At 33.7% G+C, this 70900-nt stretch overlaps 7 protein-coding genes and 1 long non-coding RNA gene across 11 annotated transcripts; 5 read left to right on the top strand and 3 right to left on the bottom strand.

The window, feature by feature from the left end:
• The first annotated feature begins 8658 nt into the window (after window positions 1-8658).
• IDD1 (C2H2-like zinc finger protein) lies at window positions 8659-11340 on the top strand. Its single transcript, XM_079025323.1, has 4 exons — window positions 8659-9259; window positions 9507-9903; window positions 9995-10215; window positions 10286-11340. Exons 1-4 carry the CDS (start codon window positions 9118-9120, stop codon window positions 11110-11112), a joined length of 1587 nt encoding a protein of 528 aa, XP_078881449.1. The 5' UTR covers window positions 8659-9117; the 3' UTR covers window positions 11113-11340.
• An 8967-nt stretch (window positions 11341-20307) lies between these two features.
• LOC145087372 (small ribosomal subunit protein mL103 (rPPR7)-like) lies at window positions 20308-22031 on the top strand. The gene is made up of 2 exons (XM_079025322.1): window positions 20308-21748; window positions 21906-22031. Exon 1 carries the CDS (start codon window positions 20385-20387, stop codon window positions 21618-21620), a length of 1236 nt encoding a protein of 411 aa, XP_078881448.1. The 5' UTR covers window positions 20308-20384; the 3' UTR covers window positions 21621-21748; window positions 21906-22031.
• A 3129-nt stretch (window positions 22032-25160) lies between these two features.
• LOC145087370 (putative indole-3-pyruvate monooxygenase YUCCA4) lies at window positions 25161-26758 on the top strand. The gene is made up of 4 exons (XM_079025320.1): window positions 25161-25892; window positions 25980-26228; window positions 26323-26445; window positions 26536-26758. The coding sequence occupies exons 1-4, from the start codon at window positions 25248-25250 to the stop codon at window positions 26746-26748; spliced, it is 1230 nt and encodes a 409-aa protein (XP_078881446.1). The 5' UTR covers window positions 25161-25247; the 3' UTR covers window positions 26749-26758.
• A 22-nt stretch (window positions 26759-26780) lies between these two features.
• LOC145087371 (outer envelope pore protein 24B, chloroplastic-like) lies at window positions 26781-27890 on the bottom strand. Its single transcript, XM_079025321.1, has 3 exons — window positions 27605-27890; window positions 27166-27525; window positions 26781-27017 (listed from the first exon to the last, which is right to left on the bottom strand). Exons 1-3 carry the CDS (start codon window positions 27800-27802, stop codon window positions 26937-26939), a joined length of 639 nt encoding a protein of 212 aa, XP_078881447.1. The 5' UTR covers window positions 27803-27890; the 3' UTR covers window positions 26781-26936.
• Window positions 27891-30674: 2784 nt separating this feature from the next.
• LOC145087369 (uncharacterized) lies at window positions 30675-34059 on the bottom strand. The gene is made up of 3 exons (XM_079025319.1): window positions 33557-34059; window positions 33266-33481; window positions 30675-30930 (listed from the first exon to the last, which is right to left on the bottom strand). Exons 1-3 carry the CDS (start codon window positions 33821-33823, stop codon window positions 30856-30858), a joined length of 558 nt encoding a protein of 185 aa, XP_078881445.1. The 5' UTR covers window positions 33824-34059; the 3' UTR covers window positions 30675-30855.
• A 9680-nt stretch (window positions 34060-43739) lies between these two features.
• Window positions 43740-45948, bottom strand: LOC145087368 (uncharacterized). 3 transcript variants are annotated; one of them, XR_013700779.1, is made up of 3 exons: window positions 45439-45939; window positions 44134-45356; window positions 43740-44034 (listed from the first exon to the last, which is right to left on the bottom strand). It is a non-coding gene; the product is annotated as an uncharacterized LOC145087368 (long non-coding RNA). The 3 variants fall into 3 exon arrangements; XR_013700780.1 differs by having other exon boundaries at window positions 45228-45356; window positions 45439-45925; XR_013700778.1 differs by having other exon boundaries at window positions 43740-45356; window positions 45439-45948.
• Window positions 45949-53299: 7351 nt separating this feature from the next.
• Window positions 53300-55654, top strand: LOC145087367 (putative F-box protein At3g23260). The gene is made up of 4 exons (XM_079025318.1): window positions 53300-53441; window positions 53875-54002; window positions 54071-54280; window positions 54377-55654. Exons 2-4 carry the CDS (start codon window positions 53886-53888, stop codon window positions 55493-55495), a joined length of 1446 nt encoding a protein of 481 aa, XP_078881444.1. The 5' UTR covers window positions 53300-53441; window positions 53875-53885; the 3' UTR covers window positions 55496-55654.
• A 3306-nt stretch (window positions 55655-58960) lies between these two features.
• Window positions 58961-64411, top strand: LOC145087366 (proline-rich receptor-like protein kinase PERK5). Of its 2 annotated transcripts, none has more exons than XM_079025315.1 (8): window positions 58961-60438; window positions 60777-61855; window positions 61987-62073; window positions 62149-62219; window positions 63393-63469; window positions 63566-63713; window positions 63812-63973; window positions 64091-64411. In XM_079025315.1, exons 2-8 carry the CDS (start codon window positions 60940-60942, stop codon window positions 64310-64312), a joined length of 1683 nt encoding a protein of 560 aa, XP_078881441.1. In that variant the 5' UTR covers window positions 58961-60438; window positions 60777-60939; the 3' UTR covers window positions 64313-64411. The 2 variants fall into 2 exon arrangements, with proteins under 2 accessions (XP_078881441.1, XP_078881442.1); XM_079025316.1 differs by lacking the exon at window positions 58961-60438 and adding an exon at window positions 60449-60562.
• The last annotated feature ends 6489 nt before the right edge of the window (window positions 64412-70900 follow it).

Below are 70900 nucleotides of genomic sequence, written 5' to 3'. Positions count from 1 at the left end.
GCCACGTGTCACCATTTCCTTGGGCCACATCCCCTTATCTCGTGAGAGATCCGTCCGACCGACATCACCACGTGTCAGCAGGAGAGTGTCGCATCATCGTGTGCGTTGCGCACTTCACATGCATAATTTTCTAAATTTTCAAAATGGCGTAACTTTTTCATACGAGCTTGTTTTTTTACGTTCTTTATATCCTTGTAAATCTCTTGACGAGATCTACAACTTTCCTTTAGGTTCCAACAACTAATTTGCAACACCCATTCTTGGTATGAATTAATCCATTATACTATTAAGTCTTCATTTTAGGTGGCCACGACATGGCAATGTTTTTAGTGATCACGGAATTTAAAAGACCTGCCACAGTGTGGCCATATGTGTCACGACGTGGCAACTGATTTTAATCAAACCCTAATTTCTACGAGAGATCCGTCCGGCCGACATCACCACGTGTTGGCTGGAGAGTGCCACATCATCGTGTGCGTTGCGCACTTCACACGCATAATTTTCTATATTTTCAAAATGGCGTAACTTTTTCATACGAGCTCCGTTTTTTACGTTCTTTATATCCTTGTAAATCTCTTGACGAGATCTACAAGTTTCCTTTAGGTTCCAACAACTAATTTGCAACACCCATTCTTGGTATGAATTAATCCATTATACTATTAAGTCTTCATTTTAGGTGGCCACGACGTGGCGATGTTTTTAGTGATCACAGAGTTTAAAAGACCCGCCACAGTGTGGCCATATGTGTCACGACGTGGCAACTGATTTTAATCAAACCCTAATTTATGGGCTTTGCACCCTATTTAAAGTAATTAAGAGGCTAGGGTTTATTCATCTTTAGCCTCCATCACTCTCAAACCCTCAAAAACCCTAACCCTTATCTTTTTTGAAGCTTTTGGAGCTCATTTGCTAGCTTTTGGTCATTTTTAGGGAAGTAGAGGAAGATTTGTGCAAGAGACCAGCAAGCAATACTCCCCAACATCTGAAAGCACCTTATTGTACCAATTTCAAGGCTCTTGATCTAGTCTTTTATCTTCACCTTAGATATCGAGAGTTAATTTTCCTAATAAACTCTTTTATTGGATTTTGAGTGGAGCAAAGAGATAAAGTTTGCAACTTTATGACTTTTAGGAGTCCCAAGGACATTATATCTCATAGATGTGAGAAATGGTTATGATTTGGAAATCTTGCTTGAGCTTTAGGTCTCATTTCTTCTTTTGACCTAGATTTGAGGGAGGACATGCATGGGGCATGCATGTCCATAAAGTTTACATTTTTAGTGATCGTTAGGACCCATAGAAGCTTTTTGGAAAGTTTGGGTCTGTGTATTTTGTGATTAAGGACTTAATGGTTGAGTTAAACCTCTTAAATGACCTTTAGAACCTAGGTTTTGAGATATTGTCTTAATATAGTGTCTTAATGGATAAAGTTGGAAACTTTATCCATCAAGATATTGGAAAAAGAGTAGATCTAGGATTTTGAGCCACTGAAAACGATTTAAGGGTAGCTTAACTTGAATAAGCCATTCAGACTGGTCCCCACGGTGTGGCACTAGGTCGCCACGGTGTGGCAACCAGATACCAGTCGACTATTTCGTCGTTTTTTTGCCTACAACGTAAAAGGGTGCTGATGGATTTTTGACTTCCTTACTGTTAACCGTTGACTCTTTAACCTAAGTTAAATTTTAATCAACTATTAGTTTTGGGAAGGTGAACTAAGGGTTTACCTTATATGAATGTCTAGGAGGGGTATAGCACATGTGGTTCGGCAGCGAGAGCAATAGCAGTTGATTATCGTCTGAGAGTTGAGTCTTCTCACAGTACTTACGGGTCAAAGGCACCAATGACGACCCATTGGATTATGTTATAGGATTCTAGTTGTCTCTATGACTCTTTCATGTGTTGGTATGTCTATTGGGTGGGGCCCGATAACTTTCAAGGCCCAATGAATGTGTTTGGCGAGGCCCACCACATGTTATTGACATATTTGTACCAGGCGAGGCCTGATGGATGTTGGGTTAGGCTCATTATATGTATGGTATATGGTATTTTGGGGAACTCACTAAGCTTTGTGCTTATAGTTTATGTTTATGGTTTCAGGTACCTCTGGTTTGAAGGGGAAGAGCATGGTATGATCGCACGACATCCACCAGTGTTCTACATTCTATGATTTTGATTTGTACTCTGATAACGATTTTCTCTATAGTGAATACACATTTTCATAGTACCGTCTTTCTTCTTTATGAAAAATACGGGAGCTCCCTAGGGTGATGAAATAGGTCTTATAAAACCTTTGTCCAATAACTCCTGGAGTTGTGTCATTAACTCCTTCATTTATGTAGGCGTTAAACGATACAATACTTTTGCAATCAGCATCGTACCTAGCAATAATTCGATCCTGATTTCTACCTGTCTCTCTGGTGGTAATCCTGGTAATTCATTTGGTAATACCTCAGGAAAAACTCGCACAACACGTATATTAGTCATTTCCTTCTTCTCTTTCTTCACGTCTATCATGTATGCTAAGAATGTCGTATATCCCCTGACTAGGAATTTTATGGCTTTCATCATCGTAATGATTCCAAATTTTATTCTACTCTTGTCTCCATATACAACAAATGGATTTCTTCCAGGGGGATTAATACGTACCATCTTCCGTCCACATAAAATCTTTGTGAGGTTTTCTCCCAACCAATCCATTCTGAGAAGTACGTTGAACTCACTTAACTTGAAAGGTAAAAGCTCTCGATGAAATTCGTTTCCATTTAAGTCAATAGTTATGGCCTCTAGCTTATTACTACAATATACATTCCTACCACCAACTACTTCTACTAAGATTATGGGTACTTAGCCTTAAGTGGTGATAATCTAAGTTTTCTACCAAATTCATGCGATATAAATGAATGATCTGCTCGAGAATCAAATAATATCTTTACAGGAATTTGATTAAATAAGAATGTACCTGAAGTAATATCAGTCTCTTCCTTTGCTTCATTGAGAGTCATCTGGTAGCTTTGACCCTTAGGCTTTGATGGCAGGATTCTAGAAGTTTGCTTCACAACTTTTTGGCACTCTGCGTTCATGTGCCCTTCCTCTCCACAACTGAAACAAACTTTTCCTTTCACTAGGCAATTTGTAGAAATATTCCTAGGCTTCTTACACTTGAAGCAGACGACACAGTCTTCGAAGTGTTTTGTCTTGCACTGATCGCACCACTTCCCTTCTTGGTTGCTTCCAGGCTTGCTGCTTGACTTCAAAAACATCTTATTATTATTATTATTATTATTATTATTCTTGATTCCTGAGGACCCATCAACTTTCCTCTTCCTATCGACTTCAGCTCTGTTGGTGGTCCTTTTCGTAATCATATTCTCCACAGAATTTGCAACCCAGATAGCCAGCTCAAAAGTCGATGCCTGCTTCACTAGCACATAATACTCCCATGGGAGTCCCTTGGAGTACCTATCAATCTTGGCCAGTTCGTCAGGGACCACTCGCAGTGCAAACTCCAATTTGTCAGTGAAAGCATCGGTGTACTCATCAACTATCATGCTTCCCTTTTTCAACGTTAGGAGTTGATTCTCCAAATCCAACATGTCCTTAGCTGAAGAAAAAGTTCGTTTGAAGTGGGTCAAACACTCTTCCCACCTCAGTTGCAACGTCTTGTTGGGGATTAATGTTTTCCCCAACGTATTCCACCAACGGATCGATGCAACCTTAAATTGCCTCACAGCATAGGCGGTTTGAATCTTGCCAGTGCAACCACATGTGACAAAAGCCATCTCCAGTTTCAAGATCTAGTCCATTACTCCCACCGGATCCTCCTTCCTGTTGAATGACGACGACTTGCAATTCTTGAAGTCCTTATACTTACAATAGCCCCTAGTTTCATCAATCATTTGGACCTTTGGTTGCTTTGGTCCTTGATAACTTTCGTAGTCATCATTATTTCTTTCTTGAACCATTTCCGGATGAGAAGGAATCGGATTGTTGTTGACTTTTCAACAACCACCGATTCATTGATCACTGGCGCTCCTATTAGCTGGTTCCTGAGCCAAGAGCTCCCTAAAATTACGTCTTTGTTGATCGAGCATTTCTCGCATCATTGCTCTAGCTTTTATTCATCGAAATTTGAGTAGCTCCTGCTCCGACGTTTTGAGGTGTTGGAACTCCTTCATTATTGACGACTCTATCGTTCCTCGTGATTGTCATGATGTTTTATAGTCGTATAGGCGAGTAGTTTTAATAAGGTGATATATTACTTACTACATACATATTTAGCACATAATTAGCAGTTAAAGCATTCTTCCTATAATATGCTAGTGTTAAGATCTAAAGCAACTAAGGCATCTACCCTAAATCATTCTATCTCAAAACTCACCGTTCCTACTTAGCTTCTAAGTTTAAGTCTAGAATTTACCTAATTTCCTAGTTCGCTTAAACTAATGTTCTGATACCAAATGTGACATCCTCCAATTTTCATAACCAATTAAAACGTTTTATTTATGCTTTATTTAATCGAGAGACGGAAATTCCTAGTTAATTAAAACATATTGAGATAACAAAATTTATTTCGTTATATTAAATTCCGAGGATGTCATTGTTCAAATTAAAACATACATTACAGCGTAAATATATAAAAGGTCCTGAAATACTATAACAGGCACATCTCTTATTTCACTCAGCAACCTAACTAAGCTTCAACAGCCTTACATCCACTACCTGTGATGCACATAAAATGAGTGGGTCAGGTTTGGGAAACCTGATGAGATGCATAGGGTTTTTAAGCCCATAATAATTTAATGATAATAAATCATAATATCATTCCTGCAAAACAATCATTGACATATAATATAGGTATATAAAATATGACATAAATATCCTTAAAGACATCTACCCAGCCCAACTGATTCTCACGAATCCTAAGTCAACCACTATCTGGAGGAATCACCCTACCTGATAAACCATTTGAGTATCTGGTTGACTACACAGCTAGGGGAGTCCATGGCCAGTGTAAGTCATATAAAGGCAACCAATGTTTAGAGTTATTGATAAATATTTTATCTATGTCTGTAGGTTATAAGTTCACGCTAGTAATGTAATTCACTAGACCGCCTAGAATAGTCAAGTGTTGTCATCTACTCTGGTCAATGAACCAGACATACTTGCTAGTTGTCTGATATGGACCCACCATTTTTAGTCATCTAAGAAAGATGAGGACTACTACACTCCGCTCTGATCTCACACTCCACCCCTGAATGAGACCTAAATAATGTCCAACTTATTGGGAACTAAACACCTTATGCATGTCTTATTATAACTAATCCAAACTTCTACTAAAGGCAAACTGTGTGTAGTACAATTTCTAGTACGCAATACTATTAAAGGTATAAAAGTAGCACATAGTATAAATCAAACATATAACATTTAATATATACTTTTACTAAATTATGTTATTGAAAGTAACCACACACTCACCTGACAAAGTAGGTGACTAGGGGTTAGGGCAACACTTCGCCTTAACACTTCTCAAAGACCTAAATGTATAAAGCACTAAGTCTTAGTCTAGTTTCATAATCCTTGCAACTATTTAATGATAATCTAGATTCCTCAATAATCTCAATGTCTACATCAATATCTATTAAGTAAGGAATAACCATGTAGGATCATATCGGAGGTACCATTTAGTATACATAATATATTGTTTGGAAATCCCACTTTAAACACCTCACTAAATCCAATCTAAACATCACTCCCGTAAGTAGATCAATCAATATAATGACTTGGAATCACTGATAAATCTTAATTATAGGTTCATAATAATGATTATGACTATAATTAAAAGTTACACTTAAAATAAATAAGCAACTTGACTTATAGAGTAATTTAACAAAAACCTAGAATTATGCGGGCATAACTCTGACCTGGGAGCTTCGTCTAGGTAGCTACTATTAGTCGGGTACTTTAGAGAAGGGGGGGTCGCATGGCTTTACCGACTACCAGAAAACTAAGGAAAAATGGGCTATAGGATGGAGAATTGAGAGAGAGAGAGAGAGAGAGAGAGAGAGAGAGGTTGTAGGGGCAAGATATGAGCAGCATATACGAAATGCAGTTATTTATAGGAATTTTTGAAATGGGCACCACAAATATGGTCAGAAGGGGTGACGTGTCACTTTCTTATGATGCCACGTGTCGCGATTTGGGTGGTATGTCAGTGCGCACGGCTGCACGTGAATTTTACTAATTTCTTAAAAAATCCATAACTTGCTTATATGAGCTCCTTTTTCGTCATGTTAATATCCGCGCACAGTTATCAATGAGATCTATAACTTTCATTTAGACTCCATCTGCTAATTTTGATTTTATTTTTAAAGTTATATTTTTACAGGCTTAAATTGTTAAAGTCTGTGTAAAAATCATAACCATCTCATACAATATCCGTTCTCAACTGTCTTTATATCGACAAATAGGTACGGGTGAGATCTTCAACTCTCATTTAGATTGTTTTTCCTAACAATTCACTGTTCTAAAATTTGATATTAGTATTGCACTTTGCTACGCTGAAATTTAGAAAAATCATAACTTTTTTATACGAAGTTAAATTTTGACGTTTTCTATATGCACACTCTCGGTTTAACGACTACTACGACCTTCGTTTAGATCACTTAGGCTAAAATGTAATTTATCAAAAAATTTACTTTTTACGATACACAAAGTCGTACCGGTTTAATCGCGAAACTTCGAAGAAGCATAACTATTTCATAAGAAGTTGGATTTAAACGCTCCTTATATCTTCAAAATCTTTGTTACGTATATTACAACTAGGTTAAGATTATTTGTCCTAAATAACCTTTTATTTTTTACACATATTTTAATCTTATTTATTTCATTATTAAATACTTATAACATATTGCATAACACATAAGCACATAAATATATTAAAGGTCATTTCTTATTCATTCATATAAAGATTACAACAGTTGACCAATGTGTTACAGACTATGACTAATTTAGTAGGAAACACAGGCGTTACATCATAAAAGAAACGACGGTATCACAGGATCTGTGGATTTGACATGCTTTTTTTGGTTCTCCCGGTTCGATTTCGGCATCAACTTTCTTAATCGTTCACATATTTTAATAATTCATATATGATGGATCCACATCAGATTATTCTTTTCAAGTGCATGGAACACCATATAAGTATGATTATTATCATGTTGATGGGATAGTATGTTGTGTTTTTTAAATCATTTTGTGTCAACATGGTTCTACACGGAAAAAAATCAAGAGCGCTCAAGAAAGAGCTAGAAAGGATGGTGAGCAGACTTTTGGAGCTCTTAAGAAACGTTGGTACATATTGAAAAAACCAACATTTTATTTTGGCAAGGAAAAACTTTAGAAATCATGTATACATGTATCATATTGCATAATATGATTATTGAAGACGAATGAAGAGCGATATGTGCTTATGATGAGCAAGAAACCATCCCTGATACACAACCAATAGAAATTGGTGGCGACGAGTACATGGACAAGAGAGCAGAGATATGTTGCACTGAAACATTTCACAATCTTTGTACAGACTTGGTAGAACACATTTACGAGATTCAACATATTAACTTCAATTTGGATCTCCCGGAAGACAAGTTATCGGATGACGACTTCATATATTATGTTTTTTTTCCTTAAGTTATTTTAATCGTTTGATGTGTATTTTTTTTAAGTTTGTAGGTTTAAGTTTTTAGTGTTTTTTTCTAAGTGTTAAGGATTTTTTTCATGGTATGTTTTTTTTTAAGTAATGCAATGTAATGTTTTTTTTATTTATTTTGAAGTAATGAAGTGTTATTTTTTTTATTAAAAATATAATTTTTTTAGAAAAAAAAAACTTAAATTGATAAAAAAAAAAGTGTGACATCACTCTTTATGACAAATAATCCTATTTTTATGGTAAAAAGTGGCATGACGTTTATGGGGCAATAAAGAGACTCTGATTTATGTAACATCATTCCCTCCGCCCTTAGACCGAAGCGTATGGAGAGGAAAAGGGGTGGAATATGTTTTCCCTCACATTGACACACCATACCGCCATTAAGGTTTAGAGGGTATGAGAAAAAGATGAGGGGAGCCTATCTCTCTCTTTCTCTTCTCGTGTATTGATCAACTTTTTTTAATTTTTTTTAATATTTATTAAATTATATATCTACTAAAAAGTTATAAAATATATCAAAATTATGGTTTTTAATTTTCTAAAAAATAAATATTTGCATGAAACATATTTTTTTAAAAAATAATAATAAATATAAATAATAAAAAATAAATGAAAGGAAAGGGAAGAAAAAGATAACATGAGAATAAAAATAAATAAATGAAATATCTTCCATACATACCATGGTATGATCTTAGTAGGGATATGGTGTCTATCCAGGAACACTCAAAAATATTCGGTATAACTCACGTGTTCAAATTTTATTGGTTGAAAACTGAAAAGAGAAAGACCAAAAGTACTTTGACTTTTCGGAACCACAACCCTTATTCTAGTCTAACTATAGTTAAAGAAGGCACGAGTTAGACAGTAACCATGGTTAGACAACCAAATGTTTTGGTTTATCCCCAGTTTGGCCCCTTTGATATTTATATTTTATTGAAAATTCATAAACGAAGACTTTTTGCAACCCCTCGGCCCTCGTTCGCTTTCTCTCTCTGGATTTTCACTTTCTCTTCTAAGATCTTTCTATCACTTTTGTTCTTAGTTTTTGTCGATATTATTAATTTCGGCTTTGAATTCGGATTCTAGTGATCTGTTTGTATCTATCTCTGTGGTTCGATCAATAGTGCTAAAATTTAGGGAAAATGTCTGAAACCCTTGTTTTATACTGTTTGAGACTAAATTCAACTTGAGCTGAGCTGATTTTGTGCTATGGCTTTTGTTGCTTGATTTGCGTTATGGTTTGAAGTAGAAACGATCGATGTTAGATTGATCCATAGATAGTAATACTAAGTTTGATATCTAACCCTAGAAAAGTAAAAGTGCTTCCGATACTTGATTTGGTTGGATAACAGATATCTCCTTTTTCTAAACGGAAGTAGAAGCAAACCCTAGAATAACTAAGTCACCATGACCACCGACTTGGACAACTCGTCGGCGGTGAACGAATCCACGGTATCCGGCGAAGCTAGTATTTCCTCTCCGGGTAATCAGACGGCGGCGCCTCCGGAAAAGCCAGTGAAAAGGAAGCGAAATTTAGCCGGCATGCCAGGTAACATTGGAACTTATCCAAATTTGCTAATAATCTAACTACGATTCCGATGTGTGTTTTCTTAATCTGGAAGATTATTGGGCTGGCTGCCTTTATTCGGAGGTTTTCATTAGATTAATCAACAAATCTCCAGCTGGAATTGATTTCAAGCTGTTTGAGTCAAGCAAAACAGAACTTCTTTTAGCATATACCTATTAGGAAATTAAGTTAATTTCTTTTTTTATGTTTTCAAATATTCAACATATAGATCCAGATGCAGAGGTGATTGCTCTATCTCCCACAACATTAATGGCTACAAACCGATTTGTATGTGAGATTTGCAACAAGGGGTTTCAAAGAGACCAGAATTTGCAACTCCATAGAAGAGGACACAATTTGCCATGGAAGCTTAAACAGAGGACAAGCAAAGAGATTAGGAAAAGAGTCTATGTATGTCCTGAGCCCTCATGTGTTCACCATGATCCTTCACGCGCTTTAGGAGATCTCACAGGGATCAAAAAACACTTCTGTAGGAAACATGGTGAGAAGAAATGGAAATGCGATCAATGCTCAAAAAAATACGCAGTTCAATCCGATTGGAAAGCTCATCTCAAAATATGTGGAACCCGAGAATACAAATGTGATTGTGGGACTCTGTTTTCAAGGTTATATAATATACTTCTTGTATCATATATTTATAAAAATCTTTCATTATTCGCTAAACAAAAGTTGAAGATTTCTTTTATTTATATGAAGGAGAGATAGCTTTATCACCCACAGAGCATTTTGTGATGCATTAGCAGTAGAGACTGCTAAAAGTCAACCTGAAGATGAAGACCCAAAACCTCAATCTGTAGAGTCAACACCACAGTCAACATCCACAGCATCACCACCCACACCACCACCACCTCCTCCACCCACCGCCACCCCAACACCGCCTGTAACATCTTCAGTTTTGTGTATTGCAAAGTCTCCAGGTAAGTACACCATCAATTCTAATAATTAAAAAGCGAAAAGCTTTATATAAAATTACTGATTTGCCCGCAGATTTGCCGGAAATTTCCACCTCCAATCAAGATTCTAGACCCGTTTTGGACAATTCACCACCAATTGTGGTGGCGGCAGTGAGCGGAAGTTGTAGTGGTAGTTGCACATCAACCAATACAGGAAGCACAAACAGCAGTGTATTTGCAAGCTTGTTTGCATCATCAACTGCATCCAAAATTTTACACCCGCAAACACAAACACAACCACAACCACAACCACAACCACAAACAATTGGATTCAAAGATTTGATTCGATCCATGAATCAATCAACAACACAAACACCTGATCTAACCCTACCATCTTCATCTCAAGAACCCATCTCCCTCTGCTTATCCACCAATCAAGGCTCTTCAATTTTCAGAACAGCGGGCCCGGAGCTCCGCCAATACGCCCCGCCACCTCAGCCCACCATGTCAGCAACAGCATTACTTCAAAAAGCTGCTCAGATGGGTGCATCTGCCTCAGGCGCGTCTTTACTTAGAGGATACGGGCTTGATGGTGGGCGGTTAGATGACTCGGATGTCGGTGGCGGCGGCGGCGGTGGTGGTGGTGGTGCAACAATTGGGTTAGGGTTAGGGGTGGGGTATGATGGGCGGTCCGGTTTGGAAGAGCTCATGATGGGGACGCCATCTGTATACGGGCCTAAACATGCGACTCTTGATTTTCTTGGGTTGGGTATGGCGGCTGGTGGTGGAACCACTAATGGTTTATCGGCTTTAATGACATCTATTGGCGGGAGTCTTGATGTTACAAGGGCGGTTTCGTCATTTGGACGTGGCGGTGGTGGTGGTGGTGAGTTCACCGGAAAAGACATGGGGAAGCAGTAGGCGATTGGAAATTTGGTTTAATGGCCACGGTTTGTGAGTAGACCTACATTTTCTCTGTGTCTGCAATTGTAGTGTGGTAAGTGTTGAGTCTTGTTTGTAGTAATTTAGTTTAAATTAGTGATATGGATTTTTACTATTTTGATGTACATTAATATTTTCTTTTTATTTGTATAATTAAATCCAGAAAAGAAAGGAAATTATGGGAATCTGGATTTCCATTTGGTTTTAGGATCTTTGAAGGAGTCCGTCCATTATGCCAAGTTGCTCCTTTTTCTTACTTTTCTTTAATAGCTTCTAAGATTCCGTATGTTGACTTTTTGTAGCTGGAAACATGTATAGTTTAATACTAATTTAAATCATTTCAACTTGCTAATTCAACGTGCCACACTCTCAAAGAGAAAGTGATAGTGATGGTTACTTTTGTGAGAGTTGACTTTTTTAGTACAACTTGAATCGGGCACTTCAATCCGATGGTATCATGAAGTGGACCATGGGTGTGGGTGGTGGTTATGGCGATGGATATGAACGCAATTTGAAACAATAGTTGCGCTTTTGAAAATTACATTTTTCGTAACCTTCATATTTTTTTATTACATTTCCTGGGTTGAGGATACTAGGTTGGGAATTTGCACCCTTAGTGTTTCTTTGAATGTGAAATGTGAAGTAGTTGGATCTAAGGTTTAAGGAAAAGGGAAGTGAGCATAGCTTGTATACGTGGGACCAAGTGGAAATGGGTGAAAGCTAGAGGGTGTAATGTGTGTAACTTCTGTAAGTTGTATTAAAGACTACGGAAGGCAAAAAAATGGAGTGGGTGTCTTGTTGTCTCCATGTCATAGATAAACACAATGTGGTTGAACTTATAAGATGTTGGGATGGGATCACATGGTGGCATGAGGGGGAGGTGTGACCATTGTGTGTGCGTATGCTCCTCGTAGTAACTTAGGTGACGTGGAAAAGAGGAGTTTTTGGTGGACATATAGGAAGTATGCTCCTCGTAGTAACTTAGGTGACTTGGAAAAGAGGAGTTTTTGGTGGACATATAGGAAGATAGATTGACTGGTACCCATGAGTGCATGAAAACTATAGTTTTGACACTAGTAACATGATGGTCACTCACTTTTTGAGTATGCTACAACACATGATATGTTAGTAAGGCTTGAACCTACAATATCACCGTTTTGAGCGATACATTTCAACCAATTAAGTGATCTCATACTTATTTAAAAAGAGGGATGCTCATTAGATTACCTTCTGGAATGGATGACATAACACCCAAATCGACTACCTATTGTTGTGTAGGTGTAACCTTGTAACCTTATGGCATGCTAAGATTGAAGACTATTACTAAGATGCTTGTGTATTGCAACAAAGAATGATAGTGTAGACCTCCTTTTAAGAATGAGCATACATATGAGAACAAGGATCTTATGGAAAAACTTAATATTGTCTACGAACGAAACTTTTAGGGATAAAGCAACCTTAAACATATAAGCTTTTGTTAAGCATGCGGGGGATGTACAACAAGCATGGAATAGTGTGGTCTAGCACATCAAATAGGTAATCAAAGATACCCTTCATTTATCGTTCGAAAGGGTTAAGGATCATAGAGAATCGTGATGGTGGAGCAAGGAGGTCTAAGCTCGAGTGTAGTGAGGATGAGAAAAGTGGTGGAGTGAAAGTAAAATACAAAGAGATCAAATGTAAAATACAAGGAGGTCAAACGTGAGGCAAAGAAAGCGGTGGTTGTGGACTAATTCAGTACATACCAAGAGATGTATAAGAGATTCCAAAAAACAAACAAAAAGGAAATTGGTGTCTACTAGTTAGTAGAAGATAACGAGTCATCTGAAGCTTTAGGTATATTACGACAACAACAGCCGAGTTCTAATGAATGATGATGACATTAAAAGGAAATGTGGTATCTGTTTTCTTTCTTTATTCAACAACGGTTCTATGATTGTAAGGGATAGGAATATAAAAAGTTGTGTTGTGAGTCTGCAAACTTACATGGAGGTTCATACTTTAGGCGAGGAAGTGAAGACAACTTTGGTGGCGATGATGATAAGGAACAAATTCGTAGGCTCATATTGAACTCCTAGTGTATATATGTGTTAGTTGTGTTGTTTTTACCATATCACCCTAATCGTCGATTATTTTTGTAATCTTGAAAGTTCATATTGTTTAATACTTTCTGAAATCTTCAAATATATTCATATTCTCACCACTTCACACTCGATGAGCACATTCTGGATATCTTATGTAGAGTTGTTACAAATCGGGTATAAAGAATAAGGAATGTCAATACCACTTGGAACCTATGCTTCTTATGAACCACCTAACTAAAAGCAATCAAACTATGTCATCAAACATTCTCTATCCTTACTCAGTTTATTTGTATCAAATACATATCTATTTCTGAAATTTCAAACTAATCACCACGTAGTGAGTATGATCACCTCCAAAACTGCTTTGCGAGCCACAAACATATGCAACGAATCCAAAAAGTCAAATCATAGATAAGAATAAGATTAGATAAGTCTATATCACACAAACGACTTATCTTGAAAAGAATTTGGGACACCACTTCACACTCGATGAACATATACCGAATATCTTATGTAGAGTTGTTACAAATTGGGCATAAAGAATAAGGAATGTCAATATCATGGCTAGACAAGTTTGTTTTGGTAGGCAAACTGTAACGCTCGCAATTTCGGGCTAGACGTTTAGAGTATAATAATTATAATTATACATTTTATTGGAAAATTAAAATCACTGATTAGAGTAATTGTTCTTCGTGTGTATTACGAGCTAATAAATATTTATCGTATACACGTTATGTGGATAAATATTAAGATTATATGATATTTGTCGAAAACCTAATATACAATTTATCGTTGAAGCAATAAAATAAAGAATATAAAATAATATATTATTTTGGACAAATGATCTTAATGAAAGTTGTAGTAGTCATGATCACGAACGCGTGAATATAAAGAACGCTTAAATGACTTCGTATAAGAAAATTATGATTTATCTAAGTTTTGCATTCAACCCGATACGTCAACGTATGTCGTAAAATATGAATCGAAGATAGGTTGCTTATTAGCCTAAGTGATCTAAATGAAAGTCGTAGTAATCGTAATTAGGAAGCGTGTATATAAATAACTCATAAATCTAACTTCGTATGAAAAAATTTTAATTTTTTGAAGTTTTGAGTTTGACACAGTACAACAATGTGCGACAAAGAAATCAAAATAAAATTTGGTTGATTAGCAAAACAATCTAAATGAAAGTTGTACTCTTCAATATGAAATCGACAATATAAAGAACGTCGAAAACATAACTCGTATGTATGAGTTTCGTAACATCATTTATAATGTAAGCCCTTTCGAACCGTAAAACGAAAAATAAAGTGAAAATTAGCCGACAAAGTCTAGATGAAAGTTGTAGTATTCGTTGATAGGAACGCATGGATATCAAAACCATCGAAAACAGAGTATGTATGCGAAAGTTATGATTTTTAGAAAAGTATCAAATATGGGTCAATCCTGAGCCGATAGGTGGCCCCACCTAAGGTGGCATGTGTGGAAATCACAAGCCACCCATCCTGCCCACAACAAGCACCTAAATATTGACATGTGGCAGGAGGTGTGCCTCCTTATTGTGCCTATATACTCATTTGTTTTTCTACTCATGTGGTTGCCAATTATTTCCTAATCTCTTCTAAACTCTCCTGTTTTCTCGAGGTCCGATCTTAGGACTTCTTACGTGTTAGTAGCGAAGCTCTGGAACACTAGAAAGCCCGATGAATTAGAGTTTTTGGTTTCGAAGTTCAGCCCGCGCAAAGTCTGGTTTTTTGCTAAACAACCTACAAGTTGAGTTATGCTTACCGTAGTTTATGTATAACTTATATTTTTGTTCGTAAATGTTATTATGAACTTATAAATAAGATTTTTCAATAATACCAGTCCGATCTTAGGACTTCTTACGTGTTAGTAGCGAAGCTCTGGAACACTAGAAAGCCCGATGAATTAGAGTTTTTGGTTTCGAAGTTCAGCCCGCGCAAAGTCTGGTTTTTTGCTAAACAACCTACAAGTTGAGTTATGCTTACCGTAGTTTATGTATAACTTATATTTTTGTTCGTAAATGTTATTATGAACTTATAAATAAGATTTTTCAATAATATCAGTCGTTTTATTGACCGGTCTACTTACAGGAGTGATGTCTAGACTAGATTTATGAGGTGCTTAAAGTGGATTTTCCAAACATTATCATACATACTTATAAAGCTAGTATTTTTTTCTTGAATCTGATGCATTTGAAACCCCCATTCTTTTTTTCCTTTCACCACATTCATTTGAAACTCCCATGACTTTTCAATTTCTTTATAATAATAATTATAATTTGGTAATTAGGTTAAATAAATATCAAATCTAAAGTGTATTCACATATAAACTAAATTTCAATATTAAAATAATATCTTTAATTCTACTTATAAAATTATGTTTTTTAACTTCTAACATATTATACTTAATTTATTAGTTTTAATATATTGTTGGATGTAAACCATTATCATTTTAAAGGTATAATTTTTGAACAATTTGTATAAAATACTTAAATTATTAATTAAAATATAACATTATAGGCTCAACTTAAATACAAATTTTATTTAACTTAAACAACTCAAAGATTAATTTTATAAATAGTTAAAAGTGATAAATTGTAGTGTCTTTCTAATAATGATTGTAAGTTGGTTAATAAGGTAAAATAAATATCAAACCTAAAGTGTAATCATAAATAGACTAAATTTCAATTTTAGAATAATATATTTACTTCTATTTATAAAGTTATGTCTTTAAATTTTAACATATTATACTTGATTTATTAGAATTAAAATGTTGTTGCATGTAAACCATTATCAGTTTAAAGCCACAATTTTTGAACAGTTTGGACAAAATACTTAAATTTTTAATTCAAATATAACATTACAGTGTTAACTTAAATATAAATTTCAGTTCCACTAAAAAAACCAAATAATATTTTGTAAATAGTTAAAAGTGATAAATTATAGTGATAAATACAAAAACTAAATTGTAATATCAGTTTAACTAAAATATTTCCTAAATATAGTTATATAATCGTTAAAAATTTTCAAATAAGTAGCTTAAAATAACTTATAATAACAATAGTTAAAAATAACTCTATATAAATGATTATATTGTTACCTTTAAAATCAAAAAATAATGTTTGATGTTTTAAATAATTATAATGATAGAAATTAAAACATTAACCAAATAAATTTTAAAAAATTAGTTAAAAATAACAACTATAAATAATATTAAACCATATATAATATTTAATTTTATTGATGTGTAACTCGCGAGTAGAAGTCATTCAAAAGATTGAGATTATGACATTATAATAGATTTATATATTATCATATAATTCAAAATAATCAATATTTTATATCAAATTAATATACGGATTATTATATCAAATTTAACAACAACGTTAGTGTTATATTTTAAATATATATTTGTAAAGACTTCAACTATATAGGTGTTTCTGCGCGTTACAATGTCAACTCAAATATAAATTTCAGTTTCATTTAAAAAAACTAAAGAATATTTTGTAAATAATTAAAAGTGATAAATCTCAATTTAACTAATATATTTCTTAAATATATTTTTATAATCGTTAAAAGTTTCCAAATAAGTAGCTTAAAATAACTTACAATAACAATAGTTAAAAACAACTCTATATACATGATTATATTGTTAGCTTTAAAATAAAAAACAATGTTTGATGTTTTAAATAATTATAATGATAGAAATTAAAACATTAAGAAAATAAATTTAAAAAAATTAATTAACAATAAAAATAACTATAAATAACATCAACTCATATATTATATTTAATTTTATTCATGTGTAACTCGCGGGTAGAAGTCATTCAAACGATTGAGATTATGAAGTTATAATAAATATATATATTATCATATAATTCAAAATAAACAATATATTATATCAATTTACTATATACAAATTATTATATCAAATTCAACAACAACGTTATTATTATATTTAAAAAATCATATATTTGTAAAACTTCAACTATATAGGTGTTTCTGCGCAACGCGCGGGCATTCGCCTAGTATCTCTATAAACCAAACGGATCTTACCTCCGATACGATCTTACATGGTTGTTCCTTATCAGCTATATGTCAATGTTCTTTTGGGATTATTTATAAATCTGATAAAAACATTATAACAATTAAACTTTATAAATACAAACAAATACTAAGGCTTAGTAATATTCATGTTTAGGTCGTTTTAAAAGGGAATATGAAGTGTTAGTTAAAGAGTTGACTTTCCCGTAAGTCTTCCACCTATATCATGTAAGTGCATAGTTACTTTCATGAACACGATTTAATACAAGTACTTATTAAAAAAATATTAAATATGTGTTGAAAGTTTATATGTAAGTTAAATGTTTATTATCTGGAATATTTGTTAAATGTATATTTGGTAACATATATTGTGTGAACCGGATATGGTTATTTATGTGTTAAAGTGCTTATATGATATTATTACATGATAATCTTAAAGATAAGTATTATTACTTTAAAGATTACCTTATATTAAAATACATGATACTCAGTGTTAAATATATACACTAAATTACGATAGTGTTCTCTAAACAAAGTTGACATTAAAAGTTGAATTCAGTAATTGTAGTCTTGTCTAAGTTTAAAACTAAAACATATAAAGAACATTTAAATCTTGTTAAGTTGGATAAAAGAATTGTCGCATACTATATTGCGATAGTTTGGTATAAACAAGAAAAATGGTTTTGGAAATCGATTATAAGCCTTATAACCTTATCTAGTAATGAAATACTCCCTCCGTCCCAAATTGATAGTCCACTTTTGACTTTTAAAGTCTTTTTTCTTCAACTTTGACCTTAAATATTTTTATTTGTGTTATATATTACTTGATAAAACTTATTACAATGAAAAAACATTTAAAATACAATTCATTCATATATTTTGCATCAAGTATTATCTATCAAAAACAAAAAAATTTTAAGGTCAAAATTGAAGAAAAAAGACTTCAAAAGTCAAAAGTGGACTATCAATTTGGGACGGAGGTAGTAAGATTTATAAAAGATAATTAGTATGAATTAAATCGAAAGTGTTTAGTTATACCCTATGTTGTAAAAATATTACATAGCCAGTAAATTGTGTTGATTATAAACATCGTAATCTTGTCTAGTTATACACTAGGACTTAAAGGGGATGCTTAGTTCATTACATGAGCGGATTTATAATAGATCCCGGGATACCCCTGAAAAAAATTCGCTAGTGTAAATTTTTTAGAAAAAATTCGTTTTATGTAGTGTATTTTTACATAATATTAATATATTTAGCGTGATAATAACACAAGTTCTACTTGGTTTAGATGGTTAAGGTGTTAGGGAATGCTATTGGAGGTTTCAAGTTCAAATCTTCTTTCAAACATTTTTCTTCATTTATTTCTTAGCTCTTTTTATATAGCATTATACCTATTATATTATGATGTTGTGAAAATTAAACACAAATATTGAGTTGTCTAAGTGGTAAAGTGCTAAACTTTTAAATTCGAGGTTCCAATTTCGAATCTTAGCGCGCTTACATTGGTTTACTTATTTTTGTTTATCATTTTTTCAATTTGTTTTTTAAAATTCTAAAATTTTCCCATATCGGCCATAAATGAAACATAACTCATATACAGTTGTTATATAAGCAACATAAGCTTCTTAATTCTCAACCAATTAAACTTCCGAATGGATTTGGGTTTAAACCGAAACCGAGTTTGAAAAACCGAGAAACTGAACCCATCGGTTTTGGGATACCCCTTTGTTTTGACCCTGGCTCCGCCACTGGTTCATTAAGTTGGATATCGGGTAGCATCATGTTAAGGGTGTGTGTGATAGGAACGGAGAGTAGAACTCTATTCTGTGACACTATCAAGTGTCGATGTACGAATTATGTACCAGAGTACGATATAGTATTTCTTTGGATAACCATATATGGTGGGTCTGATCGGGCAACTGAAATGGTATGTTTGGTCATCTACCAGAGTAAGATGATAACACTTACTTGATCATTTTGGACGGCCTTATGAATTACGTTGCTAGTGTGGACATATAACCCGCAAACATAGATGAAATGGGATACCATATTCATCAAATACTCTGATGGATTAAATTGTCTTTATGACTTACAATGGCTAAGGAAGCCCCTAATTAGTCAAACCATTGCTCTAAAAGATTTATCAGGCGAGTTGATTCTTCTTAATAATCGTGGACTAGGATTTATAAGAATCAATTGGGATGAGTATATATGAGTGTAAGGTTTTATAGATATCTAAGTTATGAGATATATCTATATTGTTTGGCAATAGTTGGTTTTGCAGGTTTGATAATTATAAATTATTGTCATAATAATATTGTGGGATTGAAAACCCTAACCAGGTTTCCCAACCTGGTCCACTCAAATTATATGTATCACAGGTAACATGGCTAAAGACAACCTGCAATAGTGTTCGGCACCATTAAGTCTTTATGATGTAACATTGTTATGTATTGATTATGACATCCTTAGAGTTTTTGTATTTTGAAACATCTTTACTCAAATACTGTATTTTAATAAAACCAGACAGTTTCCACAAACTTTTTTATTGTACTGGGATTTTCCGCAAACAAAGATATTATGATTTTAAAGCGTAAATAAATGTTTTTTTTCTGAAAAATAGGAGATGTCACACAAATAATCAAATGCAGTTCTCTATCGAAATATATTAACCTTACTATAAATGATTTTATTATATTCGGTCTTTATAGAAAGCGATGTCACTCCGCATTCATCAATATGACTTCAAGAATCCTTAGCAACATATTCCAAACCATTATTAAGATTTGTAAATTTAAGGTTTTTTTTTGCAAAATATTTACAAAACTTAATGATTTTTTTGTAAATAATATTTTATGGTAAGGTAAAAACTTGCTATTCCAAATTGGTTTTTGTGTCACAAATACAACCAGAACTTTATACCAAAATCGGTTTAATTCGAATAGCCTAATGAATACTGAGGCGGGTTAACCCAAGGGCCAACATAGGCCCAAACTGTTCATATACAGGTTAGTAACAGGTACACTCGTGAGTCGCGACTCGAACTCGACTGAAGAAGATTCATTCCTTGCTAAACCCAAAACCCTAGACAATAGACATGGCGTCGTCTTCTTCTGCGCTCCTCCGCCGCACCCGTCATCTGTCAACCGCCGTCGCTACTGCCGCCGCCACCGATGTCACAAACTCAGCTTCCATGACCATTTCCAAAGCCAAATCAAAACTCAGAACGGAACACGATACCGACAAAGCTTTAGACATCTACTCTACCGTCAAAGCCAATTACTCCGCATCTTCACCCGGATCCGCACATCATGCTCAACAGATCACAGTCCGCCGCCTTGCAAAATCTCATCGTTTCTCGGAGATAGAAGCCCTTATCGAGTCCCATAAAACCGATCCTCGGATCACCGATGAGCACTTTTTATCTTCCCTCATTAAATCATACGGCATCGCCGGCATGTTTGAGCACGCTCTCAATACATATAATCAGATGGAAGCCCTGAAAACGCCTAGATCAGCTCTATCATTCAACGCCTTACTCACTGCTTGTCTGAACACGAAGAATTTCGATCGTGCGCCACTACTGTTCGACGAAATGCCAGCAAAGTATAGGTTCAGACCAGACGAGTATTCGTATGGTATACTGGTTAAGTCCTTTTGCGATGCCGGTAAGCCTGAACTGGCGATAGATAAACTGAAAGAAATGGACAAGAAAGGTATTCAGATTTCTGGAATCACTTACACATCGATAATTCATTCGTTGTATAAGAAAGGAAACCCCACCGAAGCCGAGGAGATCTGGGATGAGATGGTGAACAGAGGGTGTTTGATAGATGTTGCTGCAAACAACGTAAGGTTAATGAACGCAGTTGATGGTGATCCAGAGAACATCAAGTCAATGATTGAAGAAATGAGCAACGCAGCCCTGAAACCAGACACCATAAGTTACAATTACCTCATGACTTGTTACTGTAAGAAGGGGATGATGAAGGAAGCAAAGGAAGTGTATGAGAAGTTGGAAGAACACTGCTGTCAACCCAATGCTGCTACATTTAGAACACTGTTGTTTTATCTGTGTAAGAATGAGCAGTTTGAGACTGGTTACAAGGTGTTTAAGCACAGTGTGAAGGTGAACAAGATACCTGATTTCAATACATTGAAGCATTTGGTTGAAGGGTTAGCTAAAAAGTCAAGAACCAAGGATGCAAAAGGGATGATCAGGACAATGAGGAAGAAGTTCCCTCCTAATCTTTTGGTTGCTTGGTCAAAACTGGAGAATGAACTTGGATTAGCTAGTAATGCCATTGATCCTGCAAGAGAAGCTAGGACATGAGCCCTGTTTGATCAATCATAAATATGGGAATAAAACCACTGATACGCACAAACATGCTGCCATTAGCCTCCAGAAAACAATCTGTTTCACTTTCAACTTTCATCTGGTGGTTGGATTTTGTCAACGAGGTAAGTGATACAAATGTTATATTTCTAGTTAGTTTGAGTGATTTTGTAGCTCGAATATGGAGAGCTTTTTCTGTTGCTTATTGATTTTTATTACAGTTGGAAGCTCTTTTTTGTTTCAATATCTGAATCTTGTCATTTGTTTAACTTTTTAACACAGGTTAGAAGGTCAAATTTTGTTCTGACAATAAGCCTCCTCATTTATTCAGTGTTTTAAGACTGTTGTTCATCTTGATTTATGGAATCTAATAATAGAGTTGAAAGTTAGGTTTGATACTTGATACAATACTATCTTGATAATTGCTGATCTCATGGTTTTAATGATAAGTTATAGATCCAGAAGAACAGTAATTCAAGTCTTGAGGTGTTAACACTATTGGATTAAAATTTACATTTGTTTCGTGTATGCATTAGAGATCATAAATTTGATCTAGATAAAGCAAAAATGAAAAGAAAAAGACTATTTCGGGATAACAACTTAAAATGCATACATGATTAGATGGAGGATACGTGTACCCAATACCATGAAAAGAAAAAGAAGGGTTTTCATTCTCGAATCTTTTGTTCAAGATTAAGGCAAACCATTTTTTTCAGTTTGTTTATATGTAAAGGTGTCATGTTGAGGTGCAAAAACTAACACGAGACAAAATCAATAGGTTTAAGATACTTAAACATGTTTAATTAAACATGTTGACACATCATGAAAATTAAACGAATAAGGTTAGGGTTGAGAATTTCAACTTCAAGTTATGTGATAATGGATAACAAAATTATGAAGTGACAAGATTTGAGGACATGCTCATATAACCAAATCGTTCTTATTAGCCAAGATGATTATGAGGATAACAAACATAAAAGCAATACAAGATTGGTAGGTGTAAGACTCTTGAGATATAAGATCCTTTGAGATTCTTGAAAGGTTTTATATTTCTTGGTTCGATAATAACTCGGGTAAAAGTGAGTGTATAAAGACTTGTCTTTCATGTGAGTTGTTATTGTTCGAAAAATAACTATTCATTTATAGAAGTTTTGCTACCCCAACTTGCTGTTAGACCATCGATGAAATGGTTGAAGATGAAAATAATTTCAATTTTGATATATGTGTACTTGATTTTTCATGAAGACGAAAAGTGTTTAAAGAAAACAAAAGAAAAAATTAGTTTAACACATACATGGTTTTTGATTAAAAAATATATATATGGTTTTTGATTTGTATGTTTATGTTAGTGTGTGCAGCATTGTTTATAGATGAACGAACATAAGCAACAAAATGATTCGTTAATAAAAAAACATAAAAAATAAAACTTGTTTGTTTATCTGTTGGTTCATTCGTTAAGTCCATATCATGAACATTGTTCATGTGGTTCATTTATAGCCAGTCGACAAATAAACAATTAAATTGGTAACACAAAATTTGGATGATTAAATTAATAGAATCTGATGTTTAATGAACAATGGATTACAATTAAAACAATGTGTCGTGGCTCAAAGAGCAAAGAGCATATTAGTGATACCCCCACATCTATGCATATTCCAAGTCTCTAAAACCGATCATATCTGCTTAAAGTTGCTTTCAAACTTTAACCGATAATCATTTCTAGTACACAATAATCCAATTTTTAATCACCACCCAAAACTGTACTCCATCTACTTTCCTTATATATCAACATCCATTACCCACCACTCAAATACACGTTTAGTAACACTTATGTTTTTTGTTCACATCTTTTTAAACTTTTCAAAATACACAAAAGAAGAAAAACTCATTTGGTATATGACCATTTCCTTTTCACTAAAAAAAAGTATATATGTTTCATTAGGTTTAAACTTCTACACCTCATTCAAGTTGCCATTTATATATATATATATATATATATATATATATATATATATATATATATATATATATATATATATATATATATATATATATATATATATATATATATATATATATATAAAATGTAAGTACATTTATGTTTGGTAAATAAAACAAATGTTTTTATCAAGATTTGAGTAGAAAAAAGGGGAAATGTAAATAGAAAACGTTTAGCCAAACACATGTTTTGCCAGTCCCCCAAAAAATATAAAAGACAAAAGCTTGATGAGCATATGAACAAGCATTAGGCCATGGATGGACTTCCACTACCATACATTCATGAAGAAACTAAGGCCCCTTCAAATTGATGGCCGTTTAGTGACAAGTGTATGGAAAACAAAATCTAACAGATTTACTCCCTCCATTTCATAACCGCCAATATGTCATAATCGGTTGCTGGTATCAATCCTGTGTGCTATTCGTATCAACATATTTCACAAAACAGCTCGATGTTGAAACCAATCATAATCTCACCAGCAGAAACTGGTCCTAAAAAATGATTGTAATGATTAGGACCAATCTCAATCCCGACTGACTAGACAGTCATCTCAATCCTGACTAACTAGACAGTCTTTAAACAGTCACACCCCAGTTCATGGTCCGGTGAGTGACAGAATGTTTTAGTTAAAAGCTAAAAACCTACGTAAAATTTGACCACATTTGGTTCTAAACTAGTTTATTAATATAATAGGTTCTAAATCGATAAGTATTTTTTAGCGTTTTAGATGACATAAATTCAAATGTGTATTGATTTTAATTTTTTAAATAAATTGTTTCTGATACTTGTTTCGATTTGTTAAAGAGTGTTTATTATAAATAAAAGCAAAATTACGGTTTTACCATTCTAAACTCTAAAAAACACCCACAATCAAACATATCACAACCTCATATTTTCTGTGTTTTCATCACCATCGACGTACACTAAAGCTTCACATCATGCATTGTTTTTATTTAACTTTTTTGTCTATTATTGCAAAATGGATTTCATCAAGAAAGCTTAGTAGCTTACCACGTGTTCAACTCTTTTGGTACCATATAAGCTTTAATTTGTTTTAATAATACCTTGTTGGAGCATTTTTTTAACTTGTTACTAATTATTATATGATCGAATTTAATTTTTGAAGAAAAAAAATATATGAAAATGAAAAGAAAAACGTCCTAAACCGAACAAGTCTTACAAAGACTTTTTTTTTTTTTTTTTTTTTTTTTTGTTAAGAAAGACCAGACTGTTTAGGACCAGACGATGTGCATGTACTTCACTAACAGCCAATAACCGGGTCCATATTTTGAGAGAAACCTCCAAAATTTCGGGTCAATTGTTGATGGGTTATTTACCCAAAACACCAAAAAAGCCTCTCCTTTTGTGAACTGGCACTCGCTAAAATATTATAGAATACGGAAAATGCACATTGAAGCGAAGGGCCCCATAAATAAAGTACAACAAGGATGCTTATTGCTTAACATAGAAAAATACCAAAATACAATATAAATACTAAACCCATTAAACCAACAATATACAGAATAAGACACAAACACCATCTCTCTAAACCTCTCATTATATACATTCATTCCATTTCAAATTCAAATTTCAAACTCTCACTCCTACACCTTTCACCATAATTCATGGGATTCTCTCAAACTATGGATGACATGGAATTAACGCGTGTTTATATCCCCGGACCTCTAATCGTGGGTGCTGGACCTTCGGGTTTAGCTATAGCCGCATGCCTTAGAAAACGAGGGGTACCCTTTGTAATTCTTGAAAAAGAAAATTGTTTAGCATCTCTATGGAGACTAAAATCCTATGATTCCTTAAAGCTTCACTTACCCAAGAACTTCTGTCAACTCCCTCATTTCCCCTTTCCTAATCATTTCCCAAAATACCCCTCCAAGGAACAGTTCATCGCTTACCTCGATTCTTACGCCAAACACTTTTCGATTCGTCCCATGTTTGGGTACGAGGTTAAGACTGCAGAATACAAAGCAACTTCCGATGGTTATGGTTTGTGGCGTGTGGTGGCGAACCGGACGAAGTTTGTGTCGCGGTGGGTGGTGGTGGCCACCGGAGATAATGCCGCTCCGGTGTTGCCGGAGTTTGATGGGTTGGAGGTTTTTGGCGGGAAAGTGATGCATAGTAGTGAGTATAAGAATGGAGGTGAGTTTAGAGGGAGGAAGGTTTTGGTTGTTGGGTGTGGGAATTCGGGGATGGAGATTAGTTTGAATTTGTGTCATAATGGTGCGAGAGTTTCTTTAGTAGTAAGAGATAAGGTAACATATAACATATTCTTCTTTTCTTTTTTTGTTTAATAGTATTTATTTGATATGAATTATTGAATAATTTAAAAATGTATGCAGTTGCATATATTACCGAGGGACATTTTAGGTAGATCATCTTTTGCGATTGCAGTTGGTTTGCTAAAGTTGTTTCCTTTAAGATTTGTTGATTGGCTTCTAATTGTATATTCACGGATGACTCTTGGAGACACAAGTAGGGTTGGTATTGTAAGACCTAAAGATGGACCTCTTAAACTCAAGGGTAAAACTGGAAAAACACCGGTTTTGGATGTCGGATCATTATCTAAGATTAAGTCTGGCCAAATTAAGGTAAATATAAATCACTAATCACTATGACATAAATAAAACATAATCCTAGTTAATCCTATTTTCGACCAAAAATTAAATTCTTGATTTTTTATAGGTTGTGGGTGAAATCCAACGATTCACATCTTGCCATGTGGAATTCATTGATGGAAAAGTGGAAGAATTTGATTCGGTAATCTTGGCTACTGGTTATACAAGCAATGTAGCTTCATGGCTAAAGGTACAATCTGCAATGCATGATAATACAACATAATAATGCATTTGATTTCCAAATGTGTGTTTTTTTCATTGATTGATTTTTTTCTTGTAGGAGGAAAGTTTTTCAGGACAAGAACAGGGTAATAATACCAAAAGTTCATGGATCAGTAACATGAAGGGCAGAAATGGAATTTACAGCATAGGCTTCACAGGTCAAGGCTTATTTGGAGCTTCGAATGATGCAGAAAGGGTAGCAGAAGATATTGGGAGACAATTGAATTCATATAGAAAGCATCTAAGCTCAAAGATTAATCCTTATATGTAGCATGAAATAGAATCAATATCTTTTTGTTAGGGTAGTTTTAATAAGGCTATCTTTATAATCTAATTGTCACCAAAACAAGAAATTATGAAGTGATATACACAAAAACTATTTTGACCTTCTGTTTTTTTTAATAAATACTAGCAAAACGAGTACTTACTAACAAAAAATTTGTGCTTGAATTGGTGCAATTACATCTCGATATCCCAGATGCTCTCGGCTTTTATGGTTGGTTTCTTTTCCTTATCTGCTAAATTGACTGATGCAGAAACCTGGAAGGCATTAAGAAGAACCAAATTTCAAGAACTGTTTCAGTTTCACAATGAAATCCAAAACATAATTCAACATCTCTATCGTGTTATTATACATTAAAAGCTACATAAATTACATGAATAAAGTGAAAGTTCAGAGAGAATTTACCTTGATGCTTCTATTATTAGAGGAATTCCTTCTCAAATCCAACCCTAAAACCCTAGTGGACGACTGATAAGAAGCCCTAACCACACTGTCATCGTCAACTCTCCTTGACACGGCTAAGTCCCACGAATTCTCAGCAAAATCATAGCAAGGCTCAATAGTCGTCATACCTCCATGCACGTAATTGTACTTCACCTTACAGCTCCCAGACTTAAATCCGTAATTCGCTGAAACCTTATGATTAGAATTCAACGCTAGCTTACCATCCAATGATGTCTGATTCTCAACTACCGAGTGTGTATACGTCAAGTTCAATGGCTTCTCATTAATCTTAAATGTATTCATGAACTGAAATCGCACATCCTAATTTCATAGTAAAATTTAAGTATTAGCTGCGAAATGGAAATCTAGATGAAATTCAAACATAAATACTCATTTGCACCTTTTTGGGGACGATATAATCGACGACGAAGGATCCAGGGCTTTCTACGGATAGAGTAAGGTCGTTTAAAAGAGGGCCATTAAAGAATGTGCCACCAGTGACGGAAGCTTGTAAGTTGACGCCGCCGGCGTTCACCACTATGGAACCCGTGCCGTCGGAATTGTTGGCGTCGTAGCTTCCTCTGAATGAAGCCTTCATCTTTTTTTTTTGGAAGGGAGTAGAACCAGAAGATGCTGGAGAGTGGAGAGTTGCAAGGGTTTATCAGGTTGATGGTGGGAATGAAAAAAAAATTCTGTGATTTTCAATAATCTTGTGGGCTTTTGGTCACAATTTGTAATTTAACGAGCTCTTTTTATCGATTTTGGCCTATCGCTCTTGGATTGGGCTCTCACATTGGCCTTTACGCAATGATTAAAATATTACAAAAGAAAAATTGTCCATGAAGCTTTTGCCGTAAATGAGGTCATTTATGTATAGAAAGATATTTATACCATTTAATTTAATTTTATTTACTAATTAAGAATTAAATAAAGAACAAAATATGTCGGAACAAATTTGCTCAAGATCATGTAGGGTTTGTCGAAATTTGAAGATCGGTTGTTTTCAAGATTAGGTAAAGTTTAATAAAGAAAGTTTTATCATTTTCAAAAAAAAAAAAATCAATATTTTGGTAAATATGAAAATTACTAAACTAGCCATAATCCCTAATTACTTATCTATTTTTTAGCCAAAAATTATCACTTATCCTATAATAGCCACTAAAACCGTAAGTTTCCTAATTCGTCTACTTTTTCGCCTCTATATAATTTTTTTTCCATTTTCGAAATCAAAACCATAGGTTTCTTATAACCTACAATTTACTCTCTAATGTTTACGCTCTTCCAAATAATAGTTTTTAAAAACCTTACAGTTTCATCAAGGAAACTTACGGTGTACAAGCATTTGACGCACAATATGTGCATTGTCTAATTGTACATCGTAGGTTTCGTATGAAGTCTATGGTTTCATATTTTTTTTTTGGATATTAAAAAAAAACTATATCTGTGAAAGTTAGCCCTAATCAAGAATATGTTGAAATTACAGCACGAATCGAAAGATACATAGTTATTCTTTGAAAGCTCAATTGAAAGAAAATAATAGTCTGACTTACTTGAAAATTACACAAATAACTTATTCTGAAAACTAAAACTCCATATACTATGGGCCGACGATCCCTAAAAGAGTGTACGACCCATGAAACAGTAGTCAATTGCCCGAAAGCATAGTTAATTGTTTATTTTTTGGTTATGTTGACCGTAGTTTTTTTTTAAGAAATCTACGGTTTTAGTGATTATTATGGGATAAGTGCTAATTTATGGGTAAAAATAGATAAGCAATTAGAGATTATGCCTAGATTAGTGATTTCCTTTTAAATAATTACTTTCCAATATCATTTAATAAATATTCAAACCAAACAAAAAAACAAATTTCATTAATAAATGTCAACCAAACAAATTATATATATTCTAAATACCAAAGTTGGTGCCACTTTTTTTTTTCTTTTACTCCCTTTCATTTTTTTTTTTTTTGCAATTTAGGTCCCCTAAGTTTCTTTTGTTTTTATTCCATTCAGCTTTTCTTATTTTTCATTTTCACTCTAAATCATTTTTAGTTTTTGTCGATTTAAGTCCTCCTACTAAGTTTCTATTGCTATTATCTAATTATCCTCATACTTTAGTAAATAACATTTTCAACCCTTCACCTTTTAAAATATTATATTCACCCCTGTATTTGAACTTTAGAAATTGTCAATTTCACCCCTTTTATTTTCTAAACCTTTGTTTAATTTCTCATAATATGTATAATTTGGTTTTGCTACAGTTATCATCCCTCTGATTTTTCTAACCTTTCATATGTGTCAGTATAAATTAGAGGTGGTCAATGTTTCGGCATAAATTGTTTCAGCGTAAATTTAGAACTTTAGTTCGTTTATTATAAAAAATAATAATGTACCTATCGGATATAAATTCGAGTCCGTCTACATTTAAATGTATTTTTTTTTTAATTTCCGTGCTTATTTTTATACGTGTAAGCCGAATCACATTTGATACGTTTTTAATTATTTGAACTTCCATTCGTTAACTTAAAAATATTACCTACTTATGCATGTCATATATAATACGGTTTTATTATCTTTGTTTGGCATGGTTTCAGTGGCGGACGCAGACTATTTTAGTAGGGGTGTCCCTCATATTTCAAGCGGGTGCACCTAATAGAAAAAATTTAAAAAAAAAAAAAATTACACTACGAGCCGGAAATTGAGTAGTGGCCCGGGACCCCAAATTCTCCACATAGTTCCGCAACTGCATGGTTTTGGCCTTAGACTATTGGGTTTGTCGGAGTAAGTCTTTCTAAATTCATGTTCCATATGTAGCAACTTACTTTCTACTACTTCTTAAATACATTACTGTCGCAACAACGCGCAACGTGTAAAATCCTAGTTATTTTCCAATCCTATATAATTTCAATTGCATCATATTCCATTTCATTTGACAGATTCATTATTTCCAGAATATTTTACGAAACAAAATATAGCAAAATGAATTTGTTTGCAAATTTACGAAATAAGCCGTTCTTTTGTAATAATTTCCAAAGAAAAGTAGTAAACTTATGATTCCTCATAATTTTTATAAGGTCGTGTGCTTTTACCCTGATTTTCTTTCGGAGATTAGTCATATAAATAATAAATTAATCTAGATTTTAACAACCTTGGTACTAAGTGTTAACACCTCCCATCTTGGTGTTGATGGTTAATTTTGTAGCAACCAATCTCATTATCAATTTATCATATGAAAATTAATTTTGTTATAAAAGACATTTAATTACTAACTGCCTTTTGCTTTTATATATGTGTTTGTGTCTATTTTATTTTACAACAATGGAGAAACACAGTTGAACAATATATAAAAATCCACGGATTTTGATGTTAAAAAAAATACCTTAAAAGAAACAAATTAAACCAACTGTATCCTTATGTGCATACAATACGATGGAAAGTTTGTGAAAGTATGAACAAAATAAAGAGTAAAAATGATGCAAGATTTGGTGCCTAAATAAATAAATAAATAAATACAAACGTGTAAAAACATATAAAACTGTGGGGTATATAAATATAATATAATCTTCTCTACTTTTTACGAACTGCAAACCAATATGAGGAATTTAATGAGTATAAAAAAAGAATGGCTCTTGGATCTCTAATCAATCGACAATCACCTATACTTTCTTGGAAGCCCCGCCTTGTTGTTGTTTTGCTGTGCATGCCTTGAACTTAATTCTCGTAAATTCTGTTAAAACCATATATAAAATATAAAATTCACATCAGAAATTTTTCCAAACCTAAAACTATGCACAATATACTTTTAAAAGTATGAACCTAATAACAACATACTTATATATCTTACCTATAATAGTTATGTATTTATTTTAACCTTTTTCTTTATAATAGCAATGTACTCACGTTTTGCTACCAATATAAGTTAAATACTGATATTATCTCGGTGTAAGTATGTTGCTATTATGAGTAAAGTTTTGTAAGTACATTGTTATTATGTGTAAAAATGAATGTATGTTGCTATAATGAGTTACATATTTGCTATTAGGACTATGAGTCGCTGTCCAAAGTAGGATTATGAGTCACTGCTTCCATAGATAACCTTTAATATATGAAAAGCGAGCCGACACTAGTAAATAAATGATAGGAAAGGGGTAGAAGGGGAAGAAAAAAGCAAATATTATCATAGAGCTCAAAGAAAAAAAAAAGGAAACAAAATTATGGTAAATATTGTACGAAAAGCAAAAAGAATCCCATAGAAAGTTGACAACCACCCTTCCCCCTCTCTTACCAACAAACAATTTCAATTTGGATCCTCAATGTGGTGGCAGAAGCACCATCTCCACTAGCCACCATCTTGAAAACAAAGGAAAACTTTCCATAAACTTGTTTTTGTAACAAAGAAAGCTTTCATGCTAACATTTCATGTATCTCTCTCACTAGAGACTCGCACACACCCTTTATTAGTGACTTTCAGAACTCCTTCATGAGTGATTTCTTACGATCCTACATCGGCTAAATATAAGTTAGGTTGGTGGCTTAGAAGTCTCAGTATCGGGTATTGTCACAATCCCATATCGGTCATATATAAGTTGGGTTGGTGGCTTATAAGTCTAGGCTTCCCCTCCCCCTACAAACCATTTGTAGGGGTGAGTTCTGCACTTGGGCTTATGGCATGATATGAGCTTAGTATGGGATTGGTTCGTATCATGATTCCCATAGCCCTTAAATCTTTCAATGTAAGTCTCCACCTAACGTGTTCAGTTGAGGACAGGACACACTCCACGTCATCTCAGATCTTTCGTTCTCTTTCCTCAACCCCTCTAGTTGTTGAACATCATCGAGCTCCCTATGACATGCTTTTATTGAAGTATCTACTTCTACGACTCGTGTGTCAAGGCATTCTCTACTGTCTTTGGACTTTTTCTATTTCATGTGTGATGATTGACAAGGCTCTTCATGTACTATATTCTTCTCGCCCGCATTCAAACCCACCTCTATGTTAGCCTTAGAATTGTTGTTCGTTATCGCCTTCAGTTCTTAACCTTCTCCCAAGTTTAGAACACGCCTGCTTTGATAGCATTTATCTAAGACTTGTCTTTACAAGCTCATCGTACGACACTTAGTTCTCAAGTTAAGTCGGTCTAACTCATACTATAAGAGGGATACGAGGCAACATAGGAGCAGACCAAAGCTAAATGTGAAAAGGAATTCACAAGATGACTCTTAAAATGCTTACAAGGTGAAGAAATACACAAGTTATGGGATGCCTACACATGAAAAGAGACTAATTTATATTTATTCGAGGTCTTCCAGCAATATAAATAGACAAGTGCAAATAGACAAATGCAAAGGACACCTTTTCTAGAATACTTTACTCCTTTTCAATGTATCTACATGAAAGATCCTTCTTCCCTCCTATGAAGTCTTCTCTTGACTCGTGTAGATGGTTTCAAAATTTTAAGTCTAACTTTGTGTATTACATCAAGAACTTAGCAAGCCATGACAATAAGCCATAAAGTTTGACTGCTGAAATGAGGTGTGTTCATGCTTTTAGCTTTTACTTACAACGAGTGGTTAGACTTTAAGCATGATTACAAATCTTTTGACTGTAAATCGACAAAAGGATTAAAGAACATGTATGTACGATTCTTAGCCTAACTGGTTACGCTTTTCAACTTCTACTAAGAAGGTAGTTGTGCAATAAATCTATAGGATCAGTTCATGATGTAATCAGTTTTTTCCTACCAACACAAAAAGATCAAAAGATTACTTAACAATCAGCACCCTTCATTCAACAAATGGTTGAATCAGAAATAACTATCAGTAGAAAAATAAAAGAAAAGATGGTTGTTTTGGACAAGCAGGAACTGCTATTGCTAATATTTTTTTGTTTTCTGAAAATACCCTCAAATGAGCAATCACAACATTCACACACAATGCAACCATTTGAAAGAAATTCAAAGGTAAGTATCTCTGCTACTCAATCAAAGCTTGGTTCTTTCTAATGTCACTGTTAAATTAAGATTTATGAATTCAACATAGAATCTAGGGCTTTAGGTACGCACCGTTGATTGGAGAGGAGGAGGATCAAGATGAATAGAGTGTAAAGACATTCTAGCGATCTCGGATATGGCAGCTTCTCTCACTTCAGGTGTGTCGCTTGTTAAATCCTCGTAAGCAGCCACAAACGCTTCCTGCCAGAATCGAGGTAATCTGATCCTACGGCTATTGGTGTATACATCCCACATATGCTTCACCACTTTCTCTCGCTCCTCCATTTCCTATTCAAAACCAGAAATCAGATCAATGAATCCAAAGAAACACGGAAACATTCACAGAGAGAGAAAAGGACGGACAAGGACGTCGAAATCGTCATAGATAGGAGGGCCATTAGCGATGTCATCGGATAATCGGTTGAGGTTGCCAACGGAGAGGCGGAGAGTGACGGTGCCGGTAAACATTGACCAAAATGCGAGGAGGATAATGGCGGCGAGGGCCCAAAACTTGTACCGGCCTCTTCTAAAGATGCTATAATCTAGGGTTTCCTTCTTATTAGAGATCAATGCCGATGATGAATATATTGTTGTGGGTGTTGATATCGGCAGGGAATCCTCATCCCTCATCTCTCCTCGGATTTAAACCAACAATGCAAAATTGAAACAAATTTGCCTAATTCAAACAGTGTTCATCATGACACTGTGACATGAAACTGTGTGAGGTTTTTGAGATAGAGATTACCAAACACAGTGCTCAAAAGATAATGGAAGAACATGCACAGCAGTTATGGGATTGCTTGGATCAATCTTTCATCAAATTCGCTAAATTCCAGATTGTCAATTTTGAAGCACTGTGATTTGGGGTTACAATTGACATCACCGCCATGTTCGTTATCGTTAGTACTTAGTACTGCTCGTCACCAAGTGGGTGGACATGGACCCATGATGGGCCCAATTGGATTTAAAGCCCAAAATATAAAAGTACTTTGGTTAGTTTGAAGTTTAAAGCCACTATAGAGTAAAGATTCGATGACAAAAACTAAAATGGTAGAATAATATCAAATAGGACCAAATTCAAAAAGCACGACTATTTCGTTATAAATATTTTTAAAAATTATTTATATGTAGATAAACCGTTTCAGTGAACTTTCACATTAACCTAAATATCTATCTTTGTAAAAAAATTATCAATCATTTTGTGACATTATATTTATCTTTTTGTGTTTAGGTTAACATATAAAACAAAAATAAATGACGTTGTCTCGTCTAAAATAATGTAAGAAACAAAACATTTACTCAAACAAAAATAAGTGTTGTCGCTTAATTTAACTCTTCGCTTACAAAAAACTAATCATCTTTTTCACTTGATTTGATAATAATTTATTAAATTAGTATATCTTGTAATTGTGTCTTTGCAATCTCTAATCCAACCTTCCATAGTTGTTTCAAAGTCCTTGTATCATATATTTTTATATTTTTATAAGTTTTTATTACCGTGACAACGTTCGATCAATATATGAATGGAGAAATTATGTTGGATTGGTTAGCTTTGACATTTACAAGTTTTGTTTTACATAAAAGGTAGTAGGGTGATTTTGTTTATATGATTTATTTAACCATAGAAGTTGAAAATTCACGTTTTAAGTGGATATCATTATATGTTCGATATTTTATGAGGCATAATGGCATGAGATATAACTTCTTACGAGTTAATCGGTTAGGGAAGACGGAGTCGTATGTGGTTTTCCGGTACCGCCGAAAAACCACACCTTGAGCAGCGGTTTCAATAGGTTCAACCATTTTTTCTTGATTCCGACGGGTCTCTGAACCCGCTATTGGATTTAATGCTTCCGGTTTGACTTTCTCTTTGACCATAAAAGAAAATGATTCTTTATATTTTGTTTTGGCATGCAACCCACCCGTGAATATGCTTTCTTTCTTTCTTTTTTTCTTTTGTTTTTTTTCCTCTTGTATAATTTATAACTTCACAAAATTAATTCTTCTTCATGATTCAAGTGTCTTTATTTTAAGTTTTTTGGAACTTAACAAAACTATTTTTTCTTAAAAATGTTATGCTTTATTTTATTTATTTAATTAAATAAAAAATAGTGATATGGCAAATGGGTTGAAAGGGATGGAAAAATATAATTTCCATCTGGGTTGAAAAAAGATGGAAGAAAAAAAAAATAAAAAAAAATTGATATGGTAGTGGGTTGATTAGGTTGGAAGGAGTGACTCCATCCACCCTTATGAGGCTTTAGATGTAGTTAATGGTTTTTCCAATTTACTTCCAATTCATTTTTTTCAATAATCTATATGTACAAAAAAAAGTTTGTAAAAAACAATATTTAAACTAAACTGATTGTTTGAGTTTGAAACCAGTTTACGGTTTAGAATTGAACAGTTGAACTACCGGTCTTTCCCAATTCAATTCATTTGCAGATCTTTCTTTTGTTTATTTATCTAAATTATTTGTTTAAATTTAAAAGGAAAAAAAAGAACACTTTAATTTTAATAATTTAATCTTTTCTCTTTTTTTTTATAAATTCAAACTTTAAATGTTTGGAATTTCATATATTTTTTAAATAAACTCATGTATTATATGGGTTTCACACCTAGTTATATTATAAGTGACATATTTCTATATTAATAAAAAAATTATTAATCTCACTTGTCATTTTCTCATAATTTATGTTTTCTTTTCAAATGCTCTATAAAAATGACACTTGTCATTTTCTCATAATTTTTTTTAAAAGTATTGATGTTGATAATAAATTAGACAATTATTTATTTGATCCCTGATTTTTATGAGAAATTTAAATTTGGCTTGAATAAGTTCTGGCTATGATTGTCGATAATTAATTGTATTTCTATATTGAAAATTCAACAAAGTCAACTTTAGTTAATAATTTACTGAAAATAGTTTACTGATAATTGTGATTTTGTACTATAAAAAATCAATTATTTTTGTAATGGTGGTTCCCACAGGCTATAAGCTAGTTTATTATATAGAGTAAGCAACGTAAAAATCTTTTATGTGGTTTAATCTAATTTGCATATTCTTTCCCGATTCATTTTTTTTCAAATAATCTAGATGTACACAAAACAAAAACAAAAAACAGTTTGTAAAAAACAATATTGAAATTGAACCGATTGTTTGAGTTTGAAATCAGTTTACAATTTAGAATTGAACAGTTGAACTACTAGTATTTCCCAATTCGTTTGCAGATATTTCCTATCACCCCCCTCCTGTTAGTAGTTAGTATAAATTTGTATTGGATGTGTTAGTTTTATCACATCATTAAAAAATACAACATTGGTCACTACTAACCATCTTTTGTTACTTCTCTTTTCAAGAAAGGCCATCTAATGTGGTCAATCGTAATTTTCTATTGATGAGTGTTACACCCACCATATCAGTCCCTAATTTGGGAACTCCCAATGATAGCAAATACACACACCTCGATTGCAACAATGATTAATTAAAAGTTTGCAAGGTCCCTTTTTAATTATTTTTTATAACATTTCTATTGAGTTTAACATAACCTTTGTACAACCTAGACAAATACTATATAAATCTATCAAAAAAGCATACTCAAACTACTACAACATAACTAATATGGGTGTTACTAAATTAAACTTTATCCTCATGCCTAATGTTATATACACATGCCAATAAGGGAGGCAACTCCTTAAATAAAAGTAACGCCACAATATTAGTAACCAAAACCATCCAATGATGATTAAAATTGATGTGTTTTCGAGCATAACAAAAATAAATGTGTGCATGCAACCCTGAATTTGATCTATATTTTCTCTAATTGAACATACAATTTTGAACATCAAATAAGAACCCTAGGGATACATATGTATTTTTGAAAATGCTAAAGAAAAGGTTTAGTTTTACACACCTTTTAGTTATTATAGCAAACAATTAAAATTCTCCTTTGAAGATCTCTTGGAAGCAAGCACCACAAATATCATGCCTCTGATGGTTCACACTCAAGCTAGCAAGAGAAAAACTATAGAGAAAGAGAGATAGGAAGGAGCCAAGATTTCGTCCAAGGCTCTTAGAAGGAAGGTATGGGCGACGTATATATATATATATATATATATATATATATATATATATATATATATATATATATAGGTTAACCCTACATAACACACACACATATATATATATATATATATATATATATATATATATATATATATATCAAGTTTAATTTTTGCACTTTCACAGGAAATAATCAAAAGATTTTCGACTCTACAAATTGGGAACACTCATGAGCAATTTTTTTTCTGCAGGTGCCATGAGTTTTTTTTGTCGGTCTCATTGGTAAACAAAACACTTCATATCAATATATTTCACTTCGTATTATTCTATATGGATGTTGTTTCATTTTATAAGCAATTTCTATAATTTGTATGGAATTAAAATGGTGCTATAGGTTTTTCATGAAAGCTTTTAACAGGTAATGGTGAAATGATTGAAGAAAGGGTTTAATGGTGAAGTGATAGAAGAAAGGGGTTAATGGTGAAGACGATTGACAAAAATCGACTAAGAATGCTCTCCAAATAGATGTCAACTGGCTTTTCAAATTGTTATGCAAGGTATCACCAAAAAACTTTCAATGATTACAACTCTTCTCCGCCTCCCACTCTTCTACGTTTATGTTTATTCCTCTTTTCATTGCCATCTTCAACACAAATTAAGAACATTGATGTTATTTTTGAAGGTTTTCTTTTGTATGAAAGAGGCAATCTAGATAGACAACAAGTAAGGTCTTCACGATTTGTTATAAAATTATATTCATAAACACTCGCATCTCATTATTACACCACTTTCTCTTTTTTAATCTAATAAATCTACATATGTGTGTATTTTATCACTAAAGGCATGTGATTGCAGAATTTGGCAGTGTATGGTCTTTTAAACCGATCAATAGAATTGGCTTGGGTTTTTGGGGTTTTTGCAATTTTATATTTTTCCCTCTCATTGCACTAATTAAGGTTAAGACATTAAATGAATTAAGGTTTTCTTTGTGTTTGTCTTTTTTAGAGTAATCCTGAACCGCTTGATGATGATATTTGAAACCAAGTTTGATGATGCACACCAAGTACTCGATTCGATGAAATGCTAGAACCAAATCTTATTTCTTTTTTCTTATATGAAAAAACCGGCGAAATTTCTCACTGATCCCAAAAGGTAATGTTTTTTTGCGATACAAAGTTTTATAAAAATAAGAAACCCCCAAGAGTACTAAAGTTCATATTTTATCTATATTTTTTCTTCTTATACTCCAATGAGAGGTCTATTACATATGAGAGTTTAGTAGTTGTGGTTTCATTTGCATTTCAATTTGGCCAAAAAAAAAAAGCCCAATGAGAATTATTCTTTTTTGTTAACAATTTGGTTTTAACAAAGCAATTTTTTTTATAGTCTTGAGTTTAAGTTTTTTTATTATTATTATTATTTTATTTTCTTAGATTTTTAAGAAATGAAGAGGATTTAAAGTTCTAAGCAGCATGAAAGTTTTGGTTGAGTTTTAATCTACCCGTATTTGAAGCTTTGGTTCTTGAAAGGGTCCATAAGCTGAAATAAACAATGTTTTTTGGGTTATATTATGAACGTCAATGATTTTGTAAAAAAATAGGACTTGGTTATGTTTTTTTTAAGTTTTGTCACATTAATCATTTTCTAAGACTTGGTTCTAATGATGTATATGAGGATATTTGTGTAAAGGGATTTGACCAAAAGGTAGGCCAGTCAAGACCAATCACGAATCACTCCACCTTCTTATGGACAAAATTGAAATACTCAAGTCTTTGTTGGTCCTAAGAGCTACCTTTCACTACTTCTATAACAATATTGGTTTTTGGTCCTTTTACAATTTAAAAATATTATGTTACATTATTTAAAACTTTAGGTCTCTTAAAGTTTTCCTATTTTATTAACTTAAGTAATCTCCCTTTGAATTTGCAGCCATAGTATAAGGTGGAAAGGGTGTTGCACAAGAACATATGTTTAATACTGGAAGATCCATTTACCTCTTTCTATTTGAGATTTTTGTATTGTCATCTAGATTTTTTTATATGGTTTTTACTATGTTATTTCACAACAATTGTATTTTCTCATCTTTGAGCGATGTAAATAACTATTTGAATTTGAATTTATCCATCAATGAATGGCAAATCTAAAAATATTATATATGTAAAGACAAGTTTTAGATTTTTTTTATCTAAGTCAGATCTCCGAAGAAAAAATACGGAATCTACGTTTTAAAAACCACAACAGTTGTTTATAGCCTACAGTCTGCTTAATCTTTGAATGGGCAAATAGGTTTAGTTTTCACTGTGTGTTTGAATTGCAATCTTTTAGTGTGTTTTGAGTGGATATTTTGGACACTCTCCTCATGGCATTCATTTATCCTTCCTTGCATAATCGAAGTTATCCCTTTGTTTTAAAAGCATCTAACATAGATATGGACCAACTTTCTTTAACGTCACACTTGACATCCGGTTCTTCCTCCCAAGATTTCATGATCCTTATTTCTTCATTTGCATTTAGCAAAAGGCTGAGGTTTCTTTATTTTGATCATTAGATATATTATCCTTTCTTTGGGTTTTCTAAGAACTCACATGAGCATCACCATCTTTGGTTTAGATAATCAACAAAATAATTTTATTTTTAATCTTAGACAATATATTTTTTATTTTATACGAATATATCAGCATATTTTTATTTTTAAGCAAAACATCAATGTTGGTTATAGACAATGTCGTAGAACTCGCTACTCGGTACCGGTTCAGTCGATTGTCGAGTAGCGAGTACTCAGATTCGGTAATTCACGTAAAAATATTTTTAGGGAAATTATATATGTCAAAATCATAAATTAATCGAAACATATAACAAAATTAGATACCTATAAATACATACAAAATGAAAAACATATAATGGTCTTATTTCGTGAATAATTACTGAAAATTTAAGATATGTATGTGGTAATATTCACGTGTGTGTGTGTTAAATAATAAATCATTAAGCATATTATATATATTAAACACTGAGTTGGTCGAGTTTTGCAACGTCGTTTGCTTCAGTAAGGGACTGATCGGGGAGTACTCGGATTTTATAACTCGCCTCAGTAAGGAGCCGAGTAGGAAATATCCGGCCAAGTAATCGGCCAACTCAACGAATTTTACAACATTGGTTATAGATACATTTTAATGGTATTTGATAGAAAGATGTTTTGAAAATAAACTAATCGTTACAGTGAAACTATTTGTTAAACTAAAGGAATAGTCACTTTGAAACAATATATCGGATCGAAACCAATCACAATAATATTGTAAACCCAAAAAAATATTCGTCATCCTTCACATTTTATATACAATGTAATATTACATAATTCTATTAACTAGACCTCGAATTTCATTAGTTACCCCTCACAGGGATTTTTAAAAAATCAAATAAAACGTTTAGTTCACCAACTCCATCTCATAAAAAAAATCTCATGAACACCTAATTTTATAGAGCAAATGGGAGAAATTATTTTCTATATTCTTTTTTACATTAAGGTAAAAATATACAATAAACTTTAGGATTGGACAATTAACACCTCCGAATCCATAATTAAATCCAATATGATTTGCAATCACTATATTCAAGACTCACTTACTTTCATAATTTGGTTTTCTATTATTTTTATTTGAACAGCTAATACATTTCATATTTTATGCGGCCTTAAACTATTTTTTCTTAATTATTTGATCTGGATATCATTTCAAAAATAACGTCAAAGTTAGATTATGTTTGTATTTTTATGGAACATAGCATTTTTATAACAAAGAATTGTCGCCGAAAGAAACTAATCACAACCGCTGCTTTGCGCGGGTAGACGGCTAGTGTGTATATATATATATATATATATATATATATATATATGTGTGTGTGTGTGTGTGTGTGTGGGGGGGGGGGGGGGGGGGGGGTTTAGTAGAAAACATATAAACTTTAAAAAAAAAATCTAAAAACCCTAAAAATACATAAAAAAAAATACTTTGAGACATCTATTTTTTTTTACTTTACCAACATAAAAATCACACTTTCTCTTATATATTCGCTAAAAAGAATTATTATTATTTTTTAAAATTTAAAAAAATTCAGCGAATTTCTATCAAAATATGCGATTTTTAGTGTTCTAAAGTTTAAAAAAAATAGATGTCTCAAAGTATATATATATATATATATATATATATATATATATATATATATATATATACACACACACTAGGTTTAAAAATCTGAGTTTGGCCAAGGCACAACACACTTTCTCGGGCCACATCACACTTTTTGTGAATGCTGGTATGCATCCATTTTCAACCAAGTGGCCCGACTGTTTTGTCCTTTTATTGACGTGGGGCGCCCATAAAGAGCAGAACTAACCATTAAGACCATCTACAAGATGCATGGAGCAAAACTAACCATTGAGACTTCATTTTTGTGTCTTAGGACCCATCATAGGGTCTAAAAGGACAATTCAAATCATCCAGAACATGTCATGCTCAAGATAAGACGTTTGGGACCAAAAAGTATCACTAAAACACCCATTTTTAGATCTACATGATTGAAAGATCAAGTTGCAAGCTTTATACCTTTGAGGATTGCAAATGAAGAGTAAATCCCAAATCCAAAGTGCTTCACTCTCCAAAGATGATCTTGGCTTCCTTCCTTCTTCTTCCAAGCACACAAACACACACTTTTATGCTAGAAATAGCTTCTCAAGGAGAACTAGGGCTTCAAACACGAATGAGAGGGTGGAGGTTGATAAGGTGTGGGGAAATGAGGCCATAAGTATGCTTAAATGCCAACCAAACCCTAAAAATTAGGGTTTCCCCATTTAGCAAGTACGCCCAACATACATTGATGTACGTCCATCGTACTAGGTCACGCCCTAGTATGCTTAACGTACACCACATACGCATGACGTACTTCGAAGGCTTCTAATTACAACAATGCCCTTCAAGTCCTTTTGCATACATTCTTGAACTTTGGGACCAAATGCAATATAAATGAATTAAAGGGTTTAAATTTAGGAGTACCTCACATCTGGATGTTACATTTTTACTGTTGATTTTTACCGTTGACAGTTGAATTTTTTACCAAGTTGACTTTTGGTCAACCCGATAATTTTTAGACTGTATATCGAGGATATACCTCTTATTGTTGTATAAGTTGCTTGTAGCACCTATCTTTGCTTTGTGAAAGCTGTGTTGCTGTCTGCCAGCATGCGAGGTGGGTTTTCTCGCTATACTTTGTATTACAATATGTATCCTTGTGTGTAGGATGTTGTTATGCTATAGTGATATGTTAGTCCTGTAGCTTTGTTATGATTACATGTGTTTGCTGTTTATTGTTTGTTTGTTGCATATGTCGACGTATTATGGTTGGGTTGAGGCGGTCTTGCTATGTGTTGTAGGCCAAGATACATGGTCAATCCAGTTAATATTATACGCCTAATGAGAACAGTCCATCCCTATTTTGTAAGCTCATGAGAGCGGTCCATCTATATGTTGTAGGCTTAGGAGAGCAGTCTATCTCTACGATGTAGGCCCATGAGAGTGGTCCATCTATATGATGTAGGCTCAGGAGGGCGATCCAGATATACTGTAGGCCTTGCGAGGCGGTCCAGTTAGACTAAAGGTTCATGTGTACATGCATTGTATGTGTATTGTTGTGTGGTGTATTTTGAGAAACTCACTATTTTTTAGTTTATAATTATGAATTTAAATGTTTCAAGTACTTCTGAGGATCGGAGAAAGACGAATGTTTGACTGTACGCTTCATCTAATGGTTGACATGTTTTAAGATATATTATGTTTTGATGCTCTGATTTTATGATATGTTATGAAGCAATATTTTTATGACTTATATACTATGGAAAAATGGTTTATCCCATTTCTGAAAACGAAATTTTTTTTCTATGGTATTTAGGATGTTACAAACTTAAAGGTTTGTATGGTTGGCGGCATCAACAAAACGAGGGGATGAAACCAATTATAGTTATAATGATTAACGATTTAACATAATGATCCAAAACTTTGTTTTAAATTAAATTAAAAATAATGAACCTTTTAATTTCCCTCCATCTCAACCCTAACGAGGGGTTAGGTGGAGGTTGGTATCCATTATACCTCTCTAAGTCCTCCCTTTTACCTCATTTGTATGTGACGAGGATAATGTTATTCATTTTTTAATTTCGCTCAAAAGTCAAAATTTTATTTTAATCAACCTAAACCCGTAATTTGTTGTTAATTACGTTATTTAAACATGTTACTTAATAATAATAAATAAATATTCTGATAATTTTAATTAATAAACATTTTATTTTTTTAAATAATAAATAATAATAAACATTGATCTATTTATTTGTTTGGATTGATTAATTTATCAAGTTTTCATATGTTTTTGGCTGTGAGTCAATAATTCATATATAACTAGGAAGATTCCCGCTTTGCAGGATTGGATACGCCAAAGGAATGCACAGAATGGAAACATTTTGTCTTATCTTTTTTTTACCCGTTTTTTTGGACAAAACAAATGATATCAGTTTGAAGTTCATCAAAATTCCAGCAGGTGAAAACAAAAGTGTGTAACACGTGAAGCTGTTCCAAACCCAAGGGTAAATCTGGAATGTTTTTGGGTTGTATTTGATTAATATACAAATCTTATCTAAAATGGATGGCAAACACAGAGCAGCATAATCACCAAGCATTCACACAACTTTCTGATCGATTTCCATACTTGTATCTTTAATAACTGTCGTGATAGGAACCTAAAAGAAAAGCCAAACAATTGCTTAGTTTTTCAAGTAAAATGACAGTGAAATGATATAAATAATTAGTTCTAATAAAATCATACCAAAGAGGTCTACCTTCATCTAAATCTTCAACCATAATAACTCTAGGCTCTTCATCAATCAACTTAGATTTTTAAATTTGCAATAAATCAAAATAATTAATCACTTGATCTTTCTCTTTTGGTGATGGTGGTTGAAAGTAGAATGCTATAAATGGGAAGATTTTTCAAGAAGAAATTTGAAAGTAGAAACTTGTAATAGAATTTTTTTGTAAAATACTATATAAATTAAGGAAGGTTGTTATTAGTTGCATTTAGCCTGAATTAATCAAATATAGAGCATACAGTTGAGTAAAAAATTGTCCGTCAATAACAAATTTGTCATTCTGATTTAAAAAAATGTGATTTTTCAAAAACTTTGTCAATACCCCTTTGGACACATTAGCCTAGCATGAAGATTTGAGGTTTAAGCCTCTATGCAATCTATGCTCCTCAGATATCACAATTTCTTTGAAGAAATCACATGAAAGATCTTCATGAACCCAAATAAAGAACTATAACCATAAACTATAGTAGGGTGTTGTTCATCAGGGATAGTTCAAAGACTATATAAAAAAAAGTATTTCAGATCCTACTAGCGGTAACATAGCTGCCGAAACTTAAGAGTCATTGGATTTATGGCAACCTTATTCAGATAATACATATCGATGGAAAATTCAGAGAACAAAAAAAATCAAATCAGCTAATAAACATATACCCAATTAAAATAAGATAATACATATCGATGTAAAATTCAGAAAATTAAGAGAACCAAAAAATTAATCTAACAGATACCAGAAAATAGGGAAAAGAAGAAAGATCGAAAGCGGCAAAATCGTCAATGCAGAAAACAAAAAATTTGATTTTTTCCAAAGTTGGATACACAAAAGTTACATAACCAAACCCTAGTTTCCAAACGTAACTGGATTTGTCTTATAAGGCATTGGAGTCGCGGTGATGGTGGAGGAAATCGGTGGTGTGGCAGAGGAAATCAAAGTGGGAATAATAAATTCACAAACATAAATACCCAGGATAATAAACAAAACAATCAAGTTATCCATATTAATATATGAAAAAAAATTCCTATATTTGTGAATGGAATTTGATAGAGGGAATAAGAGAGATACTCGCATTTAACAATGGCACAAACTTTGACAAGTTCAACATAGTGTCTACGGGCACCTCATCCATTGATTCCTCTCGGAAAGAACACCAAAAGCGATGTCGTTTCGATCCCTCATTTCACTACTCTCCTCGCACCTATACCCAGAATGCCATGGAACCTTACATCAGAAACAGAAGGCTTTCTTACAATTAGGACATACATATCGCTTTAAATTACCTTCGCCACCACACTCATTGATAACCAAAGCCGAAAAATCTCTGTTAGGGCAGTAAGCTCGATCATGCCCTAGGACCGCCGACTCGTAGAGTACGTCACACCATTTGTCGAACAGTTGGCGTGCAATCTTTGGGCGACATGAGAGGGGCTCGAGGGAGTGATCGCAAGTGAGAGCTGGACATTTGATGTCTGATACATTGTCCTCGAGCTTCACTTGGATGTATTTGATCATACAGTCGGTGCAAAAGGACGAAGAAAAGAGGAACAGTGGGAGAGAGAGAGAGAGAGAGAGAGAGAGAATAGAAAGCGATGATGGATAGTTTGGAAGAGATTATGGTGACACGGATAGCTTTTTGGAGCGGTGGGTGCACACATGTACAGAAACTATCAAAGCAAGACAAAAAAAACAGATTATTAAAAAAATTAAAAAAAGAAATATAGACAGATTAAATAAAAAAACAAATAAAATAAGGAAAAGCAGCCAAAAAAGAAAAAAAAGAAAACAAAATAAAAAACCCACCAATCACACATAAGTCATGTTCATGTACTTGTCAATTAGTATATATATAAATTAACAATATAGTTAAATTATTTGTTTATTGTAAGTGCAACACACCTTTATCATATTGTCATAAAGATCTTTTATATAAAGATCTCATATTGTCATAAATTATGGTTAACCCCACTATTCATAGTTTGTAAACAAATCGAACGAACATGAATGTGATCGAGATCTACTTCATGTTTGTTCGTTTAAGTTAGTTGAACAAACAAACGAACACCAACAAATAAACGAATGAATTTTTTTTATTCATGTTCATTCGTTTAACAAATTACATTGCTCATGTATGTTTGCTTATGTTCGTGAACATGCTAAACGAACATAAAAGAACAAATATCTCTAAATATTATTAAAAGAAAACCTTTAATTCTAAACTGAATAAATCAGGACCATTGATTGCATTTCAATCATATATTTTCCACCTTTGGATTATTTTATGATATCATCTTTGTCAACCCATTTATTTTTGTCAATAGATTTTATAAAATGTATATTACGTTTTAAATTAGAATTCCATTAATGACATTCAAATCTCACCAAAAATAAAATGAATAAAATTAGGAATTCTATTAATGACAATTAAATATCACCAAAAATAAAATGAATAAAATTAGGAATTCTATTAATGACAATTAAATCTCACAAAAAATAAAATACAAAAATATCCCGCCTCCCTCAATTCTTTACATAATATATCTAACCTAAGTTTTATAGTGGAAAAGAAAATGGAGGAAAACATGTTGTTTTGATTTTTACTTAACGATTTAGATTTGTAGTCGAACGACTGGATTTATAAATACATCAGATAAAGGTAAGAAAACAAGTAACTCAAATTCCACTTGACAACTTTTTAGTCATCTCATATATGCTTATTTCTTGATAACTAATATTTGTATTATTTATCAATATTTATGTTAAAGTTGTGACAACATTAAAATGATTGTTACTCAAGTTGCTTGATTTTTATTAGATTTCTTGTAGGTCGAAATTTGAGTTGACAAACAACAGAAATGGTCGAATTCATCTGGGTTCTTGTGAACGTAAATAAAATATATTTTGATTTTTATGTTATGAGGGTGTCAAATTTTGTGGTTGAAAATTAATTGTCACAGTTGTGTTATTTATAAATTTGAATCGGATCTTTCTATGGGATTCCCCATTTTTTTCATACTTTTGACGAATTGTTCAATAAGTTGAGCAATCAAATTATAAACGATAGACTCATACACAATGTATCTCATATCCTTTGCTTTTGGTTGTTAAAATCACAAATTTGTTTTTTTTTTTCGTTTTTTTTTAATTTGTTAGGATTTTAGACCTTGATTTGGATACTTGGAAATTTTGTTTGGTCTACCTGTCTACTACCTGTTTGATGAAATGCTTAAGGGAACAATATTGGGATAAACTTGCGGCTCGGTTTAAATTACTTTAAAAATATATTGGTTTAAATTACTTAAAAAATATACTTGTCGATTTTTGTTATCTTTCACGGTTTAAATTTGTATGTTTCTCACTAAAGTTTCATGTTTCATCCCTAATAGTTCTTTGTTTATGTTTTAGTTATAATGTCTTCTTTGACCCTTGATCACATTGGTTAGTTTCTCATACTAAATTTTATTTGAAAATTATATTTAATTGCAAGTTATTACACTATTTAATACCGCAATAATCTCTAATATTTGTATAAGATGGTGACAATTATTATTTTTTATTGCAGCTTCTCTTCATATTGATTATCGGATATGGTTTGAGTTATTGAATGCTGCGAGCCTACGACTGAGGGGATTCCACATTGTGGGGCGTTGCAATTCATTACAGAAGGAGGCATGATTTATATACTTTATTGGGTATTGATGGAAACGTTTAATTCTTGCTCATGTGGATCGATAAATATTTTACAATATGTTCTTTTAACCTTATATTATGACCTTTTTTGGAAAAAAAAATTGCTTTTAATATTAAACTTTGAAAAAAAAAAAGTTCATATATAGCATCATACTCTTAAAAAATGACTTTTTTGGATTATTTTTAGTTGATATGGAAAGTTATATTTTTTGTATATTGAAGCTCATTTAAACGATTGTTTTCTGGAAAAAAATCATTAATAGCATTAAACTTTGCAAAAAAAGTTCATTAATAGCATCGTAGTTTCAAAAAATGACTTTTCCGTATTCTTTTTGGCTAATCTAGAACAATTTTTTTTCTACATTAGAGCTAATTAATAGGATTTTTTTTTTTAAAACATTTTATTAATGGAAAGTACATTTTCATTTTCTTTCGCGTAATAGACCATTTATATAAGAAAAACATTTCAAATATGGACCATTTGTGAATTTTTGTTCACATGTGAACCATTTATGTAATATATAAATTTAATTTTTAATTAGTAGGTCATTAATATGACAACTTTCTAGGGAAAATTTGTTTTTAGTATTGAAATTTGCAAAAAAAAAAAAAAAAAAAGTAGAATGATATCAATATATTAATTTATTTTGTATTTATCACACACACACACACACACACACATATATATATATATATATAAGTTATATTATAATATAAGTTTTTAAATAAGACATAACGAGATTATCACCTTATAAAAATAAAAATAAGATAACAACCAATTAATTGATTCTTTTTTTTCAATATTTCATTATTATCTTTAAACGATTAATTATGTTCTAAAGTTTTGTTATACGAAAATTTTGTCAGGTATATAAAAGTAATTATGTTTTAATTTTTCAAATTATAAAAGTAATAATGGTTTATGTTTTTCATATATGAAAATCATATTACAAAAAAGAATGTTAGCATCTACCCGTTTTAAAATAGATTTCACATATTATTTTAGTTTTTAAACAGATATTTTGACAAAATAACTATTTTTTTAGGATTAATGTATACTTATATATGAATAAGAGATGATACAAGAACAATATATTACATGTTCTTTAAAGTATAGCATGTTCCTGCTAAGAACATATGAAAATTTGCATTTATAAATAAGTCTCATTTTTAAACCAATTTGCTAATATTTATTGCAACACACCCTCCCTGTAAACCTTAAGCCCCTAAATAGTCGTCTGAAACTTATCATCAAAAGAAACTATTTGGTATCGTTGCATCACTAATAGTCAAAATAAACTATCTAGAGATTTGGTCCAAGGTTTCCTCTATGTCCGCATGAAGATGACATGTTACCATTCAAGCTGATAAGAAAACAATTTATAATCAAATTATGTTTCGTGATTGTAATCAATAAAGCTTACGGAGAAACAATTCCAAATGTAGGTATTTATCTCCCGGAATCGGTTTCATGCATGGCCAACTTTATGTGGCATTGTCTAGAGGGATATCGCGTGTCAATACAAAAGTATTAGTGAGCTCTGACGAACAATTCGACGACAATGAAGTTTATACATCAAATATGGTCAACAAAGAGGATATCATTGCTCTGTAGGTATTTAGCTTTAAGAATCGTTTGGAGGCAAGACCATTTTATATGGAGATGGCTTTAGACAAATTCTTCTAGCAATACAAAGAAGCAATTGTTCGGATATTGTACATGCATCATATTCGTCCAAATTACGGCGTGATGTACAGTTTTACGTTTAACCGTAAACATGAGATTTATTTTGGTTGTATAACTAAGATTTGGATGAGACAAAAGCATTTGATGAGTGGATTGTTAAAATTGGTGATGGTAATATTGGCGGCCCTAATGATGGTGAAGTTGAAACTGAATTTTCAGAAGACGTTGTTGTTTGCTCTACAGGTGACCATATTCATTCAATTGTATCCATCATTTATCCATCCTTTGAAAATCATCTTGATGATCAGTCATATTTTCAAGATAAAGCTATTTTGGTCCCTACAAATGAAGAATTTGATGCTACCAATGACTACATTTTAGGATTGATGAAAGATGAAGGAAAAACATATGAGTTCAAATTCTTTACGTGATACAGAGTTACCAGGTTTTTTTGAGGAATCAATTTACTCTTCAATTGTGTTGAATGATTTTAAGGCATCTAGAATTTCCAACCATAAACTTACACTAAAAATAGGTGTTCCAGTCATATTACTTTGCAATATCGACCAAACCAAAGGACTATGCAATTGTACTAGATTATAGATTGTTAGGCTTGGAAGAAATGTCATTGAAGCCTGAATCATATATGATAGATTCTTTATGGAGACTATTTATATACCTTGCATGAATTTAACTCCGTCTAATGAAAGAATCTCATTCTATTTTCAGTGGAGGTAATTCCCTATAGTAGTTTATTTTGTTATGGCCACTAACAAAAGTCAATGACAATAATTATCAAATGTTGGAATATACTTGTATAAGCTTGTCTTCACTCATTTTCAGTTATATGTTTTTTGTTTCTCGCGTCACAAGTGAAAAGGGATTGAAGATACTCATATATTACGAGGAAGGTTGTCCAACTAATAAAATAAAAAGTTATGTTTACAAATAGGTCCTTCAACTATTATAGATATTCAAGTGTTTCTTTGTTTTTTTTCAAACATTTAAATGTTAGCAGTAATGCTAAGTCTGTTTATGTTACTTTATTTTTTTATAGTGCCAACTTTTTTATACATTTACATGTACATTTTTATATGTTTCCCGCATTTTACGCGGGATCATAATCTAGTAAACAAACATAATTGAATATATATAAACATAAACGAACATTTAATATAGTAATATAATCAAACACACTTAAACGTTTATGATCATAAAATGAACATAAACGAATGTAAATAAACAACATAATTGATTTTGATGTCACTGTTTATATTTGTTCATTTAACTAGACGAACGATAATTTGTGTTGATGTTCATTTACTTATTAAATAAAATAACATAAATGAAGTTTCCGCCAAATATTTTTACAGTTTGGTGAACGTTCCGTAAATTTATAGTTGTACCTACCGTAGTAAGTTTTGTCCCTGGTTATGTTATGTATGCCCAAAAGTAGCCAAAATTAAAAACCCAAACTTTTGTATATGAAATTGCTCAAGGAGAATCGGTTGTCGTAGTATCACGTTCTCTATCTTCAATTTGATAGAATATCAAATTTGATTGAATCGAATCTCCTTTTGAAATCAACATTACTTGACTAGACGTTACCCATGGTATTTATTATTATTATTATTATTATTTTATCAAAGCATCCACAATAGAAGAAATTTTTAGTGAAGTTCTTTTAATAAAAAAAACTCAAAAAGATAAAGCTCATTGTATCTCCTACGAGAGTTTTTTTCAATTTATTTTATGAGATGTTTTTTATTAGATGTTGTTTAGTTGCAATTTGTTAAAAAAATATAGAACCTACACAATCATTGAAATTTTTTTATTAGAAGGGGTTCGCTAGTTAACAAACTAACTTGAAAATGTTTTGATTTGAATAAACTTCTCTTATAGTTTTTTCAGTTTTCATTTTTCAAGATTTTTTTAGAACTATTGAAATACTCATATTGTAGATATTCTGGATTTATAAAAACAAGTGTGTATTTGCTCAAGAAGGATAAGATTAGACATAAATTGAGTTCAAGAATTTCTAAAAGCACAATATGATTCCACCATAATGGAGATGGTGTCGAGGTCGTATATTATTTTGGGATGGACCTTTTTTTTTTAACTAAGGAATCTCGATCAATTGCTTCTTTTGTATATATTAAATAAATAGGATTAGTGGTTTAGTAATATACCTTTAATGAAAAAAAATATAATTTAACGGTCCATATCATTCTTAGGTGTGGCAATATAATTTGGTCACCTTGTGAATTCATATCAAAACATATTTGTAAATTATATGTATTTTCAGTTTATAAGTATTTTCTAATTAAAGGTAGTATTTTTCGTTATGATAGGAAACACGAAACACAATTAAGCTAGTTTGGCTTGATTTTAACCGAGATTGGGTCATTGGTGGGTTGATTTGCATACCCCGTAAGTAGGCAGATTCATGGTTCGACACGTCAACAGTTTAATTATATTAGTTAAAAATATATATTTGACATTTTTATATGTGATGCTCTAAATTTATGTGGCCTTAAAAGTAAATCTCTTTAACATGGTGACCCACAAAAATTGAACTCTTATGACGTCTTTGGTTCACAATGTCTAAATAACTTGGAGAAATTTAAATGTAAACTTTAGTAAAATTTGTGTTTGGTTGACAAAATTAGAGAAATTTGAATTCTTTAAATTCATTAAATTTTGTGTTTGAAGGAATTTGGTCATTCTTTAGCTAACAACAAATATTTTAGATTCAATTCCTTATGTTTTATTAAAAATATTTTAGAGAAATATCGATCTCCCGGTGAGTACATGTCAAGATAGAAAGATGATCAATCTTATTCTCCATTGGGCAGAGAATAGGACCTTCGGGTGAGAACATGATGTTGAGTTCCAACGGATCTTCAAAGATGTCAGAGTTAAATAAGAATTTTATGATGGCGTTTTACAGTAACATAGGGAAGATCTTGAACCAAAGGAGAGTGAAGATGACCGTACAAGTTGAGCCTATGTGAGATTTTCAGATTGGCTGTTTGTAGACATCGACGACAGACTAGTCATAATAAATAAATGCATATGAGATTCTGCAACTATATATTTAAGTTGTTTAAGTCTATGTGAGATTTCAGATTGACTCTTAGTAGTCGCCGAAAGGCTAGTCATAATAAATAAATACATATGAGTTTCTGCATTTAAATTGTTTGAGTCTATGTGACTACGTAAGATTTCAGATTGACTGTTTGTAGACATCGAAAGACTAGTCATAATAAATAAATGCATACGAGACAAATATATATATATATATATATATATATATATATATATATATATATATATATATTTGAGCTTGGGAAGCGATATTAAGCTCGCCCAACTCGAGCTCAACCACACATCTTGTGTATGATGCATGAAAGTTTGAGCAGTTTGCCATGGGCTTTGATTTTTACATGTAATTGGCTGTGTAACAAGATCTCACATCCCTTGAGGTGCACGTATTGTTAAGCTTAAATATATTATTTTGGAAAGTTTAGAAGAGAAAGCTATAGTTTTGGAATTGCGGATCATCATACAAATATAACAAGAATCCCAAGATTTAACGGGATTTTGATATCTACTACAAATATAAATTTACAACAAAAAAAATATATAAATATAAACCAAAATAACACCACAAAAAATGATAACAAAAAATCATTTGACTGTTGACTTCGTCTTGTGTAAAAAGCCTATTGGGCTAAATTCTTTTTCTTCGTTACATGCAACGAAATTTTCCGGAAGATACCAAGCAAATACACTCCGTCACGATATAATTATAAACCTCTCCTCTCTTCTTTTCTTCCTTCTAATTTTAAACTTCACCCATTCACCTTTCGGTGTTTTCAGATCGATTTGCCTTTTCAATTTCATCTTGTAAGTTCTTCAAACCCTTTTCGCTGAAACACTCATGCATGATCAATCTCTTTTCTTCAACGTTTGTTTCCGATCGTCTGAAAATAATACGAACGTTTATCTGATTGCTTGTATGTATGTATATGTGTGCATGAAATCGTTAGGGTTTCGATTTTGATAGATGAAATTAATTCCCCTGTTTTCATTTTCTATTTGATTTCTTGCTTTTGGTATTGGGTTGAATTCGTTTTCATTTCTTGATCAAGAATAAACCCCAATCGTGTTGACTTCACTTTACAAGTCGTTTCACACACACTCGTGTGTCTCTCTTTCTTTATCAAAATACGTATTTGGATGTATGATTGATCAATCATTTCAATTTTCAACTAACTTGTTATATCCAAAAACTACCAAATTAAGCAACTGCGCAGCTAATTTTAACTCAAATCGACAGGTTTTTAGATAATGGAATCCAAGGAGGAAGTTCATAGTGATGATGGATCTTTTGAATTGATCGACTTTGATGATTACGCTGTGAACATGGAAGATATGAATACAAAAGCGGATTTCTTTCGCAACAGGGTATGATCAAAGAACATAAGAAAGTACTATAAATCGAATGAAATCTAAATTTTGTTATTTTGTTGCAGGATATCTCCAGTGATGGTTCTTATGAATTCCTTTCTTCTGAACTCTCTGATATACTTGTTCTAACAGAAGGAGAAGCTTCTGCTTACGAAGACCTTTCTGCTCAAATCAAATTCTTTTCACTCGAATCCGAAAATGAAGCCAAATCTGATCCTTCAGAAGAAGAAGAAGAAGAGTTTTCAGGCATGGAGTTTCCTGATGGTGTCGATATGGTAACACATTAACACACTTATCTCCTGCTATTCATCTTCTTTTGTTAATCATTTCTTGTTTCTTACTTATGTCGCTTCTTTGTTGTCAAATTACAGAGTAGGAAGCGAAATTTTATGACCATGGCTTATGAGAACTCGAATTTTGATGTTCATGATTACCCTTTTCACATAAAGTTAAAGGATGACATAACGATAAAAGAAATGGCAAAAAACCACATCCTTCGTTACCTTCCAGCTAAATCATTAGCCAAGTGTCAACTTGTTTCTAAAGAATGGGATTTATGGATTTCAAGCCCATTTTTCGCACACACCCAAAGTCAATACTTCAGTCAAACCTCTGGTTTCTTTCAAGATGATGATGAAACTATTCGTTTCATCTCTCTTGACAACTCTTCTTATGGGGTTCCTTACCCTTCCCTTTATTTCCTTCCACAAAAGGTTTCCATAAGAAGCTCTTGCAATGGGTTGCTTCTTTGTCAAGCTTCTGATGATGAAAATGAAATTTACGTTTGTAACCCTGCAAACAAAGAGTGGATTCAGCTTCCTAATTCTGGTTACTACCATGGAAAGGAACCAAAAAATGTTCTTGCTTTTGAACCTTCTTCTCTAAACTTTGAGCCACGTTATCAAGTTATATGCCCTTTCTCTGTTCCTGGTGAGGGACCCATTTTGTATTTTGACATTTATGATTCAAATACAAAATCTTGGAGAACTTGTAATGAGATATGTCTCGATTTCGATGAATCCGATGTTAAAAGTGAAGGTCTTTATGTAAATGGAATTGTCTATTGGGAAACTACACGTGGCGAGTTGTTGGCATTTGATTTGAAAAATGAGTTTTATAGTGTTCAGAAGCTTCCGTTAGGTGGTGCGTTGTCGAAGGTCAATGGAGAGTTATGCTATGTCAAAGGGTATTATTGTCATTCCGTTAAAATGTGTGTATTGGATGTTTATGGTGGTGGTGTTATGTCTTTGAAAAGTACGATGAGTGTTGATGTTCGTCTTGATGGTGTCGAAGATGGTGAGATGGTTGATTGCAGAGTTTTGGGTAATTCATGTGATGATGTTGTCGCTTTTATCTTGGAGAAATCTCAAGGGCAGAATTGTCTTTTTGCTTATCATATGAAGGATCAAAAGGTTGAAGGCCCATGGTATGTTTGGAACTCTATTAAGTTGTTTCCTTATGTTAACAGTCTTGTTTCTATAGGTTCATAGAAATCTATAGTCGACATTTTAATTTTTAGGCGTGTTTTTTTGTCACTAATTAGTGGATGGTTTAATTTGCCCCTATGAGGTGTTTTTGTACATGTGCTGTTTATTATGTTTTTTTAACATGGGAATTTGTTTTTTTAAATAAAGTTTGTTGGATGTGAATTGTATTTCAATTAATTAGGGTATGATTGATGTTTTTTGCTGCGGGTATAGATATAGAATAAGTTAATTAATAAAGAAATATAGTTTGAATTTTAAAAATATACGTAAAAGCAAATGTATACAAATGTTGGTAAAGTATAATTTTGTAAAAAAAACTAAGTCTGTACAAAAAACTGTAAAACAATAAGTTGTAAAAAATGTTTAAAAACCTAACTATTAAAAAACTTTTGTTAAAAGATTCGACCAAAATTGTAGAATTTTTTAACATTTAGAATAAAATTACAAAAAAAGGAAGTGTTTGGATAAAAAGAACACCTTTAATTTGTTAAACACTGTGAACAAAAACCAAAAGTTTAGTCTAATTTGAATATGGACAAACTTGGGTTGTAAAACAATAAGCTGTAAAAAAATATTTCAAAAAAGTAAGTTTTAATTTATTTATTTTATAAAAGCTTAGAAAGTAAGGTATATATATTTTTTGAAATTTAGGTTAAAATTGCAAAATAAAACTATTGATTGCAGCAAAACTTTTGTTAACAAACCTGCAAACGATATTTATTGTACACTAAAAAACGATGAAATATTAAAAAAAAAAAATCTATATATGAACAGGAAAATGATATATGCTAATGGGCAACAAAACACCAAAAATATATAAAGAAATAAATATTAGATCGTTTGTCAAAAAATAAATAAATAAAAAGAATATAAGGACCATATTTTAACTTGTAGATAATGAAGAAGAATGTAGGGGGCTTTATTAGTTTATTTATTCTTCGACAAAGTTGCACGGATGGTTCATTGGTTTGTGAATAAACAAAAAGTGCACACGTAATGGAATGGTTTGTGACTAATAAAGAAGAATGGAGGGGCCATAATTGTAATTCGAATTTACTTATTCTTCAACATTCAACATTCAACAAAACCATAAATGAACTGTAATATCCAAGCAATAATCGTATATATTGTATAATTATATGTAGAAGTATAATTATAATTATAATCTATAAGGAACAGTGGATAAGTATAAGATGTTATAATTTATTAATTTATCACAAAATCCGTAAAAGGGGATTAGGGGAATATAAAATTATAAAATATTGGATATACATTGAATGATTATTTTGTGTTTAAAAACCATATTGGTTTATTGGCAAAGGTATAAACCTCTCTTTTCCCTTCTAATTACGCACTTCACCAATTTCACTTTCGGGGTTTACAGAGCGATTTTCGATTTCAATCTGTATGTTCTTTAAACAACATTCATGCATAAAGAATCACGAATCATGATCCATCTGTTTAATTTCTTCAAAGTCTTTGCGATTATATGAAAACAATATACGAACTGAAAGTTTTTCTTATTGTTTTGCATGCATGAAACTGCATGGGAGGGTTTCGCTTTTAATGAGGAATGTTTTTTTTTTCTTATTCGATTTATTGATTTCTGTTTATGTTCGAGTAAACCGGAAGTGTCTAAGGGTAATACTAATCTTATTAGTTTTCAACTTTTTATTAGGAAACAAATGATTCTTTAAAGTACGAAAACAATTAATTATAAATATTCAATTTACAAACCTATTAACTCAATCCATAAAACCCCATACAGTTTGTGATATCAGTTCCCTACCGATCGCCGAACTCAGTTGCTGCTCCCCCGCTGCCGACCTCCGCCGCTGCTCACCGTTGAGATACCTCTGTTATGTGCTTTCCGGCCCTCTCCTTCACAAAGGTACATACTCTCTCTCTCTCTCTCTCTCTCTCTCTCTCTCTCTCTCAATTATTGGGTTTATGACTTTATGGGTTTATCTAAGTAGCTGTACGTAATCTCTATTCTGTATTTATTTATAAAGAAAGTTATCTGTCATCATTTGACATAAAACTTAGGAATTGGTAGCTTAAAAGAAATAGTTATACTCAATTAAGAAGAGATCGACTCTTGACATAGCATGCTCAAGTTTGATATTGTACTATAAAATATCATCATTGGGATTTTTTTTTACACTTTGTATATCTGTGAATTTATGGTTATTAGAAGTAATGGTGGATTCAGATCTTTAATTAAGCTGTTATTATGTAGCATTATTATAAGAAAAGGTTATGATAATTGATAAATACACAACTTCAAATGTGAGATTGTTTTCTTAAACAAGTTAATACATTTTTTTAAACCCGTTGATCATTTTCAAAGTTACATAAAATTTCAGTTTTAGTCCCTTCACCTTTGTGTTTTGATTTCTGTATAAGTGGTTGAACATTGTTTTTTGTATAACAAATGATGCCTTACAACAATGAGATTTTGCTCACCCCTTAAAAGCTCAAAAGTTACCAGACACTAGTTATGCATTTGGACATGACGAAAATACCCTTAAGGGTGAAGGAAATTTAGTACTCTACTTTTTTAAAAATTGGTACAAAACAATTAAAATGACAAAATAAATTATGAGTGTTAGAATAGTTTAGACTCAATTCTTCAAGATTTTGAAGACGTACAAGTTCCAATTTGATAAACAATGTAAAAGTATTTTATATTAATTATACATATTTTTTATTTTAATATATCATAATTTTGAACCAAATTAAAATTGTTTATATCATTTAGTTTTGATCGGTTTCAGCTTCTAGTGTTTGTGTTGCACTCCTGTTCTTATTGAATTTGTTTTCAATTCTAGCTGGATGAAAAAACCTCAATCGTTTTGACTGACTTTAGAATTTTGTATTCCATTGTTGTCTACTTTTATCTAACCCTTTTTTGTTGTTGGATCGTTAGGGTTTTGATTATGGAGGTCAAAGAGGAAGTTTATAGTGATGGATCTTACGAATTTGTCAATTTGGATGATATCTCTAGTAACACGGTATGATTACAGAACATAAGAAATCAGTATAGAGTATAAACGAAATGACATTTAAATGTTTTCATTCTGTTTTAGGATCGATCCAGTGATGGTTCTTACGACTTCCTTTCTTCTTCTGAAGAAGAAGCTTCAAACACTACACTTGTTAATGAGGACAATACACAAATCAAATCTTGTTCACTAGGTTTACCAATAAATGAGAATTCAAAATTCAAAGATTCAACCAACTCTCATGATGAAGAAGATGAAGAAGATGATGATGATGAAGAAGAAGATGATGAGGATGATGAGAATGAAGAAGATAAAGATGAAGAAGATGATGATGATGATGATGATGATGATGAAGGTGGAGAAGATGAAGATGATGATGAGGATGGAGAAGATGAAGAAGAAAAAGATGAAAATGATGATAAAGAAGGAATGAAGTTTCTTGCTAGTAACAATATGGTAACACTAACACCCATGTCTTTTTTTTTTTGTATAAATCATTTTAGTTTACTCAATAATCATTATCACTCATATTCAAATTTACAGAATAAAAACCAGAAGTTAGCTTGATGCCTAATTATCATAAGTTAAAAGAAGAAATAACGATACAATACTTGGCAAAAACCTACATCCTTCCTTACCTTCCAGCCAAATCATTAGTCGGGTGTAAACTTGTCTATAAAGAATGAGATTCATGGATATCAAGTCCATTGTTCACCCATACCCAAAGTCAATTTAGTCAAACTTCAAGTATCTTTGAAGACGAATTTAGATCAATTTGTTTCACCTCCCTTGACCACTTCACTTATGGGGTTCCTTTACCTTATTTAAATCTCCTCCCAAAAGAAGTTTCCATAAAAAGCTCATGCAATGGGTTGCTTCTTTGCCAAGATGAAAACGAAAATTGCGTTTGTAACCTTGCAAACACAGAGTCCATCAAACTTTTCCAAATTCTACTTACTACCATAGCCAAGAAGCAAAAATTGTGCTTGCTTTTGAACCTTATCTTTTAAATTTCCAACCATCTTATCACGTTATATGCCTGTTCTCTCTTCCTAATGAAGAACCCATTTTGTATTTTGACATTTATGATTCAAATACAAAATCCTGGAGGGTTTCTGAAGAAATATGTGTCGATTTCAATGAATCTAAGGTGAAAAGCGAGGGTGTTTTTGTAAATGGAGTTGTTACTGGGAAACGACAAGTGGCAAGTTGTTAGCCTTTGATTTCAAGCATGAAATCTATAGTGTTCAAATACTCCCCGGAGGTGGTCCATTGTCGAAGGTCCATGGAGTGTTATGTTATGTCAAAGGACATTATCGTAATTCTACCAAAAAGTGTGTGTTGGATGTTTATCATGGTGGTCTTCGGTCATTGAAAAATACCATGAGTTTTTTCACTCCCATTGATGATGTTAAAAAGGGTGACGAGGTTTATTAAAGTGTTTTGGGTAATTCATGTGATGATGTTGTTGGTGTGATTTTGAAGAAGTCGTGTGAAGAGTTGAATCATCTTTTTGTTTATCATGTGAAAGATGAAAAGGTGGAAGGCCCGTGGTTTATCTCTAGTTCCGGTTTTAATAAGTTGTTGCCTTATGCGAATAGCCTTGTCTCCATTGCTTAATGTTTTTTTTTTTAATTAGTAGTTAGTAGATGACAGTTTTGCCCCTTGGTACATATGTTATTACTTTGCTTTTTTTTTTTTGATGTTTGATATCGTTTTAATTGACATGGTAGTTTCTTGAGATGTTTAATCTTGATTTTTTTGGGGGTTAATTTGGTCTTTAGGTCATTATATGATCATATTTTGTTTGAATTGTGAGGCGAGAGAATGGTCCATCTTTGTAGGAGGGGAAAGACACGGTTGACTTTTCTGAATTGGGAATATCGCGATGCTCTTTCTCTCTCCTCCCTTTCTTGAGTCCTTTCTTTATTCTTCATTCAGGTAAAAGTAAAACATCTCTCTTTTTATGACTTGTTATCCTAAAATTCTTTCCAATTTTAAGCAAAATGAAAAGATTCTATTTGGGAAAAGTCTTAGATTCTGAATGGTGTTTGGTTCGTATTTTGTAAGTCTTAACATTCATGTTTGTTCAAAATTTATAATCTGAGTTTTTAATGATGATGATAAACATGGAGATCCTCTGTTTCAATTTTCATGCTAAAAGAAATACAGATTTTCAAACGTGGGTTATTTCTGAATTCTTGTAATGTTAAATACAAAAAGGGTGTATGATTGATTTATGCGAATTTTGACTTTGGATTTTGGAATTTGGAATGTAGTTCTAGATTTGCATTGAGGAGGAAAATCAAGAAAAATACCACTACTACACAATTATTAGTAAATAGATTATAGGGGTGGTGAATTAAAAGTTACAGATGAAGGTCTGATTTTTCCGGCAGAGGGATTCTAATTCCGAGGGCCGGAAAAAGTTCATCTTGACATATGGAACCGGCCCCAGAGGCTGCTCCGGCCCCCACATCGCCACCACCTTCAGATTATTCACCACCACCCTCACCGCCTGAAGACAGTGGAGGAACTCCGCCGCCTGCCGCTCCTTTACAGCCGCCATCAAACCCAACCTCGTCACGAAAGAAGCGACGTCCATCATCTACCTTCACCCCTCCTAACGTTTATCCGCCACGTGGAAGTGCTTCTAACAGAGATCCTGACAACAAATTACCTAAAAATTCTAACCGGAAATCACCATATAAATCAAATGACTCTGATTCAATTTCAGATTCTGCTGCCACCACCAGCATCACAATCGTCGCCGGAGTAGCTGCCGCCCTTGTGGTGCTTCTTGCTCTCGTTATCGTTTGTCTGCTTTGTAATCGGAAGAAGAAGAAACCTTATTATTTGGACGATAGCCATGAAAAACCTCCAGGAGTAGGCGGTGGTGGACTACCCTACCATGGCAAACCAGACCATGTCGTCAAATTCGGAGGTGGCCCCGGCGGCAGTAGTAATTGGGGACAATCACCACCGGTGAACACCGGCCGCGCGTCATCGGGGGCAAGAATGTCAGCGACATCCGTCATGTCTTTAGCTTTCAGGAGCCAATTTTCATACGACGAGCTAGTAGCCGCCACCGGAGGATTCGCCGGATACAACATTTTAGGGCAGGGAGGTTTTGGGTATGTTCATAAAGGAGTGTTACCCAGCGGGCAAGAGGTGGCTGTAAAGAGCTTAAAAGCGGGCAGCGGACAAGGTGAACGGGAGTTTCAGGCGGAGGTGGAGATCATTAGCAGGGTCCACCACCGGTATTTGGTTTCACTCGTCGGATATTGTATTTGTGATGCGGAGAGGATTCTAGTCTACGAATACGTTCCTAATAAAACTTTGGACTTCCATCTTCATGGTGTGTATTTTTAAACATCTTTATTTACTTTATATTAATACATGTTGACCATATCAAAATGGTACAAGTTACACAAAAAACATTTCATGTTTTTTGTAGGAATGCATCATGAATCCAACTTTTATTTGTAGGAAAGAGTCAACTTGTTCTAGATTGGCAAACTAGAATGCATATCGCGCTTGGATCTGCCAAAGGACTTGCGTATCTTCACGAAGATTGTACGACATTATTACTCTATCATTCTCTCATGTGTTCTATTTGTCGATAGTCTAAACATTTCCTCTAATTTGTAGGCCATCCTCGGATCATTCATCGAGATATCAAATCCGCTAACATTCTACTTGACCATGAGTATGAGGCTAAGGTATGTAATGTGGGTAAAAAGTAGAAATACTTTAAATGAATGAATACATTTGAGGGCCATTATAACATTTCATGCACACATAAAGATATTGTTCGTTTTGAACTTATAAGTGGTTCACGAGTCTTGGTACTATTTTACTCTGAGAACATTTAACTATATTGTTCTATGAGACTCATTGCTATTGAAATCCATATCTTATAAAGAATGTTTTGTTACCTTTCAGTCGATGTGAGACTAAATTCTATACTCCAATTAGTGTAAAATTAGTCTCACGTCATGGTAGTTGAAGGGGGACTAAGAATTTGTTATAAGGTTACTTCTCCTATCAAAAACGTTTTAAAATTATGATTACATAATATCTTAAATAATATTTGGTGGATGGAACTATACGATACAAAACATAACAAAAACAAAACCGTTTTTGGGGTGTTTGGCATGAACGGAACAAGAACAAGATAACAAAAACCGATTCAAATGGGATTTTTTTTGTCTTATCCAAAAGAATGGAACAAATAATTTGCGACTAAAATGCCCCTTATTACTAATGGATTATTTCTCATTTAACTTGAGTATTTGGATCTCTTTCTCCCCAGTCACATTTTTCACAAATCAAACTCTCCAATTAATAGAAGCAAACCCCAATTACATAATTTTTTTGAGCTTTGTTAAAATACATGACTAATCTTGATTCTTTCCATTAATTTAATGAAGAAAAAGAGTGAGAGCAGCACCCATCTTTGTCATCATATAAACTTGTGTGTATATTTTTTTTATAATAGGACTTAAAAATCACACGATGTTTCTCATTCATAATTGTTATATGTTAAAAAGTCAATATGATAAGTTTCAAGGATAACTTGGTAATTTTAAATCTTTATTCTATCATTTTCCGATTTTACGAAATGTTATACAAACAATTTGTTTTGTTCAGACCATTCTAGTTCTATCTTTTCCAATTCCATCTAATATTGTCCCATTACCAAACGCTATCTAAAAGAACAACTATATACCTATGCAATAATAGTACAGAGATGGGTGACCGTTTGGAAAGTGCTCGAGTCAGGTTCTATAAAATTGACACTATTTTGGTAACGTGAAGGATATCACAACTAATAATAACTTCCATCATGGTTTTACGTTTATCAAAAAGGTTATTTGGATATTTTGTTGTAGGTGGCTGATTTTGGATTGGCTAAACTAACATCAGCTAACGACACACATGTCTCAACTCGTGTAATGGGGACTTTTGGGTGAATTATTTATCTATAAATTAAAATGATGAAGTGTACGATTTTTTTAAAAGTTTTTGCATATAAATTTCTCCAGTCTATTGAATCGATTAACAGGTACTTAGCTCCAGAGTATGCTTCGAGTGGGAAGCTAACAGATAAATCAGATGTTTTCTCATTTGGGGTCATGTTATTGGAGATATTGACAGGAAGGAAACCGGTCGATCCCTCGAACGATTACATAGACGACAGTCTTGTCGAATGGGTTTGTAACTAGCTTAACCTAATTCAACTTTTTAACCTTAATGAATTTTATATAAACTTTAGTGATTTCTTTTTATAACTTGTGAAATTAAAAAACAGGCGAAACCACTCATCGCGAAGGCATTGGAAGATGGAGACTACAACGAGCTCGTGGATCCACGTTTGAAAGGTAATTACGAACAAAAAGAGATGGCCCGCATGGCTTCTTGTGTTGCAGCTGCAGTTCGACATTCTGCTAGAAAGCGCCCTAAGATGAGCCAGGTTAGATTTAGAGTTTAGGTTTTTGTTTTCTCTAACTTCCCTAATTAAGTCATGTAAAAGATAAATTCATGTGTGCATGAGCTAATTTATATATGGTATTTGACATGAACAAACCAGATTGTACGAGCATTGGAAGGGGATGCATCGTTGGATAGCTTGAACGAGAATACAACAAAAGGAGGGACACCAATAAGCAATGGTGAAACAAGAGTTTATGACACAAAGGACTACAATGATGATATGATGAAGTTTAGGAAGATGGTGATGTCGAGCCAAGAATTTAAGAGCAACGAATACAGTAGCAGATCAAGTATGAGCAACGAGACGAATAAATCATGACCTTTTAGAGACAAAAAATATAAACTTATGTATAGGGCTAAGAAATGTGTTGGAAAATGTACCATTGGAGGTTGGTTTTCCAAAATAGACATTAATGAACCATTTACACTAATACTAACACCAACCTAATCCATAACAATGCGGTAACGGGGATGTGAGAATCAAACAGTCCTTACGGACAGTAGAGACGGTCCTTTCGATGATGAACTCCGACGTAAAAGAAACATAAAAAAAATTGACTTGTTCATATGCCACGTCGAATGATCTTCTACGATATGAAACATTAGCATGCAATAGAGAATAAACAATGGAATGTGACTAGATAAAAAAGAAAAAAAGAAAATACATGCAATAAGTTGCACGTATAAAACGAAAATAAATGAATAGATAAATTGGGCTGTTCATTTTGCCCACAACAAATAATTTCTTGGAACATGAAATGTTAGCCTACAATAAGGAATAAACTAGTTAAATGAGACTAAAGAGATAAAAACAAATAGGGACAATTGAAAACGAAGTAGATATTGCAAAGATACACCTGGTGAACACTTAGATATTGCAAAGATACACTTGGTGAACAATAAGGAATAAACTAGTTAAATGAGACTAAAGAGATAAAAACAAACAGGGACAATTGAAAGCGAAGTAGATATTGCAAAACGTTAGCCTACAATAAGGAATATATGCTATCCTAAGGATCATCTTCGAGGGACTATCATAAGGATCATCTTCGGGGTTGACAATAATGTTTAGGAGATTTCTTAGTGATATATGTTAATAAGGCAACTGAGGGGGATGGAGTACACCTGGTGAACACTTAGTTCAAAAACACCTACAAGTTGCGAGCATTCTAGCGTTCCAATAAACTGTCTAGAATAATCTGTGGTCGTCCTCTATACTCCACTAGACGACTGGATCATATTTAAAGTCAAGGCCTCTTATCACCTATTTCATCTCTTATATCTCATCATCTATATCATCTTTTTATCTACCCATCTCCACATAACATATTTATAGGTATAAAAATACATATGCAATTTAAATCAAGAAACCCATGTATAAGTCGTTCATCTAGCATATATATCAGGAACACAGATAATAGGCACATATAGAATGTAATTATCTTAAATACTTCATATCTATGTGTAAAATGAAAGTAACTATGCAGTCCCTTGTTAAAGTGATGACAGTCACAACTAGCATTTTATCTAGGATATTCTATTTTCATGTAAACATCAATTGTTGTAAGACTTGCACTCTAAGTGAGTATCAAGCTATATGCTAACATGAAATAATCCATTTGAATCCAAACTCCTGATTGAAGTTCAAAACCTAATACAATACATCTCATATATTCAACTATGGGTTGAAAACCCTAAAAATCCCGGTTCTAGTTTATTGTGGACTATGATCCTCTTATTGGGCCTAATGGACCAATAAACTCTCAATTTGATTATTTTGGGCCAAGGAACCCTATTTGGGCTCTAATTGGACCCACATCCATGAAACTAAGGTATTTTGGATCATGTGGGCCTAGAATGATTCATCTTATCTCTAATGGGCCATGATAGGCTGAATATAGTTTCATAAGCCCTAATGGCCTGTAAACTATAATCATGGGCTTCTTTGGGCTGTGAGCCCTCATAAGGGCCTAATAGTCCTAAATTTTTTATATTGGGCCTCATAAACTCGAACTAAGTCAAGAGAGGGCCCAAACTATTTCATTTCCTTTTCCTTACCCCATTCTCGGCCCACAAAAAAAAGATTAAACATGCAAGTGCTACCTAATCTTTGCATGGTGGACTTCCATGCTTAAACCCATCAAATAACAAGGAAATTGCATACACCCATGTAACATCACTTCAACATTTCCCTCCCTCTCTCTTATCTCTTCTCACTCTCGGCCATAAGGCCTTCATCACCACCATTAATTTTCATCTTCAAACTCAAGAATTCTCTCTCTTTTTTCCTCTCTAGCACAAGGAACTCTCCCCTTCCATCCTCCTAGTTTTCGAGAATTTCAAGGGCACACCAAGAACTCTTCATTAAAGCTCATCACTTTTGGTAAGTTTTTGGTGAGACTCCATAGTTTAACTTCAAGTTTACACCAAAAATCTCTTCTTAACCAACATCATGTTGGATTAGTGTCTAAGGCTGTAACTATATTTGGTAAGTACTTGACCCAGTTGTGCATGGTCCTTTTGGGTTGCCTTCACCGTAGCAACTTGACAGGATGATTTGTTAAGAGAGAAGATATATTATTGTTAATATATGTGACATCCCCAAAATCACGGCCAGATGTGCATGGTCCTTTTGGGTTGCCTTTCCACGGTGAGACTTTAAGCAAAACGGAATCCCCAACTTCGAAAGTTATCGGTCGTCTTTTCTTGTCAGCATAGCTCTTCTGACGATCCTGGGCTGCTAACATCCTTTCCCTAATCACCTTCAACTTCTCAGCAGTCTCATGGACTATCTCGGGGCCCATAAACTGCTTCTCTCCGGCTTCAAGCCAACAAGACGGCGTACGACACTTCTGCCCATACAAGGCTTGATAAGGAGCCATCTTGATGCTCGAGTGAAAACTATTGTTGTAGGAAAATTCTACCAGAGGTAAGTGCTCGTCCCAATTCCCTTGGAATTCGAGGGTACATGCTCTCAACATATCTTCCAGCGTCTGAATCGTTCTTTCGCTCTGACCATCAGTTTGCGGATGGTAAGCAGTACTCAAACACAACTTTGTACCTAACTCCTCTTGTAGACTCCTCCAAAACCTTGACGTGAAACGACTATCACGATCTGATACAATCGTAAGAGGGACACCGTGAAGTCTTACAATTTCCTTCACGTAAGCATTTGCGAGCTTATCCATAGACCACTTCTCGTTGGCTGCTATGAAGTGTGCACTCTTGGTGAAACGATCCACGACTACCCAAATCATGTCGTGACCGTTCTTCGTCCTGGGCAGTTTAGTCACAAAATCCATGGTGATGTCTTCCCATTTACCCATGGGTACAGGTAAGGGTTCTAAACTCCCATACGGTTTCTGATGTTGTGCCTTAACCCTCGCACATGTTACGCACTCGGCCACATACTTCGCAACATCGAGCCTCATCGTCGGCCACCAGTAGTAGGGTTTTAGGTCCCTATACATTTTAGTGTTACCGGGATGAATCGAGTACATGGTCTTGTGTGCTTCTTCCATTAGAAGATCTCTTATTCCTCCCGTCTTAGGTACCCAAATTCGATCTTGGAATACCTTCAGTCCACGACTGTTTGTACCGAACACTAACGTTCTTCCCAAACGTTCTTCCTTTTGGCCATTTTTCTCTAAAGCTTCTTCTTGAGCTTTCCTGATGCTTTCCACAATCGTCGAGACGACTTCAATTCTTAACGCTCTTGGCCTTTTCCTTTCAAGATTAACTTTCCGACTGAGAGCATCAGCAACAATATTTGCTTTACCTGGGTGGTAAAGTATCTCACAGTCGTAGTCCTTGAGAAGTTCTAGCCAACGTCGTTGCCTCATGTTCAACTCCTTCTGATTAAAGAGGTACTGGAGACTCTTATGATCAGTGAAGAGCTTGCACTTCGTGCCGTAGAGGTAATGCCTCCATATCTTTAAGGCAAATACTACCGCTGCCAACTCCAGATCATGAGTGGGGTAGTTCTTTTCGTGCTCTTTCAATTGTCGAGATGCGTATGCTATCACCTTTTCTCTTTGGGTCAGAACACAACCCAACCCGACTCCAGAAGCATCACTATAAACCGCGAAATCTTCGACTCCATCGGGTAGAGAAAGTATCGGTGCTTCACATAACTTCTTCTTTAGTTTCTCGAATGCCTCATCGTGTTTCTCACTCCAGGTATATGTAGCTCCTTTATGAGTCAAAGCTGTTAATGGAGCAGCTATCGAAGAAAAGCCTTGGATAAATCGTCGATAATATCCGGCTAATCCTAGAAAGCTTCGAATTTCCGTGGGACTTTTCGGACGTTCCCACTTCATCACAGCCTCGATCTTTGCGGGGTCAACCATTATTCCCTCCTGATTAACAACATGACCCAAGAATTGGACTTCCCGTATCCAAAAGTCGCATTTGGAGAACTTTGCAAAAAGCTTCTCCTTCTTCAACACTTCTAATACTTCCCGTAGATGCTTTCCATGCTCCTCTTGGCTTTTTGAGTAGATGAGAATGTCGTCGATGAACACTATCACGGATTTATCGAGGAATGGTTTACAAACCCTATTCATCAAATCCATGAATGCTGCGGGAGCATTGGTTAGCCCGAATGACATAACCAAGAACTCGTAGTGTCCATATCTCGTTCTGAATGCAGTCTTTTCAATATCCTGCTCTCTCACCTTCAGCTGATGATATCCTGACCTAAGATCGATCTTTTAGAAGTAGCTCGAACCTTGTAGCTGATCGAATAGGTCATCAATCCTCGGCAATGGATACTTGTTCTTCACCGTTGCCTTATTCAGCTCACGGTAGTCTATGCACATCCTCATGCTTCCGTCCTTCTTCTTTACGAATAACACCGGAGCTCCCCAGGGTGATGAACTAGGTCGAATAAAACTGTTGTCCAACAGCTCCTGAAGTTGCGTCATGAGCTCCTTCATCTCCGTCGGTGCTAATCGGTAAGGTGCCTTTGCTATCGGTGTTGTTCCTGGTAACAAGTCTATACGAAACTCCACTTGTCTATCAGGTGGTAATCCGGGAAGGTCTTCGGGAAAGACTTCCAGATAATCACACACAACCGGTATATTTTGCACCTCTTTCTTCTCCTTCTTGGCATCGATTACGAATGCCAAGTATGATGCACATCCTTTGGACAAACATTTCCTGGCTTTCATCAGGGAGATGATTCCAGAATTCACTCTGCGTTTGTCCCCATACACCATAAATGATTCTTTTCCGGGTGGGTTTACCTTTACTATCTTCTTTCGGCATTGAATCTCAGCATCGTTGGCGCTAAGCCAATCCATACCCAAAATGATGTCGAAACCGTTTAACTCTATGGTAATAGCTCTTCGTGGAATTCGTTTCCGTTTAAGTCAATGACGATGTTCCTAATACGATTACTAACAGGTACGAATTTGCCACTGACAACTTCTACAATTAGGGCATTATCTAGTTTTTCTACAGGCAATGCTAATTTCCCACCAAATTTATGCGACACAAAGGAGTAGTTGGCTCCGGAATCAAATAGTATATTTGCAGGCAAACCATTTACAAGAAAGGTACCTGAAGCGACGTCTGCTGCCTCCTTTGCAGCCTCGAGCGTCATCTGGAAGGCTCTTGCCTTCGTCTTTGGTGGTATGTTGGGTCTTCCTGTCTCCTTCTTCTTCGGGCAATCCCTTGAAATGTGCCCCTCCTCGTTGCACTCATAACATACCTTCTTAGTGAACGTGCATTCATTGGCATAGTGCCCAGGCTTTCCGCATTTGTAACAAGTGACCCCTCCGTCACACTTCCCAGAGTGCTTCTTCTTGCACTTGTCACACCATTTCGCTTCTGATCCTCCTCCCCTCGAACCAGACTTCGAGAATCTACTCTTCTTGTTGGACTTCGAGGATCCATTGAACTTCTGTTTCTCACCAACCTCAGCCCTCTCCAGACCTCTTTCCTTTTGTTGGGTCTCCACATTCTTAGCTGCTCGAACAGCTGATTTCAGAGTGGTTGCCATCTTGACTGTTGGGCCAAAGTCAGCCGACAGTCCGTTTGCGAATTTCTCAATTTTGGAAAGTTTGGTTGGCACTAGGTATGGAAACAACTTCATCTTTTCCGTAAATGCAGCAGCATAGTCATCGATGCTCATTCTCCCCTTCTTCAAATTTTGGAACTCATTGTTCAGATCAATCAGGTCTATCTCTGAACAGTACTGCGCCTTCAGTTGTTCCAAGAACTCATCCCATGACATTTTCAGAGCTTCTCCCCGTGGCATTGTATCTGCCAATAGCTTCCACCAGCTCAAGACTCCAGTTTTCAATTGTCTCACAGCGAAGACAGTCTTCTGCTTCTCGCTGCAGTCGCAGCTCTCAAACACCATCTCCATCTCGGAGATCCAGTCCATAATCTCAACAGGCTTTGGGCTTCCTGAGAGACTTGGTGGTTTCGCACCCAAGAAATTTTTGTACATCCGCCCATCCTTGTTGTTTCTCCCTTCTGGGCCATCCTTTTGCTCACCTTGAGTCCCTACTTGACTCACTTGGCGGCTATAGTTCCCTTCCTCAGATGGCTCGGGAACTGGCTCCGTTGGTTCAACATGTATGGTAGGTTCGTCCCTATTTTCGTGGAGCATCCGTCTCATTTCTTCCCTTTGTTCAGCTAGCATAGCCTGAATCAAGGCTTGAACTCCAGCCATGGTGACTGGCTCAGGTGCAACTTCTTCAACAACAGGTATTTGCTGAACCACTGGGGGTTGGTTCCTACCTCCATTTGCGTTCACGTTTCCGCTACGGGTCCTTGCCATCTTGATCTATACACCGAATAAGGTGAATTTAGATCTTTATTTAGGATAGACGTTTTAAATCGTCCTTATCACTCCGAAACGTTTACATGCTAGTTCTAATATCGTAGTCGTACGTTT

This window comes from Lactuca serriola, chromosome 2, assembly GCF_051521515.1.
Source record: "Lactuca serriola cultivar US96UC23 chromosome 2, Lser_US96UC23_V15, whole genome shotgun sequence".
In the NCBI taxonomy this organism is placed as follows: Eukaryota; Viridiplantae; Streptophyta; class Magnoliopsida; order Asterales; family Asteraceae; genus Lactuca; species Lactuca serriola.
The sequence above is the reverse complement of the archived record's forward strand: the minus strand, read 5'-3'. Positions and strand labels throughout refer to the sequence as shown.

What these genes read in the sequence shown, in the direction of transcription:
- LOC145087372 (XM_079025322.1), top strand. Translation starts at nt 20,385, where the DNA reads ATGGCGTCGTCTTCTTCTGCGCTCCTCCGCCGCACCCGTCATCTGTCA.
- LOC145087369 (XM_079025319.1), bottom strand. Translation starts at nt 33,823, where the DNA reads ATGAGGGATGAGGATTCCCTGCCGATATCAACACCCACAACAATATAT. An exon ending in ATGACGATTTCGACGTCCTT is followed by an intron (nt 33,482 to 33,556) that starts GTCCGTCCTTTT and finishes GGTTTTGAATAG; the next exon opens with GAAATGGAGGAGCGAGAGAA. An exon ending in CTCCTCCTCTCCAATCAACG is followed by an intron (nt 30,931 to 33,265) that starts GTGCGTACCTAA and finishes TGGTTTTAACAG; the next exon opens with AATTTACGAGAATTAAGTTC.
- LOC145087366 (XM_079025315.1), top strand. Translation starts at nt 60,940, where the DNA reads ATGGAACCGGCCCCAGAGGCTGCTCCGGCCCCCACATCGCCACCACCT. An exon ending in TGCGTATCTTCACGAAGATT is followed by an intron (nt 62,074 to 62,148) that starts GTACGACATTAT and finishes TCTAATTTGTAG; the next exon opens with GCCATCCTCGGATCATTCAT. An exon ending in ACCATGAGTATGAGGCTAAG is followed by an intron (nt 62,220 to 63,392) that starts GTATGTAATGTG and finishes ATTTTGTTGTAG; the next exon opens with GTGGCTGATTTTGGATTGGC.
- LOC145087370 (XM_079025320.1), top strand. Translation starts at nt 25,248, where the DNA reads ATGGGATTCTCTCAAACTATGGATGACATGGAATTAACGCGTGTTTAT. An exon ending in CTTTAGTAGTAAGAGATAAG is followed by an intron (nt 25,893 to 25,979) that starts GTAACATATAAC and finishes AAATGTATGCAG; the next exon opens with TTGCATATATTACCGAGGGA. An exon ending in ATGTAGCTTCATGGCTAAAG is followed by an intron (nt 26,446 to 26,535) that starts GTACAATCTGCA and finishes TTTTTCTTGTAG; the next exon opens with GAGGAAAGTTTTTCAGGACA.
- LOC145087367 (XM_079025318.1), top strand. Translation starts at nt 53,886, where the DNA reads ATGGAATCCAAGGAGGAAGTTCATAGTGATGATGGATCTTTTGAATTG. An exon ending in CGGATTTCTTTCGCAACAGG is followed by an intron (nt 54,003 to 54,070) that starts GTATGATCAAAG and finishes ATTTTGTTGCAG; the next exon opens with GATATCTCCAGTGATGGTTC. An exon ending in TTCCTGATGGTGTCGATATG is followed by an intron (nt 54,281 to 54,376) that starts GTAACACATTAA and finishes GTCAAATTACAG; the next exon opens with AGTAGGAAGCGAAATTTTAT.
- LOC145087371 (XM_079025321.1), bottom strand. Translation starts at nt 27,802, where the DNA reads ATGAAGGCTTCATTCAGAGGAAGCTACGACGCCAACAATTCCGACGGC. An exon ending in ATTATATCGTCCCCAAAAAG is followed by an intron (nt 27,526 to 27,604) that starts GTGCAAATGAGT and finishes CTATGAAATTAG; the next exon opens with GATGTGCGATTTCAGTTCAT. An exon ending in CTAATAATAGAAGCATCAAG is followed by an intron (nt 27,018 to 27,165) that starts GTAAATTCTCTC and finishes AATGCCTTCCAG; the next exon opens with GTTTCTGCATCAGTCAATTT.
- IDD1 (XM_079025323.1), top strand. Translation starts at nt 9,118, where the DNA reads ATGACCACCGACTTGGACAACTCGTCGGCGGTGAACGAATCCACGGTA. An exon ending in AAATTTAGCCGGCATGCCAG is followed by an intron (nt 9,260 to 9,506) that starts GTAACATTGGAA and finishes TTCAACATATAG; the next exon opens with ATCCAGATGCAGAGGTGATT. An exon ending in GTGTATTGCAAAGTCTCCAG is followed by an intron (nt 10,216 to 10,285) that starts GTAAGTACACCA and finishes ATTTGCCCGCAG; the next exon opens with ATTTGCCGGAAATTTCCACC.